This window comes from Castanea sativa, chromosome 2, assembly GCF_040712315.1.
Source record: "Castanea sativa cultivar Marrone di Chiusa Pesio chromosome 2, ASM4071231v1".
Lineage (NCBI taxonomy): Eukaryota > Viridiplantae > Streptophyta > Magnoliopsida > Fagales > Fagaceae > Castanea > Castanea sativa.
This window is the reverse complement of record NC_134014.1, coordinates 47,066,542-47,138,630: the sequence shown is the minus strand read 5'-3', so window position 1 is coordinate 47,138,630 and position 72,089 is coordinate 47,066,542. Positions and strand designations below refer to the sequence as shown.

The following is a 72,089-nucleotide window of genomic DNA, read 5'->3' as shown; positions in this document are numbered from 1 at the left end:
GACAATTTTGATTGTACTTCATGCCGCTTAGAAAAACAACAAATTTTTACCTTTTAATAATAGTGATTCTATTTCTAATAATATCTTTGAGTTAATTCATTCTGATGTTTGGGGACCTTCTCCTGTTACTAGTATTGGTGGATCTCGATATTTTGTTGTTTTCATTGATGATTATTCTCGTTATAGTTGGATATTTCCTATGAAATCTCGTTCGAAATTTTGCCAATATACAAGAACTTTGCAAAAATGGTTGAAACCCAATTCTCCAAAAGAATTAAAATATTTCGTTCGATAATGCTCTTGAATACACTCAATATGCTTTTCAAGCTTCCGTTACACTCCTATGGCACCGTACATCATCTAACTTGTCCAGTACCTCTCAAAGAAATGGTCGAGCCGAACGTAAACTTCGTCATATTCTTGACACTGCGTTCGTACTCTTCTTCTTCGCCAAGGTTCCTCCTCCATTCGGGGTGAAGCCGCTCTTCATGCCGTTCACACCATTAACCGCATCCCAAGCACTCGTCATCCATAATCAAACTCCGTATGAGCGCCTCTTTGGGTCACCTCCCCGACTATCATCACCTTCGCTCTTTTGGATCTCGCTTGTTTCGTTCTTCTTCGCCTCATGAGCACAACAAACTCGAGCCTCGATCTAGACTTTGTCGTTTCCTTGGTTATGGTGAAACACAAAAAGGGTATCGTTGTTATGATCCCGTCTCTCATCGCCTTCGTGTTTCTCGTCATGTTGTCTTCTCGGGAACACCGCTTGTTTGTTGAACTCTCTCATTTTCGTTCTTCCCTCACTACCTCATCCGTACTCGAAGTCTTTCCGCAGGAGTCTCATGATCCTTCTCCAACTCCTATCGATCCTCCTTTAGACTTTTCTATACAAACACCCGATCCTTTTAATGTCTCTTCGGCCAGGTCGAAGACGAGCAGATTGATGACGAGCTATCCCAACTCGAGCCTAGGTCCCCCGCTCCCCGCTCCGCCCTCGAAGATCCTCCACAAGACCTTCCACCTCCACAAGACATTCCACCTCGTCACTCAACCCGGTAAGATCCATTCCTACACATTTACTTGATTACCATTGTTACACCGCACTTGCTACACTCCACGAGCCTCAAACCTATCGTGAGGCCTCCACCGACCCTTTATGGCAGTGTTGCAATGAAAGAGGAAATTGATGCATTAACCAAAAACCATACTGGGACTTAGTTCCTCTCCCTCTTGGATGCAATTCGTGGTTGGTTGTAAGTGGATCTACAAGATTAAGACTCGCTCGATGGGTCCATCGAGCGCTATAAGGCTCGCCTTGTTGCAAAAGGTTTTACACAGGGAGTACGGGATTGATTATGAAGAGACCTTGGCACCGCCATTGCCCGCATCTCATCCGTTCGTGCCCTCTCGGCCGGCTGGCCGCCGCTAGAAAATGGGATCTTTTTCGGATGGATGTTAAAAATGCATTCCTTAATGGGGACTCGAGTGAAGAAGTTTACATGCAACCTCCTCCAGTCTCTCCATTGACTCCAACAAGGTTTGTCGCCTTCGCCGAGCATTGTATGGTCTTAAACAAGCTCCTCGAGCCTCGTTTGCAAAATTTAGCTCTACTATTTCTCGCTGGGTTACACCGCGCTCTTATGATGCCGCCTTATTTCTTCGTCGTACCGATAAAGGCACTATTTTACTTCTTCTCTATGTGGATGATATGATCATAACCGGTGATGACCTTAAGTGGCATACAAGAACTCAAGGATTTTCTTAGTCGCCAGCTTGAGATTTGAAAGATCTTGGACATCTTAGCTATTTCGGGGCTTGAAATCACTCGTTCCTCGATGGTCTTTATATTACTCAAGCCAAGTATGCTTCGATCTTTTGTCTCGTGCCGGACTCACCGACAAAGAACCGTTGACACCCCAAGAGTTTAATGCACATCCGACTCCCTCGGGGGAAACCATTGTCTAATCCTTCTCTTTACGTACAATTAGTCGGGAGCCTAGTTTATCTCACAGCTTACTCGTCCCGTACATTTCTTATGCGTCGTTCATCGTGTCACCGCATTTGTCTCCGCTCCACGGCCGACTCACTATGCCGCCGTTCGCGCATTCTTCGTTACCCGAAGGGCACTCTTCCATGGCCTTTTCTACTCACCAATCTCCTCTTGTACTTCGTGCATTCTCTCGATGCCGATCAAGGTGAGATCCCACCGATCGTAGGTCCACCACCGGCTATTGTTTTCTACTTGGCTCTTCCTTGATTTCTGGCGAAGTAAGAAACAAACTCTTTGTGGCCCGCTCCAAGATCGAAGCGAATATCGTGCTCTTGCTGATACCACATCTGAGCTTCTTTGGTTACGATGGCTTCTTACAGACTTAGGTGTGTCTACATCCTCTGCTACACCTCTTTATTGTGATAATCAGAGTGCCATTCACATTGCTCATAATGATGTCTTCCATGAACGGACTAAACATATTGAGATTGATTGTCACTTTATCCGTTATCATCTTGTTCATGGTGCTCTTAAGCTCTTCTCTGTCTCCTCCAAAGATCAACTTGCAGATATCTTCACCAAGTCCCATCCTAAGGGACGCCTTCGTGATTTGGTTGACAACCTCAAGTTGGTCTCACATCCACCTTGAGTTTGAGGGGGGCTGTTAACGTACACTCATATGTGGGCTTGGCCTATTTAGATCACTTACTTGTACTGCACACTGTACTACTTGTACTGCACTCATATTTACTTGTACAGCACTCATATGCCTCCTATATAAAGGCACTCATGTATATTATTTTACTAGAGAAATACAATTCTATTCAATTCAGTATTTCTAACAATAATAATGAATAAGGTACAAGAGTAAGAACAGGGGCCTGAGACGTTTCAGGGCTACGAAAACTAGCCTGACACTCAAGCCAAAGGCAGGCGCAAAAACATCAAATCATCTATTCTGTTTTGCCCATTGTTTTCCCACTAAAACCTCTTGATAAGTAATAACTCCATGTAGAGAGAAAATCCTTTACGTACCCCATTGCAAGTCCTCCCTATTGCTTGTGTCTAACATGTGAGTTTGCATCTTACAAGGCCTATATCGTTCTTTGTTGAGCCACCAACTCCTGATATTCATGCAAAAAGGATAATGCACCACGAAGGATAGTTTCAGGCTAGGTTTGAAAGATCTCGAAGTAGAACCTGTTTCGTGCACTCCATATGGCCCATGCGATGACAGACCAGCGCTCCATTTCCTCTTTTGACAGTCTCTCCAACATATTTCGTGTCAAAGCGAGGAAGTCCGAGGCTTGGGCTGTGCTCTTCTGAATTTTCCCCTTAACCAGGGCCCACACATTTCATGCTAGGGGCCACTGCCACAAAGTATGGCACACCGTTTCTCTAGGCTAATGACAGATTGCACAGCAAGGCTCTACCTTCAGGTTTTCCCTGTACAAATTGTCCCGAGTTGGCAGAATATTAGAGCATGCCCTCCACAAAAAGAGTCTCACTTTAGGCGTAGTATTGAGTGTCCATACTGACTTCCAAACCCTCCCAAATACCCCAGCCATAGAATGGTCCCCCTTAGCCGGGTTTAAGAGTCTTTGCGCCACCCCATATGCTGACTTGACAGTAAAGCTATTTGACTTGTTTTCTTTCCATATTAGCACGTCCCTGGCTGTCATATTGGTCAAGGGTACACGTAATATATCTTCACACATGTGCCTTTCGAACCAAAATGATAGTTTGGTTCTATCCCATTGCCCCGTGTTTATATCCACCGACTCCCTTACTTTTTTGGCCAAGGCTCTTCCCTTCGAAAACATGGTGGTCGTGGTAGCCACCTGTGAGTAGCAATGTCCACCGTTGAACCACTTCCAACCTTCCACGATAACCCTTCTAAGATTGGTCGTGGTAGCCACTTCCAACGTCTTGGGCTTGCAGCAAGCTTCTCCACACATACGACGGAGTACTTCCTAGCTCAGCTTCCAAAAATGAAACTTTAGGGAAAGACCTAGCTTTGTATACTCTGAAAAACAAGGAGTTTGTTGGTGGATCAATCTCCATGCCTATTTGGCTAGCATGGCTAAGTTGAAGGCGCTAATGTCCCTGAAACCTATTCCACCCTTCTTCTTCGTCTCGCACAGCCGCCTCTAGTTTATCCAGTGTGTCTTATTCCCATTGCCTGTTTGACCCCACCAGTATCTAGCTATGATGGATTTGATATCATTACATAATCCTTGCGGAAGCTTGAACAGGCTCATAGAATATGTTGGTATAGCTTATGCGACTGTTTTAATCAGCACCTCTCTGCCCACCTTGGAAATGAATTTTTCTTTCCACCCCGTGACCCGCTTTGCTATTCTCTCCCGAATGTCCTTGAAGGTATTCATCTTATTTCCCCCTCCCCCCACCATAGGCAAACCCAGTTATTTCTCAAATTCTGTCACTATCCGAGCATTTAGCATGCCACGTATGCTTTCCCTTACTGCCATGTTCATGTTGGGGCTGAAGAATTGAGCTGTTTTTTGCCGGTTAATAGCTTGGCCTGACTATCAGAAAACAGGAAAAAAACTCTCTCAATTGTATTGATTGATTAATGAACTGTACGTGGCTTATATACTATCAGAGTCTAAAGGAAAGGAAAAATAGAATAACTGTCAAGAGCTAACTAACTAACCAACTATACACGTGTGAATTTACAAAACAATTAACATTCTCACGTGTTTTAACTAACTAAACTACATACAGCTTTAACATCTTAAGCTACTTATCGTTTTACACTTGCTTTTTTTTTTTTTTTTTTCTTCAGTTCTGCAATTTTGCCTTGGTTCTGATTCTGTCAAGCCTTTATCTCTGTCTTGCTCATCATGCTTTACATTATGATACTCCCCTTCAAGGGAAACTGCAGAATGAATATTAATCATCCTTATTTTGCAAATCAAGTTAGAAAATTGATTGAAATTGAGTGCCTTGGTCAGTAGATCAGCCAATTGACAATGTGTTCTAACATGAATCAATTTGATGACTCTTTCAAGCACTTTGTCCCTCACTACATGGCAATCTATCTCTATATGTTTGGTTTTTTCATGAAACACTGGATTTGATCCAATGTGCAGTGCAGCCTGACTATCACAGAACAATAAAGCTCTCTGTTGTGTTGCACTCCAATATCCCTTAGAAAATACAACATCCAAACTATTTCACATGTAGCCATAGCCATGCCCCGGTATTCTGCCTCTGCTGAAGACCTTGAGATAGTGCACTGCTTCTTTGATTTCCATGAAACCAATGAATCACCAATAAATACACTATAGCCAGTTACTGATCTTCTTATATCAGGACATGCAGTCCAGTCAAAATCTGCAAATCCCTTCAAATGCAATTCTGATTTTGAAGAAAACAAGATACCTTTCCCTGGCTCACTCTTCAAATATTGCAATACTCTGTATACAGCATCTAAGTGAGGCTTTCTAGGCTTAGCCATGTATTGACTTAACCTATGAACTGCATAGGTAATATCTGGCCTGGTAATTGTCAAATACAACAATTTGCCAATCATCCTTCTATAAAGACTAGGATCCTTGAGTTATTCTCCCTCATACTTACTCAACTTGAGGTTTTGCTCCATTGGTGTTTTTGATGGCTTGCACCCTAGATATCCCGCATCATGTAGCAGCTCAAGAACATACTTCCTTTGGCATAAGGATATTCCTTTATCTGATCTAGCAACTTCAAGGCCAAGGAAATATTTCAAGTCTCCTAAATCCTTCAGTTTGAACTTCTGATCTAGTAGTAGCTTGAATCTTGCAATCTCATCTTTGTTGTCACTAGCCACTAACACATCATCTACATAAACCAATAGGATTAAGAAAGCCCGATCTGTTTGCCTAGTGAACAGTGAGTAATCAGCTTTAGATTGAGTAAAACCCAACCCTTAAATCAAGGTAGTTGAGAACTTAGCAAACCACTGCCTAGAGGCTTGCTTAAGTCCATAAAGAGACTTGTTCAACCTACAAACCTACTCCCCCTGGCTATGAAACCCTGGTGGAATAGCCATATAAACTTCCTCAGATAAATCCCCATGTAGGAAAGCATTGTTGACGTCAAGTTGGGCAAGGAACCAACCCTTAACAGCAGCCACAGCCAACAAACATTTAACAGAAACCATTTTGGCCACTGGGGAAAAGGTTTCAGTGTAATCAACACCCTCTTTCTGAGTAAAACCCTTGGCAACAAGGCGTGCCTTATACCTTTCCATAGAGCCATTAGATCTGTATTTGATCCTATAGACCCACTTACATCTTATAGGCTTCTTGCCAACAGGTAGGGTAGTCAAGGTCCATGTATTATTAGCTTTTAGAGCTGCAATTTCAGCAGTCATTGCCTCCTGCCACTTAGGGTCATTAACTGCTTGATAATAGTGAGTAGGCTCAACAATAGAGGAGATAGAACAACAAAAGGTTTTATAGGAAGAAGATAAGGACTTATAGGAAAGGAAAGAAGATAAGGGGTGAGCAGTACCTGATTGGAGAACAGGAGCAGTGGGAGATGAAGTAACCATGTTACAATGGTAATCTAGAAGATAGGAGGGCTTCTTATGAGCTCTAGAGGACTGTCTAGTGGGAATAGGATCAGCAAGTGGCTCAGGAGGTGCAGCAGGAACATTAAGAAGAAAATCATCATCAATTTGATGATGAACCTGAAGAATTGTGTCATCTAGAGTAGAAGAAACAGGAGTAGGAGTGATAGATTGAGAGGAAGAAAGAAGATCATCAATAGGAAGAGATGAAGTACAAGGTAAAGGAACAGCAGGTGCAGTAGATGGAAGAGATGTAGAAATGGTAGATTTGTAAGGAAAAATAGACTCATGAAAAATAACATCCCTTGAAATGAAAACTGAATGAGAAGCTAAATCAAAGACCTTGTACTCTTTAACATTAAAAGGATAACCAAGGAAGATACACCTCCTAGACCTAGGATCAAATTTAGTTCTAGTAGCTGCAATGGTAGATGCAAAACATTCACAACCAAAAACTCTTAAATGATCGTAAGAAGGTGGCTTATGAAATAAGAGCTCAAAAGGAGTCTTATTGTTCAATAAGGGAGAAGGCAACCTATTTATCAAATATGCAGTAGTTAAAACACACTCTCCCCAAAAAGGAAGAGGAACATTGGATTGGAATTGTAAAGCCCTAGCAATGGAGAGAAGATGTTGATGCTTTCTCTCCACAACAGAATTCTGTTCTGGAGTATACACACAAGATTGTTGATGTATAATACCATTAGAGCTAAAGAAGGTAGGCATATTAAATTCTAAGGTATTGTCAGTTTTGATTTGTTTGATTTTGACATTAAATTGAGTAGTGATCATGGCATGAAAGGAAATAATGAGAAACTGAACAGCAGACTTAGTTTTCATCAAATAAACCCAAGTTGCTCTAGTGGCATCATCAACAATAGTTAAGAAGTATTTACAACCATCCAAGGTAGGTGTATAGTAAGGGCCCCAAACATCCATATGTAAGAGATCAAAAGCTGAATTACTCATGTGATTATTAAAGGGGGATGGCAAACGTTTTTGTTTAGCCAAAGGACAAATGTCACAAGTAGCATTACATGAATTCTTCAAGAAAGGAAAAATATTGGACAAAGTATGTAACCTAAAATCGGAGGGGTGACCTAATCTAAAGTGCCAAAGAGAAGAAAGATTACAATGAGAAGCAGTAACAGCTGAAACAGAAGTAAAAGCTGAGGTAAGCTTGTGATTGGTAAGAAATTCAGCTAGAGCATTTGGAGATGTCTGCTGAAGATTACCAGAATGCAACAAGTATAATCCATCAGCTTGTTGACCCACTCCAATCGTTCTCCAAGAGGCAAGGTCCTGAACAAAACAGAGAGTAGAAAGAAAAACAAGGCAGCATGGTTGGGTCTTAATGATGGTACTAACAGATAAAAGATTAAATGTAAAGGAGGGTACACACAAAACATTATGAAGGGTGAGGGAAGAGGACAAAATAATGGTGCCAATGTGTGTGACTGAAGCAGTTTCCCCATTAGGCAGTTCAACAATGGCATTAGTAACAGCAGTAATAGAAGATAATGCGCTTACTGAACACACAATATGGTCAGTAGCCCCAATATCTATGACCCAAGTATCTGAATTAAAAGCCCTTCTGTTCACTACCTTAGCTAAGAAAACAGAATGAGACAAATTGATATCTGTCATAGCATTGGAAGACACCATAGTGGCTACATTGGACTGAGGTGGTTCTCTTCCTTGCACTGCAGAAACAAGTGGAGAAGAGGGAGCAATCAAGGCTAGAAGTTGTTGATATTGCTCAGTAGTAAAGGTGATGTTGCCAGTGCTTGTGTTGGAGACCAAGTCTTGTGCATGAGGGAGTGAAACTTGATGAGCCATTGCAGTCTTGTTCTTGAACTTGAAACCAGGGGGGAAACCATGTAATCTATAGCATTTGTCTGCTGTGTGACCAGTCTTCCCACAATGAGTGCAGATTGGTTTTTCTTTACCCTTAGTACCAGCACTATTCCCAACAAGATTGTTACCAAGATTGGGAATTTTGGCAACTAAAGCAGTAGAATCAACCTTGACAGTGGATGGATTAGTGACTGCTTTTTGTGTTTCTTCTTGAATCATCAAAGAGTAAACCTTACTAAGAGAGGGAATTGGATCCATTAACAAGACTTGAGTCCTAACTTGGGAAAATGTTTCATTCACTCCCATTAAAAATTTCATTACTGACTCTCTTGCTTGCACTTCATTAAGTCGTTTATTGATATTACAGACACATTTTCCACAGGTGCAAGAGGGAAAAGGACTAAGATTCTGTAATTGATCCCGAAGTGCTTTTAATTGAGTAAAGAAATCTGTTATAGTCACCTCACCATGATGAAGCTCAGAAATCTCCTTTTGAAGATTGAAGACCCTTGGACCATTTGTTTGAGCAAACCTATTCCTCAGATCATTCCAAATTTCTAGAGCCGTGTCTTCATAGATAATGCTTGATTGAAGTTTGGGTGAGACTGAATTGGTGAGCCATGTACCCACCATGTTGTCACATCTGATCCAAGCTTGTACAATTGAGGGAGAAGACACTAATGGCGAAGAGAGAGTAAGAGTACCATCAATGAAACCCAATTTGTTCTTAGTAAGCAAATCTTTCCTCACAGCTCGAGCCCATGCTGAGTAATTTTCTCCTCCATTCAAGGGTTGTGTGACAAGAACTGTGCTTGGATTCTCTGCGTGGTGCAAGAACAGAGGATCATCCATTGGTGATTCTTGCAAAGAAGAAGCAGGTACACTCTCTGATGTAGAACCATTTGTAGTAGCAGCGGAAGCCATTATTGAAAGAAGTGAATTCTTAGCAAGAAAAAAAAATGTTCTCGAGAAAATCATGAGAAAGCGCAAGCCCTGTGATGAGGAAGTGCAAACCCTAGAAAATTTGGGGAAATTGCTCTGATACCATATCAGAAAACAGGAAAAAAACTTTCTCTCAATTGTATTGATTGATTAATGAACTGTACATGACTTATATACTATCAGAGTCTAAAGGAAAGGAAAAATAGAATAACTGCCAAGAGCTAACTAACTAACCAACTATACACGTGTGAATTTACAAAACAACTAACATTCTTACGTGTCTCAACTAACATCTAGAACTGATAAATATAGACTAAACTACATACAGCTTTAACATCTTAAGCTATTTATCGTTTTACACTTGCTTTTTTTTTTTTTTTTTTCTTCAGTTCTACAGTTTTGCCTTGGTTCTGATTCTGTCAAGCCTTTATCTCTGTCTTGCTCATCATGCTTTACATTCTGATACTGACGCTTGCTCATATGTACTCAGTATCTGGATGAGGTGACTGCATTCTGCTTAGGTAGTAGTACAAAACAAGAGGATATCATCCGCGAAAAGTAGATGAGATATACTTACCCCCTCACGGCAAGACCTTAACCCCTGAATAAGCTGTGATTCAGTCGCTCTACGGATTAAGGCCAATAGTCCCTCAACGTAGAAAAAAAATAGGTACGGTGATAGTGGGTCTCCTTGTCTTATGCCTCGTGATGGGGAGATGAAGCCCCTTGATTCCTCATTAAGAAGGACTGTGTACCTAGCTGATGACACACACTGCATGGCTAGGTTAACCCAATTCTTAGCGAGCCCCAAATTTAACATTATTTTACGTAGAAACTCCCACTCCACCTGGTCATAAGCTTTATTGATGTCAAGCTTCATCGCCATATGACCAGTTTTTCCTTTCCTTCTATTACGCATTCTATGCAACATCTCATATGCGACCGCTGTATTATCGATACTATATGATGTTCGGTAGGAGAGTTTTAACTCTATTTGCCAGGACTTTTGACACTATATGACTCACCACGTTGCTTAGGCTGATAGGGCGCTCTGCAGGCCATTTTTTGCAGTTCCTTCATCTTTGGGATAAGTAAAATGTGAGTGAAGTTCATCTTATTTAGTACATGGGCCGAGTTAAGGATTGAAAGCACTGCCTCTATGAAGCCGTCGCCGACTATGTGCCAATACTTCTGAAAGAAACATGGCGACATTCCGTCCGGTCTCGGAGACTTTGATGGGTGCATTTGGAAGCAAGCTTGTCTCACCTCTTCCCCACTAAAGGGTCTTGACAGCTCCCGGTTCATCTCCTCTGAAACTACCCTATCCACCGCGGTAAGTACCTCATCTACATTGGTCGAGTAGGACGTAGAGAAAATCCTTCGAAAGTATTCCTCTGCAATCCTACCAATCTGCTGCTCTTCGGTCCTCCATACCCCATTCTCATCCATTAGACCTTCAATCTGATTTTTCCGACGTCTTTGGCTTGCTCGGTTGTGGAAAAACTTGGTGTTTTTGTCCCCTGCGGGAAGCCAAACAGCCCTTGACCGCTGCCTCCAAAAAACCTCCTCCTAGTGGAGTAACTCATTAATCTGCTCTGTGTTTTCCCCATAACCAACGCTGGCCATCTCTCCAAGTACCTTTTGCCTTTCTTCCAAGCGGTGTCTAATGTTACCAAAAGCTTCTCGACTCCAAGCCATTAGTTGCATCCGGCAGAATTTGATTTTCTCAAATAGCCGAAACATAGGGCTACCATTAGGGGGTGTTGGGACCATGCTTCCTTAATTTTTTCCTCACAATCTTCGTGGGCTGCCCACCTTTCTTCAAACCTTTGTATTCGCTTTTGACGTGGTCGCACCTATTGGTTAGGAAGCTGAGTATATAATAATAGAGGGTCATGGTCCGAGTAGGATACCTGCTGGTGGATTACTTTGGCCGAGGGGAACAAATCTTGCCACTTAGTGCTGGCACATCCACGGTCTATTCTCTCTTCAACAAAAGTTTCCCCTGGTCGTTCATTCCGCCACGTGAAGGGGTATCCTTGGTAGCCTAGGTCTCTCAACTCACACTGCAGTAGTGTTTCCTTAAAAGCTAGCATAGGCGCCGATGGTTTAGGAAGTCCACCACGCTTCTCTGTGGAATGAAGTATTTCATTAAAGTCACCCATGCAGACCCATGGAAGCGAGGATCTTGCATGCAAGTGTCGGAGGAAGAACCACGATTCATGCTTTCGGTGACCCTCCGGCCTGCCACAAAAGCTAATTAGGCGCCATGGTTGCTAATTATCAGATAGAATATGTGCATTAATGTGGTTTGGGGAGAATGTCTGAATGTGAAAGTTACATTCCGCCTTCCAGAACAAACCCAACCCTCCTTTACGCCCTTCACATGGAATAGTCAAGACAGATTGAAAGTAAAGATCACGACATAGGTTACGCATCTCTGCCATAGATGACTTTGTTTCCATAAGGAATAAAACGGTGGGTCAGTGAGTACTTCCACTACACGTTGGTTCCCAAGCCCCAGCAATTCCAACTTATAATGATCATTATGCTCGACTGGGCTGCGCCACAACCTCCACCGTTGAAACATCTCTGTAGGTAAGCTCCCTCCTAGTTTTTAGTCGTTTCCCATTTTTTGTGTCTTCAGTTTTGCTCTCCACAGACCCACACTCATGCCCTCTCTTTGAGCCTACTTTCTTGGTCTCCCCGTCTTTATCTGTCCTCCCTTCTGTACTGTGCTCCTCATCCCCTTCATTTGGTCTTGTTATCCTTGTCCACCTCAGTGCCTTTTGTTGAGGGTGAGGTATGCTTTAATGGTTTACACTGTATGGATCTTTAGTTACCCCACTTTTAGTTTCCACGTGCATGGCTGTGTCCATTTTCCTCCTTAGTGTTACGTAGGTGTGGGCACATGGCTTTGTCTCCAAAATCACTTTTTTCACTGTTTCGTTGGGTTGTGGTCCCGGTTTTGTCGCCAAAAAGTCCATTTGTCTCCTTTACAGTGCGCTCAGAGTCAGAGTTGTATGTTAAGTCAACTAACATTAATTGTGTATTGGGCCCACATATACCATCAGCCCCCCTCTTGTGTAGAAAGTAGAGAAATTTTCTCCGCCAAAACCGTTTCACGTGCTGAGCTGTCAGACTCCACCCCACCCCTACGGTTTATATGGATAGGTGGCTTTCTAATACGCTCACCGTCACTGTCTTCCTTCCGCACCTGTGTGGTGTTTCTTTCATGGTCTCTCGGCCTATCCATGTCTCGTCTTCCTTTTACCTTCAGCCATTTGCCGTAGGGGTTATCAGTATGCTCACCCGGATTCATGGATGAGCACCAGTAAGGGCACTGCTTCATATCATGCCCTAGTCGCCCTTAGGAGTAACAGAGTCCCACGATCCTTTCGTATCTAAACGCAACCCACAATCTATCCCCTTCTGGGTTGACCATTGACACTCCCCTCCGCCAGGTTTGTCCGCTGCAATAGCTTTGCCATCCACTTCCACAACCTCACCCATCGCACTCCCAATCTCCTTCCCGGCTTCTTCGTTCATAAGGTCGAACGGCAAGCCCCACATCTGAACCCATAACCGTATACTGGGGAAGGATACATTGAGTGCAGACATCCCTTTTTCCCACCTCCGGAGGACTAGGAGATGATTGTCGAAGCACCACGGTCCGTTGTCTTCCACCCACTTCAGTTGACTCTCCTAATGAAGCAAGAGTTCGTCAGTCGTTATGAGTTCGTCTAGATAGGGTCGGTCACACTCCGGCGTCACGACGGAAGCAAAAGCTCACTTAAATGGTCACCGGTGTGGTGCCTGCCACAACGCCTCCGATGCCAAAGTTAGTGTGGAAGAAGGTTTGTAACAATAAAAACCAAAAATATCTCAGTATATCTTGTGACTATGTATGTACCTCGCATTGGTATTGTGAGGGATTTATATATCCCTCTGGATTCTAGCCGTTGTGGTGTTAATATCTTTCTTGATAACGTCTCCAGCTAAGTAATGAGATTCAATATGTTTCCAACGATTCGTCCAGCTGGTCTTGTAACCGTCTAGGACATTTATTGGTAGCATTGAATGGTCTTAACATCCTCGTCAGTGATGCGGATAATCGGTCAGGTTCGTCTGTGGAGGCGATCTCGTCCGTGTTTTACTTCGTCAGTCCCATCAGCTGCCCCCCGGGTTCCATGGTCGTCAAGATGTGTCCTGACGACCGTGGAAGATGAAAAAGTTTTTTTTTTTTTTATGGGCGACCTTTGGGATTTCGCGCTGCATTGAATGCGTAGTGGCAGCGTTATGCTGGTCGTGGCCACGTGGCAGGATACGATTGGAGAGGGCTTATGTCCTCATTGTATGACCCTTGGGTTTCCCGCCGATTTTCGGTTTTTCTTTTTTGGATTTTTAAACTTCTCCTCTCCTACTTTACTTTTCATTTTTTCCAAGTTTTCAGTTATTTCTCTAAGCGTTTTTCCATGTAGTTTTTCTCTATCACTTTCCTTTGAACCGGTGCGTGCTTAGTGTTGGGCTTCTCGCTTTTCTTCTCTGAGGTATGTTCTTCTCCTTTTCCTTCTTCCTATTCCTTCCTTTTCTTTTCGCAAACATCTGATTGCTTTTTCTTTCTTTTTTGGCCTCTGTTTCTTGGTTTTTTGGGGAACTTTAGCACTTTTCCTATTTTCCTGTATTTTTCTTAGGTGTCCATGGTCAGTAATTTTGAAGTTAGAGTAGCTTGCCCTTCGATTTCCTTTCTTTTTGCTCGCTTAGGGGGGTCCTTAGGTGTTTTTCCAAACCTTGAGAATTTCATTTTCGAGGGTAACAGCTTTGGCGTTGTCTTGGGTGAATTGTTTCCGTTGCTTCATCAATTAGTTGACTAGTTTGAGGGTTTGGTAAGAGAGCAAAGGTCAATGTCTGAGGTTAGGTCTAGTGATCTTGAGACTAGGTTGTTGTCTAGCAACGGACCCATGGAGGGGGATACGGCCGCGTTGACCTTTAGAGAGGTTAGGGCTTTTCACGCTCTCGTGGAGGCGTGTGGGTTGGATGCTGATGCCGTGGGTAGGTTTAGGGATAAGTTTCAATTCCCGGAACGGGTTCGTGTTCGTTGGCCTACTGACGAGCAGAGGGCTTGTCAGTTTTTTCCAAGTGAAGTGTGCTTCTATGAGGCCACTTTCACTTGTGGACTTAGGCTTCCCGTCCATCCATTTGTGATGGAGATTTTAGCTTATCTGGGTATCGCTCCTGGGCAACTTATGCCCAATTCATGGAGAATAGTGGTCAATTGTATGGAAATATGGTTGGCCGCTAACGGGGAGATGATCAAGGTGAGTGAGCTTGTCTATTTGTATTTTTTGAAAGAGTCCAAAGAGTATGGGTATTATGAGTTAGTACCTTGGGAGAGAAGAACCAGGATCTTCAAGGGTTTACCTTCGTCCTTCAGGTGCTGGAAGTCCAGATTTGTCTTTGTGTCCGGGGATGATTTTGAGACCCCCTCTAGCCAGGATTGGGGTGATATCCCTAGATTGCTTTGTCGGTGGGGAACCCCGACTTTAGGTGAGTCAGTATCCTTTCTTGTCTTTTTTACCTTTGTTGAATCCGCTATTATCGTCATTAACCTCTTTGATTCCTGTGCAGTTAAAAGGAGGCCTAAGCTCAAAAGCAAGTATAAGGAACGTGTTGAAAAGGCCATTGAGTACTCCCAGACCATCGGAAACTGGGACGATCTAGTAGATCCGCGAACGCTTGCTTTTTACAATTTTGGCCCCGATCCGTCCCCCTACGTTCTGCGGAGCCTTGACATTGAAGAAAAGAAGAGTAAGCATTGAGTTCGTCAGTCTTGGTCCCCATATCTGTATTCGGTTCCTTTGCTCTTTTATAAGTGTTTCCTTCTTTACAGAAATGACGACGAAATTCAACAAAGGTATGTACTAGAAGATGCGGTCTAAGAAGGAAAAACCGCTGTCCAATATTGGAAAAAAGGTGGTCCGTGTCAAGGGGAAGGTTTCCTCCGTCACTCCGACTGCTTCGGCTACTCTAGTGATTTCTGGCACCGAGACAACAAGGACGGCTTCTCCTGCCACCTCGGTTGAAGAGATCTCGACCCTTGTTTCAAAAAGGCCTCGCATGTTTGATAGAGGGAAGGATGCTACTTGTTCATCCACTATCTGGGATGACGAGAGGTTGGCGACAGACAGGGCTCATGGGGTCGTGACCACGGAGGACCTGAAGGTGTTCTCGGGTTTGCCTCCAAATGAGCTGATGGGTCGTCATCTCCATAAGCTCATCCAGGTAACCCGCTCGTGCTAAGTTATCTTTTTTATTATATATAGGTGTACTAAGGTTAAATTCCTTCGTGTGTTTCCTTCTCTTGTTTTTTTTTTTTAGGTGTTGAGGGAGACCATTCATCTTTCCTCGGAGTACCTTGCTTAGAGGGCTAAGGTTGAGTCCTCGCTCTCTCGGATTAAGGTCCTGGAGATGGAGAACTCGAAGCTGAAGAAGGATTTGATAGCTTCAATGGAGGATGTTCATCATGCCAGGGAGGAGGTCAAGAAATTGAGTGACGAGCTTAAGGTCGAGTTGCAGCTGGTTTTGGAGAAGGACGAGCAGCTTGCAGCTGCTAAAGAGAAGATCAAGGCCGTCGCCTCCAGGGCTATTGAGGGTTTCCAGCAGACTGAGGAGTACAACTCCGTGCTCTTCAGCTGGTATTTCAAGGGGTTCGAGCTTTTGAGGAGATACTGCATTAAGCACCCTTCTGGAATAGATTTGAAGACGCTGGACATGGAGGAATTGAACAAGGAGATCTCTGCTGACGAGGCTGCTCAAGCAACGACTGCTGACGCTCCCGGAGACATTCCTGCCGTTGATGTCCCAGTCGTCGAAGCTCATGCCCTTGGTGCCCCTGCTAACGACGATGCTATCCCGGACGTTTGAACTTGTTGTTCGAAATTTCCTCTCTTTGTTTTTTTTTTTTTTTAAGATGCCTGACATGTTTTAGGCTCAAATTCCAGAACATTTTTATTTTGCTTTTTGCTAAGAAGATCTTTAGCCCAGTGTTTATGGGCTTTTAGATGTAAAAACAAAGGTAATTGCCCTTGGTTTTTGGGCTTTTATAACATCGTATTTACTTACATATGTTGTACCTATGTGTGCTTCAAGACCCGTCAACCTCTTTGACCCGTTAGCAACTTGTATCCGTCAAGGTTGGATCTTATCTTTTGGCTCGATCAACAATGCACATTCGTCTAGGCGAAGTCTCATTACTTTAGCTATCTTCTTCTTTTTCTTCTTCTTTTTTTTATCTTTTCGCCTTCGTCTGTAATGTACATCCGTCTAGGCAGAATCTTATTACTTAGGCTTTTTCTTTTTTTCTTTTCTTTTTCGCCTTCGTCAGTAATGTACATCCGTCTAGGCGGAATCTTATTACTTAGGCTTTTTCTTTTCTTTTTCGCCTTCGTTAGTAATGTACATCCGTCTAGACAGAATCTTATTACTTAGGCTTTTTCTTTTCTTTTTCGCCTTCATCAGCAATGTACATCCGTCTAGGCGGAATCTTATTACTTAGGCTTTTTTTTTTCCCCTTCGTCAGTAATGTACATCCGTCAAGGCGGAATCTTATTACTTAGGCTTTTTCTTTTCTTTTTCGCTTTCGTCAGTAATGTACATCCGTCTAGGCGGAATCTTATTACTTAGGCTTTTTCTTTTCTTTTTTGCCTTCGTCAGTAATGTACATCCGTCTAGGCGGAATCTTATTACTTAGGTTTTTTCTTTTCTTTTTCGCCTTCGTCAGCAATGTACATCCGTCTAGGCGGAATCTTATTACTTAGGCTTTTTCTTTTCTTTTTCGCCTTCGCCAGTAATGTACATCCGTCTAAGTGGAATCTTATTACATAGGCTTTTTCTTTTCTTTTTCGCTTTCGTCAGTAATGTACATCCGTCTAGGCGGAATCTTATTACTTAGGCTTTTTCTTTTCTTTTTCGCCTTCGTCAGTAATGTACATCCGTCTAGGCGGAATCTTATTACTTAGGCTTATTAGGTTTCTGGGAAAATCTCTTGGCTTCGTTGGCAATGTACATCCGTCTAGGTGGAATCTTATTGCTTTGCCATATTGGGTTTCCGGGATTTACTACTGACGAAACCTGTATGAAGACATTATTTGAATCTTTATTTCATTAATTTCAGGAATGAGTACAGTTCTGTGTTACATCTGTTGATGGTATTTCTTCAAGTGCTCAATGTTCCAGGGTCGTGGGAGCCTCTGCCCGTCTAGGGTTTCCAAATGATAGCTGCCTTGCCGGGAGTAGTGGACAACTCGGTAAGGTCCTTTCCATGTAGGACCGAGCTTTCCTTGGGCAGAATTTTTGGTTGCCGTGGTGACCTTGCGCAGGACGAGGTCACCAATTTCAAGTCGTCTGAGCTTGACCCTCTTGTTGTAGTACTCGGTCATCTTCCTCTGGTACTTCACCATCTTGTTGGAGGCCTTGTCTCTTGTTTCATCCAGGAAGTCCAGATTGATTCGAAGTTGGTCATCGTTGTCTTTCTCGCGGAATACTTCTCGCCTAACGCTGGCCACTCCCACCTCGACTGGGATTACCGCCTCAATGCCATAAGTGAGCCTGAAAGACATCTCTCCCGTTGGGGTTCTTGTTGTTGTTCTGTAGGCCCACAAGACATTGGGCAATTCTTTGGGCCAAGCGCCCTTCGCCTCGTCCAGTCGGGCTTTGATAATTCTGAGCAGTGTCCAGTTAGTCACTTCCGTCTATCCGTTCGCTTGTGGGTGTCTTGGGGACGAGAATTGGTTCCTGATGCCTAGTCCCGAGCAAAAGTCTTTGAATCCCTAGCTGTTGAACTGACACCTATTATCTGATATAATCCTTCTTGGAATCCCGAACCTGCAAATTATATTCTTCCATACGAAGCTACGGATCCGTGCCTCTGTGATAGTTCCTATTGCCTCTACTTCGACCCATTTTGTGAAGTAATCAATAGCAACGAGCAGGAACCTTACCTGTCCTTTTCCTAGGGGCAATGGGCCTACGATATCAATCCCCCATTGCGTGAACGGCCACAGGGAGGTTATCGTCATCAGTTTCTCTGCCGGCAGCCTCTGGACATTCCCGAACCTCTAGCACTTATCGCACCTCTTGACGAGCTCCACTGCGTCTACCTGCATGGTTGGTCAGAAATATCCTATTTGAATAACTTTGCTTACCAGAGATCTAGGCCCAACATGGTCTCCAAAAATTCCTTCGTGGACTTCTCGAAGGATGTACTTGGCTTCTTCTTCGTTGACACATTTCAAGTAGGGCATGGAGAAGCCCCTTTTGTATAAGGTGTCATTCAAAATCATAAATCTAGCCGCTCTCGTTTTGATCCTCCTGGCCTCTAGGGCGTCGCGAGGGAGGTGCCCATCTTGGAGAAACAACACGATCGGTGCCATCCAGCTATTTACGCTCTGGATGGAAAATATTGGGACTTCTTCGATGTTGGGGCGTTTCTAAATCTCCATGAGTAATTCCCCGTTCGTCGGTTTTTCTTCTGACGAGGCCATCTTCGCTATCTCATCTACCGCCATATTCAGGCTTATTAGGATCCGAACAAAGTCCAACTTATCGAACTCCCAGGCTAGATGTTTCGTCAGCTTCAGGTACTTCTGCATTCTCTCCTCTTTTGCCTCATACTCTTCCCTGATCTGCCCTATTGCCAATTTCGAGTCGCTCTGGATGAGCAGGTTCTTAGCCCCAAGTGCTTTCCCTAGTCTCAATCCCGTCAGTATCCGTTCGTACTCAGCCTCGTTGTTGGTTGCCGGGAATTTTAGTTGGACTCCATATCTGAGTTTTTCTACATCAGGGGTGTTTATGATGACCCCTACTCCCCCCCTTTTTCAGGCTGATGAGCCATCAATCTGGATTGTCCACTGTTCCGCCTCATCACCGCAGTCGTCATCTTCTGGAAGAGTGAACTCGGCAATGAAATCTACTAGAGCTTGCACCTTGATGGCTATTCTGGGATGGTACTCAATGTCGAACTGGCTGAGTTTGATTGCCCACTGGACTATTCTCCCTGCTGCCTCAAGTTTGTTCATGGATTTCCTAATTGGTTGGTCTGTCATTACCAAGATAGGATGTGCTTCGAAGTACGGTCGCAACTTCCGTGAAGCCACTATTAAAGCGAATGCAATCTTCTCAATCTTGGGATACTTGGCTTCTGCTCCCTGGAGGGCTTGACTGATGTAGTAAACTAGAAGCTGCTTCTTATCTTCCTCTCGAATCAGGGCCGCGCTGACGGCCGTGGCTGATGCCGCCATGTATAGATAAACGTTTTCTACTTCCTTCGACGAACTCAGGAGGGTCGGATTGCTCAGGTAACGTTTGAACTCTTGAAACGCTGCTTCGCATTCGTCAGTCCAGGCAAAAGCTTGCTTCAATGTCTTGAAAAAGAATAAGCATTTGTCCGTTACTTTAGAGACGAACCTATTGAGTGCAGCAATCCTCCCTGTGAGCTTTTGGACTTCTTTGACGGTCTTCGGCGATGTCATGTTGAGTATTGCTTGTACCTTCTCCGGGTTTGCTTCTATCCCTCTCTAGGACACCATGAACCCCAAGAATTTTCCTGAGGCTACCCCGAAAACACACTTACTAGGATTCAACTTAATCTGATATTTTCTGAGGGTATCAAACGTCTCTTCCAGATCGTCCAAGTGCGTCAATTCCTTTTTGCTCTTGATGAGCATATCGTCCACATACACCTCCATGTTTCTACCAATCTGCTTGCTGAACATCTTGTTTACTAATCTTTGGTATGTTGCCCCTGTGTTCTTCTGTCCAAAGGGCATCACCTTATAGCAGTAGAGCTCTTGGCTTGTGATGAAAGCGGTTTTTTCCTAATCTTCCTCAGCCATCTTTATCTGGTTGTATCCTGAAAAAGCATCCATGAACGTCAGTAGCTTATGCCCGGCTGTAGAATCTACCAGCTAGTCTATCCTAGGCAGGGGGAAACTGTCCTTCGGGCAAGCCTTGTTTAGGTCTGTGAAATCCACGCACATTCTCCATTTCTCATTCGTTTTTTTCACCAGCATGACATTGGCCAGCCACTTGGGATAATAAACCTCCCGAATGAAACCTGCTTGCAACAACTTGTTAACTTCGTCGGTGATCGCTTGGCTTCGTTCGAGGGCAAAGACTCGTCGTCTTTGTTGGATGGGCTTTTTCCCAAGATCCACGTTCAACTCGTGCTAGATTACCTGGCGTGATATACCAAGCATATCCTCGTGACTCCATGCAAAGACATCCAAGTTTTCCTTAAGGAATTGGACGAGTTTCATCCTTATCTTGGGGCTTAAGGTTGTTCCTATCCTCGTCACCTTGGCAGTCTCCCCCTCGACGAGTTCCACTGCTTCCAAAGCTTCTATTTTGTCGTCTTTTTCCTCCTCAATCGTCCACGTGTGGTTTTCCTTCGCAGCCAATACAACTTGGTAGCATTCCCTAGCCAAGACCTGATCCTCTTTCACCTCACCGACACCGTCCTCAGTTGGGAATTTCACCTTTAGGCATAGGTGGACGTAGCCGCCTTCCACCTGTTAAGCATGGGTCTCCCAATGATTACATTATATGAGGAAGGGCAATCTACCATCAGGAAGTCTAACTGACAGGTCAGCTGCTTTGGGTAGGTCCCTATTGTGACTTTTAGCGTCACTATGCCCTTGGGGTATATCTTGTCCCCGCTGAAGCTGACGAGGGGGGAGTCAAACGGGCGTAATCTCCCAAGATCTAGTTTCAACTGTTGGAAGTTCGGTAAGTACATGATGTCTGCGGAGCTGCCGTTGTCTACAAGGATCCTCTTGGTGTTGAACCCTTCGATTGTGAGCGTTATAACCAGGGGGTCATTATGTGGCTGCCTTACTCCCCGAGCATCCTCTTCATTGAGAAACATGTCCTAGTTTGTCCGTCTCTGCTTCAATGGGGGTTCCATATGGACGCTATTTACTTGTCTCTAGCATGTTTTCTTGAGGGACTTGTATGATCCCCCTGTGAATGGCCCTCCTGCGATCATACTTTTCTCCCCGATCACATCCTGTGGTGGTTGGGATGGACGGATCTCATTCTTGGACGAGGATTCGCGTTGGCTCTTGTTCCGTCTCTGAACCTGCTAGACTCCCCCTTCTTCACATACTTCTGCAGTTTTCCTTTCTGTATCATCTCCTCTATCTGTCCTTTCAGGTCTCGGTAATCCTCCGTGTAATGGCCATAATCCTTGTGGAATCGGCAGTATTTGTTCTTGTCACGCACGTTAGGGGACGAATGTAAAGGTCTCGGCCACTGAAGGTAATGTTGATCTTGAATCTATGTCAAAATTTTGTAAACAGGCATAATTAGAAGGGTGAATTTTACCGTTCGTGGAGCTTTTTCGTCCTTTCGTTTATCTACGACACTTTCTCGACGGCCTGGGCGCTCCCTCTTTTGCCCCCTACGTTCGTCTTCCTTCCTTCCCTCCTTTTTCGGCCTTTCCTCGTCCTCAATGGCTGCCAGTGCGTCCTCGGCATTCATATACTTTTGGGCCTTCAGGAGCATCTCTGCCATCGTCCAAGGCGGATTCTTTGCCAGCGAGACGACGAATTCTCTGGACCTAAGCCCTGCTTTAAATGTCGTCAGTTGTACCTTGTTGTCTGCGTCGTCCACTTCTAGGGTCTCTCGAGTGAAGCGTTTCATGTATAACCGCAAGGTCTCTCTCTCCTCTTGCTTAATAGTGAGTAGGTGATCCGTTGGTCTCTTAGGACGTTGCCCTCTGACGAAATGGCGCAAAAAGGCGCTACTTAACTGCTCGAAGCTGTCAATGGATGAAGTGGGCAGTCTCGCGAACCACTCTCTTCCAGCTCCTCTCAGCGTAGTAGGGAAGGAACGACACATTATTTCATCAGGGGGCTGTTGAAGGCCCAGTGTCGTCTTGAAGGTATTAAGATGATCTTGGGGATCCTTAAGCCCATCAAAAGGTTCAAGTTGAGGCAACCGAAACTTTGCTGGTACTGGTCGTTCTAAGACTGCCATGGTAAAGGGAGAATCCGTTGCCCTGACCATTCTATCTAGGCTCTGATCCGTCTTCTCCTTGATGGCATTTCTCAATTCGTCCATCTCCTTTCTCATTTCTTGGAGGAGATCAGAATGCTGTTCTTCTGGAGTAATGGTCCTTCGTCAGTCACTTCTCCCGTGACTGACCCCTTCATCCTCTTGGACAGCTCTTGATCGGTTCTCCTCCTACTGTAGCCTTTGTCTCATCTCCTGATTCTGTCTGGTGAGTTCTTCGATGGTGGCCACAAGAGCTTGAACTTGCTGAGCCAAGGCCGCTGAATCCTGGTTGGATTCCATCTGGATATCGAAGTTGGTAGGAATTGTGTTTTCGAACCGTAGTACGAGAATGTCGCTCCTACAGACGGCGCCAAACTGATGAAGTAAGAGTTCGTCAGTTGTTATGAGTTCGTCCAGATAGGGCCGGTCACACTCCGGCGTCACGACGGAAGCAAGAGCTCACTCAAATGGTCACCGGTGTGGTGTCTGCCACAACGCCTCTAATGCCAAAATTAGTGTGGAGGAAGGTTTATAACAATAAAAACCAAAAATAACTCAGTATATCTTGTGACTATGTATGTACCTTGCATTGGTGTTGTGAGGGCTTTATATATCCCTCTGGATTCTAGCCGTTGTGGTGTTAATGTCTTTCTTGATAACGTCTCCAACTGAGTAATGGGATTCAATACGTTTCCAATGGTTCGTCCAGCTGGTCTTGTAACCGTCCGGGACATTTATTGGCAGCATTGAATGTTCTTAACATCCTCGTCAGTGATGCGAATAATCGGTCAGGTTTGTCTGTGGAGGCGATCTCGTCCGTGTTTTACTTCATCAGTCCCATCAGCTCCAATAGAAACTTAAACTGAAGAAGGCCCACACCAACCTCCACAATCTTGAGGCCACTCCCCATGCGCCAGACAGACCGTAGCAAGCTCTTTGCTACTCTAAGGTTGATGGCTTTTTCACTGAGAAAACGGCCTATCATACTGAGTGAGCGTTCCTCCAGAGTTTCCTTACGGTGGTTCACTCTTACTGCTACATCCATCTCTTCCTCTTCGGTGAGGGAGATCTTCTGTAGCCTCTCCACAAAGTCCGAGTCCATGGTCACCACCACCGTGGAAAACAAAATTGTGTAGGGAAGTCTCACCCTCAGTGAGAAGGAACGCTCCTACCAAGAGAAGAAGAAAAAAATTTGTTTAATTGAACTTCTAGAAACGTACAAAGCAGCTAATAAGATTTTAAAGAATCTATTAAATTTGCATGCAACTCTTAAATTGTGAGAAATATTAGAAATAAAAGTTATGGAATTCTCTCTCAGCTACATTCAATAAATTTGTCAACTTGATAGAAAAAAAAAAAAAAAAAGTCAAGTAATTGGGTGAAGATTAAGTGTGTTTGAATACCTATTATTTTGTTGAAAACCGAAAACTTATTGCTGAAAATAAAAATAAAAAAATTTATGGGTTACTATTCACTGCTGAAAACACTGTAGCTTTGCCTTAATGCACTATTCATGTCCCATGTGGCTACTTAACTAAAAAATATACTTCTATCTCATGAGAAAAAAGCCACATGGCAGAATCTTAAGAAATGAATTTAAGGAACAGCACCTAAGTACTGTACTTAAATCTTGTCCTATATAGAGTTCACATCAATAGTTGTTCAGAAGGACTTGATTTGATTAAATATTTCACATCAATAGTTGTTCAACAGTATGTGTGTGTGTGTGTGTGTGTATATATATATATATATAAAGAGAGAGAGAGAGAGAGAGAGAGAGAGAGAGAGAGAGAGAGAGAGTTCACATCAATAGTTGTTCAGAAGTATTTGATTTGATTAAATATTTCGCATCAATAGCTGTTTAGTAGTAAAAATAATACCTAAAGTGAATCGAACTTCAAAGAATCTATTAAATTTGCATGCAACTCTTAAACTGTGAGAAAGATTAGAAAGAAAACTTATGGAATTCTCTCTCAGCTACATTCAATGAGATTTGTCAACTTGATAGAAAAAAAAATTCAAGTAATTGGGTGAAGATTAAGTGTGTGTTTGGATTCCTATTATTTTGCTGAAACTGAAAACTTATTGCTGAAAACAATAAAAATAAATAATTTATGGAATACTGTTTGTAGGGGTATTGGGCCCAGCAATTTATGAAGGGCGGCCCAACGAAGTCTTTTGGGCTAGAAACCCAAATCCGAAAACATCAAAATGATCATGGAGTATTTAAATGTCCCAAACGTCCGAGGAGTAGATTTGTCCTCGGAATATTAAGCCGAGGACACGCAGTATAAGTGGAGGACAATAAAAAGAGCGGTGGAATGTCTAAAGTAAAGCTGCTGCCACCGCCCATACATTAAAAGCTCTGTAACTGATACGCTGGCTGATAGAGGGAAGGATGGGACCTGAGCATAGAGCTTGGAACTTGGTCCCTAATTCCAGCGGGCTTTAGGGAAGAATGGATGGGACAAGTATCCGAAAATCAGGATTGCAACCATAAAGTGGAAGATATAAATAGAAGGGAAGGGATACGAAGAAGGGGAGAGGCTTTTTGAGAGAGAAAAAGTGTATGATAATCAATATTTGTATCCAAACTTGAGAAATACTATTAGAAACTATCCTCGGAAACAGTCCGAGGAGGAATTCTCGGTCTTACTCTTTGCAAACGATTCTTTGTTTTCTTCCATTGGGCCCAAAGCCCGTTCTTTTTGTAATTGTCTAAACCATCCTTGAAATCTAGATTACAAACCCATCCTCTACAAATTCATTGTGAAGAAAGGCCTTTCAAGCCCATTTCCTCCCAGTCGTGGTTTGGGAATTTGAATTGTGTCCTTACACTGTTCATTGCTGAAAACACTGCAACTTTACCTTAATGCACTGTTCGTGTCCCATGTGGCTACTTAACTAAAAAATACACTTCTATTTCATGAGAAAAAATCAACATAACAGAATCTTAAAAAATGAATTTAAGGAACAGCACCTAAGTACTGTACTTAAATCTTGTCTTGTATAGAGTTCACATCAATAGTTGTTCGTAAGGACTTGATTTGATTAAATATTTCACATCAATAGTTGTTCAACAGTATATATATATATATATATATAGAGTTCACATCAATAGTTGTTCAGAAGTACTTGATTTGATTAAATATTTCATATCAATAGCTGTTTAGTAGTATCAATAAGACCTAAAGTGAATCGAACTTCAAAGAATCTATTAAATTTGCATGCAACTCTTAAACTATGAGAAAGATTAGAAAGAAAACTTATGGAATTCTCTCTCAACTACATTCAATGAGATTTGTCAACTTGATAGAAAAACAAAAGTCAAGTAATTGGGTGAAGATTAAGTGTGTGTTTGGATACCTATTATATTGCTAAAAACTGAAAACTTATTACTGAAAACAATAAAAATAAATAATTTATGGAATACTGTTCACTGCTGAAAACACTGCAGCTTTACCTTAATGCACTGTTCATGTCTCATGTGGCTACTTAACTAAAAAATACACTTCTATCTCATGAGAAAAAAGCAACATAGAAGAATCTTAAGAAATGAATTTAAGGAACATCACCTAAGTACTGTACTTAAATCTTATCCTGTATAGAGTTCACATCAATATTTGTTCAGGAGGAATTGATTTGATTAAATATTTCACATCAATAGTTGTTCAACAGTATATATATAGAGTTCACATCAATAGTTGTTCAAAAGTACTTGATTTGATTAAATATTTCACATCAATAGCTGTTTAGTAGTATCAATAAGACCTAAAGTGAATCGAACTACAAAGAATCTATTAAACTTATGGAATCAACTCTTAAACTGTGAGAAAGATTAGAAAGAAAACTTATGGAATTCTCTGTCAGCTACATTCAATGAGATTTGTCAACTTGATAGAAAAAAAAAATTCAAGTAATTGGGTGAAGATTAAGTATGTGTTTGGTTACCTATTATTTTGCTAAAAACTGAAAACTTATTGCTGAAAATAATAAAAAATAAATAATTTATGGGATACTGTTCATTGCTGAAAACACTGTAGTTTTGCCTTAATGCACTGTTCATGTCCCATGTACCATGTGGCTACTTAACTTAAAAATACACTTCTATCTTATGAGAAAAAAACCATATAGCAAAATCTTAAGAAATAAATTTAAGAAACACCTAAGTACAGTACTTAAATCTTGCCCTGTATAGAGTTCACATCAATAGTTGTGCAGAAGGACTTGATTTGATTAAATATCTCACATCAATAGTTGTTCAGCAGTATATATATATAGAGTTCACATTAATATTTGTTCAGAAGTACTTGATTTGATTAAATATTTCACATCAATAAGTTGTTCAGCAGTATAAATAGGACCTAAAGTAAATCGAACTTCAAACAATATATTAAATTTGCATGCAACTCTTAAACTGTGAGAAAGATTAGAAAGAAAACTTATGGAATTCTCTCTCAGCTACATTCAATGAGATTTGTCAACTTGATAGAGAAAAAAAAATCAAGTAATTGGGTGAAGATTAAGTATGTGTTTGGATACCGCTTATTTTGTTGAAAACTAAAAACTTATTGCTGAAAACAACAAAAAAATAATTTATGGGTTACTGTTCATTACTGAAAACATTATAGCTTTGCTTTAATGCATTATTCAGGTCTCATGATCAGTGCACTTGCACTGATAAAAAAAAAGGCAAAAACGCACGTGAAACGCAATCAGCTATCCAGACGGGGCTTAAGTGCATGTTTGGTACATATGTTTAAATACATGTTTTTAGTTTTTAAACAATATTACACTTATTTATATACACTTTTTCACCCACACATATTTCCGAAAAAACTGAAAATTGTTATTTAAACACACGTACCAAAAGTACAATCACTTTAACTAAAAAGTTTTATGAATTCACGTGACAATAAACATGATTAATGTCACATAAAGAAGCATGATAAACAATTTTTTTATTAGAGCATCCCCATCAGTATGTGCAAAGTTGTGCAAAATGAAAAAAGTAACTGATTTTACACATTTTGAGTAAAAAACACCCACATCAATGGGTGTAAAATTGTGCATAAATGCACAATTGTTACAATAACTGTGCATATATACACGATTGATATGCATTGATAATATCTTAATTTTGCATATTTATACCATTGTTAGAAAGAATTATCATATTTATTTTGAGTTAATTCATTTATATCTGGTTTTGGAATAATGGTGAATAATCAATTTTGTGCCTAATTGAATCTTATTGCGTGAATTTGTCTTTTGTAGGATAATGAAATTAAATAAGTGGATTTGTGCAAAAAAAAATGCTAATGGACTTTAAATTTACAAGGGCCATGATGAAATTAAAGAAGGTCAACTCAATTAAATTTAAGTCCAATTGGAGCAAGGAATTAAAGAAAATGTGCATCAAATCCAAGTCCAATTCGGATTAGGATTCCAGCCTGCACATCAGTTAGTATTTTTGGCATAACTTTCGGCTCAGATGTCTAATCAAGATGATTCAAGTTGGGCTGAAAATTTAACTTAAAGGGCTACAACTTTGTAGTTTACTAAAAGTCCAAATTCTGATTTGAAATGGGCCAAAATCGTCAGTTAAGTGAAGCCTAAAAATCTGAGATTTTCTCCAAAAGGGAATTCAACTTGTAATAAGATTCCTTGACCTATTTAAAGGCTCTTTATAGCAAAATTCAGGAGAGCTAGGGCTGGAACTAAAGTGCAGGCAGCCGCATGTGGCTTCCTTTGTGACTTTTCTCTAGCACTGTGACTATTTCTTTCTCTATTTTATTTGTCTAGTTTAATGTTTAGTATTATTTATGTGATTTGATTTTTCCCACAATAATTGTTCTTTAATGATTTAAATTATTCTTGCTTCATATTAATTGACTAAGATGAGATTCTAGATATGAGTTCAATCATGTTTTTCTCATGATTTAGGATTTGTCTTAATTAATTGAATGCTTGGTTTATTATTTCTTGATTTTAAAATTGAATATCTCTTATGATTTGTTTGGCTACGGATACAATTGATGATTTGATTTTATACTTAAGAAGCAAAGAAGAACATGCTTTAGATTTTTAAACATAAGTTTTAATGATGATATTTTCCATGATAGCAAGATTGATTTCTAGATTATCATGTAGTGGTTGGGAAAAATTAATGATCATAAATATATGTTGATATGACTTACAAGGCGGATTCCAAAACCTTAATTCTTTTCTCTAGATTGTTTACATCTCCTTACTGCTTTATATTATATCTTTACTTAGTTTAATTATTTGTTTAGTTTATTTAATTGCAAACAACCAATTTTTATTAAATTAGATTAGGATTAATTTGGTTAAAGTTTAATTAATTTTTCTACGTTCATTCAAGTCTCTGTGGGTTCGACCTCATTCTTGTCAAACTATACTTCGGTACGGTTCGTACACTTGCGAGTACTTTAAAATTTCACAACAATGGTTACTGTAGCATGTGCATTTAATATTTTAATAATTTCCCAATTTAGCTCCCTTTTTTCTCGCTCTTCTTCCTCTAAAACGAACTCGGGCTTTTCTCTTCTCCCTCATATTCTTGCTCCTCTGTTATAGACCAACACCGGTCAAGAGAGTATCAACCAAATACAAACACAACACCACCCAACTATCACCGGTTTACCACCACAACCCATTTCAACATTTGATAATCCAAACACAAAATCAACAAAATCTAACCAAAAATAACTCAAAATCAACACAAAACAACTTAAAATCAACTCAAACCCCATTGGAAAACCCATCCCAAACCCAACTTAAAATCAACCCAAAACAAAATCAACTCAAAATCCACAGAAAATCAACTCAAAATTAAACCATTAACTAAAAACCCATAACCCAAACCCAAAATCAAAATCAAATACAAACCCAATGGTGGCAAAGACTTAAGGGATCTGAGAATTAAGGAGAGAGATAAGGAATTTCCTTATGTTTCAATCATCTTCATCTTCATCATCATCATCATCATCTTCTCTATTCCTTGTAGCTTTCAAACTGTCAAAAAAATAAAAGGGAGTTGTAGTGGCTTTGAGGGATGAGAGAGAGGTGGAGACTTTGTGGGTTTGGGGAAAGTGAGAGGCGGAGTTTTGAGGGTTAGGGGAAAGTGAGAGGCAGATACTTTACGGGTTAGGTGGGGGTAGGTGGGAAATAATAAAAAAAGTGAGGAGAAAATATTATTTTAATAAAAAAGTGTGTATAGTAGATAAACCGATGTAGGTGTTTTGTAAAAATGATGGTGTAAAATAGGAAAAATAAGTTTTTGTGTAAAATAGACGGAATCTTTTAGACAAACTAATGCGTTTGCTCTTACTTTTCTATGTTTTATTTAAAAGTTAAAACATAAAATTTATAGTATCTATAATCATGATTTTAAAAACTAAATCGGGGCAAAATTGGATTTGCTTCCAATTCTCGATTTTTCTCGGTTTTTGGCTTGTTTTGATTGGTTTTGAGCATTTTTACTGAATTGAATTGGTACTCAGTTTTCGATTGAATAGGTCAAACCAGCCGATTTGGTCCGATTTTTAAAATCATGTTCATAACATTAATTTAAAGAGTAATGCTAGAGAAAGTGCATATTTCATCAATCATATAAAATAATTCAAACATTTATACGTTATATTGTAAAAATGATACTAATCATAGTTATTAGTACATCAATTTATAAATTTTTATTATATAACTGATAATAATTTTAATATATTCCTAATTTAAAATCAAGAACCAAAGATACAACACATTAGTAGAGAGCAAAGATTACATAGCGATGGGAAAGAGTAATTTAACAACTATGAAAGAAAATACATTACTAAGATTGATATTAATTGTAAAGATCTTTACAAGAAATAAGAATTGGATGAGCTATAGATGACTATACATTACACTAAATATGCCATTTATGATTAAAAAGATATTTCGTGTATCCCGTATCTACATCTTTTCTCTTTTAACATGCGAGTCACAATGTCACGTATAGATGTGAGGTTCACATAAAATTATATTAGAGGAGATGCATATACTTCATACATAAATTGATTATTAGCAATGAACACCAAAGTCACTTCAACACATGGGTAGATTCTTAAAAGAAAAAGTAAATTCCATCGAGACCTTGGACTGGTGGCTCAAGAAGCCTTCAGTCCTTCACCTTCATGCGTTGCATGTGTATCTCACAGTGTTTTGCTACCTGAGACAGCTGATTATACGAGGAGCGACCTTCGGATAAAGCTTTCTCTGCATCACATTTAAGCTGCTTAACTCTAGCCCTTATCACATTTAAGCTTTCCATGATCTTTCTCACCATCGTCTCTATCTCCTCTCTCCCCACCACTTCCTTCGTCGGCAATACCTTAGATCGAACAGCCACACCAAACTCCTCATTCAGCAACGTAGCATTCATTCTCTGCTCTGCGTATAGTGGCCAAGCTATCATTGGCACTCCATTGGTGATGCTCTCAATCGTCGAGTTCTAACCACAGTGTGACAAAAACCCTCCAACCGAGTCATGGCTCTAGAAGTCCACCTGTGGGGCCCACATGGGGACCACTACCCCTAACTTGTGGGTCCGACTCAAGAACCCTTGTGACAAATATTCAGACACATCATTCTCTCCACTCCCTACGGTGAATAATGCCGCATCTGCACCTTTTGTAGCTGGTGGGCGCACCACCCAAATAATTCTCTGTTGCCTCATCTCTAACCCCCAAGCCAGCTCGATTGTTTGCTCGTATGACAACGAACCACCACTCCCAAATGAGACATAAATCACAGACTCACTTGGTTGCTTGTCTAGCCACTCAAACAACTGGCTTGTCGAACTAATCGACCCAATCGATCTCTTTAATGGACCGACTGTATAAATAGGTACCTTAGCAACCTGACCTAAGAGACTCTCATCTCTCAGTGCTGCAAGTGTTGTAGGCTCCAAATCTTACCAGATGTTCAACAAAATCCCATCACCTAATGGTATTTCAATCCCCGTTCGTATATGCTCATGATACTGCTGGTTGTTTCGGTCTTGCATGGCCTCAATTACATTATGGGGTCGAAGTGACCTGCAACCTGGGATTATGAATGGTTCTTTTTGGTCTTCATATTCACCTTCCACTTCCTTGTCTAGGATTGGAGAATATACAAACATAGCAAGGAACCATGCATTTGAAGCGATATAAACGTACTTGAGCATCTGGAACTCATCAGCTATGGGAAAAAATTCTGTACCAAAAAGGTCAGCAATGAGAATGGTGAGACGGGAATCATGGCAGAGATTGAAGACCGAAAGGCAGGCCTGACTTCACGCATCATTATTGAAAGTAGTGAAACAGTCGTGGTTTTAGGCGTCCACTAGGCTGGAGATAACTGGTGGTGGGAGTTGGACGATGTCGAAGAGCTTTGGGGACATGGCTGACTCAATAACTTGGGACTCAGCAGGAGAGGTGTGAGAAGCAATGACCAAGACGGTGACTTGGAAGTTGTGGTGTGTGACCAAGCGCTTACCAAGCTCGAGGACTGGGATTAGGTGCCATAGGCCAGGGCTGGAAAGAAGTGCTGCATGTGGCTTTGAGCTCATCATAGTTCTAATTGAGAATGAGAATAGACAAAAGAATCGATGAAGCGAAGGGGATGCGATGATTGTTTAGCTTATGAAGAAATAAAGTTGAACTCTTGGGCGTAAGATGTCTAGGGTGTTTGAAATATTAAGTGAATAAACAAATTTTGATAAAACAAATACATCCTGAACAATCAACAATAACAAAAAAAATATAAACAAGTTTTGATAAAACAAATATATCCTGAACAATCAACAAGAACAGAAAAATAGAAGAGAGAATTTATAAAAGGGTCTCAAACAACTGATAAGGTGAGCCTTACTCCAATGAGGTTTACAATGTCTTATAAACAAAAAAATAAGCTCATTCCAAACCAATGTGAAACTCACAATTATAACAATCAAAGTGTTTGAAACAAACCCGCACCACCACAGGGTTGGGTGACTATTGATACAACTCGTCAGTATAGGTATCGGTGAAATTCCTGGCCCAAAAGGAAAGGATGTTAAAAAGAAACAAAGTAAAAAGACAAGAACTATAGTGTTACAAGTCAACTGGGGGGTGTCACTGTCTCTGGGGCGTAACAGATTGAGAGACCTTAATTGAGGTCATTTTCAATTTTTCATAGTTGCATAAGCATAACACGCGCGACTGGTTCAATTGCATGGGGTTTTTTAATTACTTTTTTGGCCTGGAAATATCCTCCGCACCAACCTTCGTAAAGTCGTCATCTAGTTGGATTTATATGGTGAGGCTTCGAAAATTAAAAGATAGAAATTACACTAGTTGCTAGTTTTTTATTGTAATAATTTGCAATTATAAAACATACTGACAATAACAAAGATTAAGACGGTGATGTTGGTGGGTCAAGGATGGAGATCATGGGGTCGCAAATAACGGGACAATATAACAGTGCTGCATGCGCGCGGCTTTGAGACTCGATGAACATAACAAACAAAGGGAGAAAAATAATTATATTTTATTTTCTTCAATGTTTTTTTTATTTATAAATAATTCACATTAACCCCTCTATTCTTTTCTTAATCGGAGTAATTTCAGATTTTATATATATAAATATATGTAGTCAAATAAGAAAAATAAAATATTTCTGCAATTGTTTAAGTCACATTTGAAATTTAACGCTATGTTTGTTTCAGTATCAATGTTTTCTGGAAAATTGTTCATTTTTCAAATAGTATTTTTTAGAAAACTATATCATTTTTCAGTATTTGGTAACGACTTTGAAAATAAGTTTGAGAATGTTTTCTGGTGTTTGGTATGCAAATTTTTATTTTTATTTTTTATATTTCTTGTGTAATTTAAAACATGTGTATTATGTAAACCAACTAATGTAATCAATATAAATAATAATAAAAAACCAAGAATAAATTTGGTTTTCATACTAAAATTTTGACGTTAGATACAATCAAAATTAATTGTCAAATTTTCATGATATCTATCACTCATCTTGCTCATATACATGGACAAGAACGTCCACACACACACACACACACACACACACAATATATATATATATATATATATATATATATATATATATATATATATATATATATATCAACCATTTGTCTATATACATAAATTGACAAGGAATACATCTTTAATAAGTACAAATAACAATAAATTTTAATTGTCTACTCTTTTTGTTGGTACACTAATTGTCTACTATGGTCAACCACAAGTCTTTAATATTCACTACAAAAAAATCGTTCTGTCCCAGCGTTTTTTTTCCGGCGCTTTTAAAAAATGCTGTAATAGATAAGCCTGTACCAGCGCTTTTTAAAAGCGCTGGTATAGGAAACCCTGTTACGGCAGCTCAAAACCGGCGCTTTATAAATTGCTGCAATAGGAGACCTATAGCGGCGGTTTTTAAAAACGCTGGTATAGGATGCCCTATTGCAGCGTTTTATAACCGCCGCTATAGGTTAGGGTAATCTTTTTTTAAAAATTAATTTAATATTTGAAATTATCCTATCCCAGCGCTTGAAAAGCGCTGGAATAGGGTCACCCCATAAGGGAATGGAGAAAGGCCTATCCCAGCGCTTTCTGAAGCGCTGGAATAGGGTGACCCTATTCCAGCGCTTCAAAAAGCGCTGGGATAAGGTCACCCCATAAGGGAATGGAGAAAGGCTTATCCCAGCGCTTTCTGAAGCGCTGGAATAGGGTGACCTTATTCCAGCGCTTCAAAAAGTGCTGGGGTAGGGTCCCTCCACAAGGGAATGGAGAAAGGCCTATCCCAGCGCTATTCGAAGCGCTGGAATAGGGTCAAAAAGCGCTGGAATAGGTCCTTCGTACCACTGAAAAAATTTCAGACTTCCCTCTTTATTTTTTTAGCTTGGCACCACTTTGGCCTCTCATTTTTGGTCTCAGATATTTTCCTCTCACCCACCCCCCCTTTTCTTCCTCATTTTCATGTTGGTCTCTCTCTCTCTCTCTCTCTCTCTCTCTCTCTCTCTCTCTCTCTCTCTCTTGTTTTTCTTGTGCTGCAGCCTCTCCCTTCCTCTCACCCAAATCTTACTCCCTCTTCATCTCTCATGAATAGCCCCGTTAGATAATCCCTCTAGCCACCATATACTCATTTATTTGTGCATTTTCCCAACAAGAATTTAAGGTAAAAATCTAAGCTTTTTGCTCAATTTCTTTTATGAAATCCTTTGGGTTTTTCTATTCAATGATTATTATAGTAAATACTTGATGAGTTTTGGTGAATAATGCTAGATTAGAGGGTTAAGATGATTTGGGTAGCAATGGTTTTATTAAAATCTGAAAATTTCATATCATTTGAAGAGTTTTTGCTTTGATAAAAGGTTTTGGTTGATTAGTTTCCTAATGGATATTTGAGGGTTGGTTTGCTAGATCAATTATATGGGTCTTGTTGTTGCATATGTTGATATGAGTTGATTTTTGGAAGTTTTTTCTATGCATTTTAAATGACTTTGGCAAATGTGGGTGCGAGTGAAATGATAACTATGAACTTATGCAAATGAAGAGTGAGTATGTGCTTTTTGCATACCAAGTGTTTGATAAGTTGTTTATATGAGATTTTGGGTTTGATTCCTTGGTTTTAATTCCTTGGTTTTTGAGCTGATTCTTTGGTGGTACATACTAGACACATAAAGGCTTCTCTCTATTTAATTTAAGCTTTTTGGATAGCACTAAGTAGACCAAAAGAATTTTATAATAAGGGCTGACTTGTTGGAAGTTATCTAAAAGTGTGATTAGGATGCTGAGACTTTAGGGAATTTACTTCAAGCTTTTGTTGTGTGGTTTAGCTTGTAAGTTCATATGTGCTTTCTTTGACAAGTGTTTTACTTTGGCTAATTTTATCATGGTTTGGTAGTGGCATATGTTGTATCAAGTTGGTACGTGCACATTGTTTGTAGAAGGGAAATTAAAGGCTTTGGTTTTGTTGTAGTCCTATGAGTTTCTTGTATGCTTGTTTGGTTCCCTTTTGGGTAGGGGTACTTGTCAAATTACAAATTATAAACTCTAACTAAAATGGACAACAAATCATTGTTTTTATGTGGTCCAAATCAACTGGCGCCACCACCCAAAGCTATGCATATCAATCCCTCTCTGCGCATCTTAATCATTGTTGCCCACAACCCTAACTATAATAATTAAATAGTTATATCAAACAATCATAGAAAACTTGGGAACATGTGTTAATTTTGATTTTGATTATGTTCTTGCTAATGGATTTATGAAACTATTTGGCCAAATGTGTTTAAGCAAGCCAAGAAACTGAGGATGCGGTGTATGCGTGATGAGTTGGTACTTTTAGACCTTATTTATGATATTACTAAGTTCATTTGTATTATTGCTTTTGCTGTATTTCTTCTGCAAGTTTAGTGTGAAGTTTTAAATTGTGAAGGCTTAACTAAAACATCTCTAGGCATAGCATTAGTAACTTCAAAAGTTTCCTCCCTGCTACAGTAGTGATATATATAATTCTTCATTACTTGTTCTATTACAAATCTTTAAAAGGTCGTGTTTTGTATATCATGGATGTTTGTAAGCAAGCTCATATACCGGTCCTTAAAATCTTTTCAGCAAAATGCATAGGGAATTTCTCTTTTTTTTAACCTTGAACTACAATCTTGTTTTAGTCGTTAAGTTTTACTAATTACTTAGTTTTTATTTGTTGATTATTTTTCAGGAAGAATCGAAAAATTGAAGCCTATTATTGCATTCGATTGTGGTAAGGTCTTCTTATAAGAGTTCTTTCAATGATTTTTGGTTACATCTTGATGTAATTGAGATGTGAAAAGGCTAATGCATTCAGTACTAATAACTGAAAGGTTTTCTGATTTTGGTCCTTTCATTTCATGGCCCATAATGTGGCCGTTTCTTTTATTAGTAGGTTTTTAGGTGAGGGTCAACTGTCCGTGTCTCACAATCATTATTGAGTATCTAGACTTAGCTGCATTATATATATATATATATATATATATATATATATATATATATTCCCCCCTCTTTTTTGCCAATTTGGTACATTGTAGTATGCTTCGTCAAACTAAAGGCTTACATTCATCTATGCCAGTTCATGTCTGGTTTCTTAGCCAATCATTTCATCATCCTTCTCTTTCTTTATTCCTTTTAGCTGGACAATCTTTGCAACCATTGTTTATTTTAGTGTGCTAACTATTGATTGAAGTTGCCTATGGCCATCTTGTTGCACACTGATGGTGCATTTCTCTTCTCACAAATTAGTCATTTTGGATTACATTCTTTATTTACATGCTACTCATAGTTACTTCTTTTGAATAAGTAATATGAAGTTTTATTAGAATGCATAGATACCTCATGCATACTAGATTACAAAAAGATTCTTGAATGAATTATAATCTAAGATTTAAGAAATCAATAAAGTCTTAAGATGGAGGAGTGGATAAAAGCACTAGACCACTACTACAAGGTCCACAAGAAATAATTAATGTACTTATCAAAAAAGAAAAAGAAAGAAGGCTTAATGCTTTTTTTTTTTTTTGAGTTGTTGAGGTCTGGAATAAGAATGGTAAAATTGATATTTGTATGTATTTAATTTGATGCCCTTTTTCTATTTAATCATCATGTGTATATTTTTATCAGCCATTAAGTTTATTTTTATATGTTGTTGTCAGCTACTTTATTATAAAATAAATGCCTAAATGTTAGTTGCAATTAGTTCTTTATTATCTGACCTCAAAATTAAGTATTTAGCTGAAATGGAACCATTTTCTGCTAAATGACTTAATCCATGGTTTTTTTTTTTAAATGTATTGATTTACTAATTTTTATTTTGTCAAACCAAATCTAGCTAAAATCAGAGAGTGGGATTGGTGCAATGTGGTAACATGTCATATGGATTGGTATAATCTATTTGCTCATTTCTTTAGTTTTAATAGAAGAAGAATGATCATGCATCCTTGAGGCAAGTCATTTCGTGCATTTATCTTTTGATTTTTGACAAGTTAAATTTATTCTAGAGAAAAAAAAAGTAAAGCCACAAATCGTCAGGGGTCCACAAATCATTTTGTTACTCCTTTTTGAATCAAGCAAGCGCCTTTAATCATGAGATATGCATTAATCTTTCCACTCAGTTTGGTTGATAATTTTATTTTGCTTTGCCATTTTGTTTTTTTATTAAAATAAAAAACAACTCAATTATGATTGTTGGATTTGTTATTGCCAGATTAAACATTTAGTGGCTGCTGCAATAGTATTGAAGAGTCTTGGAGTTCTTTTCATCTTTGGCATCTCCCTTGGAGCAAAGCAAGGTAGCAACTAGTAAGTTAACCTCTCATTCTCTGACTACGTATGATTAAATTATTAAATAGCTCATGTCTACTTGTGGAACAAATGCAAACTAGCAAAAATATTGGAGCTTATCTTTTGGTTTGTATATCTTTGCACACCTCTCCCTATTTTAGTTTATAGTTTGTTCTCTCGGTGTGCTTAGTTTAGTAGTGTCTTCTTCTTTACATGATTTTGGACGTGAAGTCACCTAATTTATGTCTTTTAAGTTATCTTAGTAGTCTATAATTTAGACTTAGATTTTGCAAGATTAGCAACTTGCTCTAAGTTTGACTTCCTCTTTCCCTGAGCAAACTAGTGAATTGTTAAAGGGTGAGTAAAATTTGTTTCATGATACCCTACTAGTCTATAATTATATGTTAAAAATTTTGTTGTGGTGGATTGTTGGTTTGGAGCAAGCGGGTGGCTTGCATGATGATATAAGGTGGTCTACTTTTCATTATTGGGAGTGTTGATTGTCTTGTGAATGTTGTGATATTATTGTTTAACTATGTGTGAATTTATTTTATCAACTATTAGTAAATTCAAATATTCTGCTGTAGTGGGTTGTTGATTTGGAGCAAGCGGGTGGCTTACATGGAGATATAAGGTGGTATATTTTATATTGGGAGTGTTGATTGTGTTTTTCTTATTGTGCTATAATTATTGGTGATGAACTTGGTCATTCTAACTGGAATTTCTTTAATAATTCCATCTTTTATGTGATCATCTAAGTTTACTTTTTAGCTATTGCTGGTTGAGTAATACTCATGCATTGGTGTATTCAGTGATTAGCCCTAGGCAGACCAAGTGTGGATCTAACTTGACTTAAACTTATATTTTTTAGTTTCGTGAACACTAGGTTCCTAGGTGATTGGAGTGGTCTAGTTGTAAACTTAGCCCCCAAACAAAAAGGCCTCCATATTTCTTACTGTCTTTGCCTAACCAACTTAATCCCTTCTACTCTCTTTCAATGGGAAAATTAACTTTTAACACATAGTTTTTAAGTACTTTATTTCCTAATTGCACATGCTAATGGCAGTCACAAGTAGGCTTAAAATAAATAGAAGAGGGGAAAATTTGCAAACCAAATCTTGGAAGAGACTGTCAAATGATTTTAATGTCATTATTTTTTAAGACACGTTTATTATTTGCAAGTGATTATAAAATGGGATACAGATGAATTTCCCATAGTTGATAGTTGATAGTTCCATTCTCAAATGTACTTAGAGAAAGGCTTCAACTACTTACCTAACCTGAGTTGTTCACATCTTTCTTTCCTTTTTCTTATTTGTCATTTGATTTTCTTGTTATTTTCTTTTTTGGGCTGTTCTGAATTTTGATTGAAAGTAGGATTTTTCTGCATGAAGATCCATATAGATTCTCTTAGTAAGATTCAAAATAGTGAGTAATGGTTAGTTCGCTTTTGCAGGAGTGACAGCTTGTTTAAAGTTTACCTTCTTCTTGCCGTGGTCAAACATCGGGATAGTTAAAGGATGAGTAAGATTTGCTTCTTAATTCCCTTAAATTGTAAAATAATGTGTCTACATTACTGCCGTGGTGGGTTGTTGTTTTGGAGCAAGCAAGTGGCTTGCATGGAGAGAAAAGGTGGAGTATTTTCTATTAGGAGTGTTGTTTGTTTTGTGACATACATTTTTGAAACTCAATGTGCAATGGTGAAATCGTAGTGTAGGTGCGTCTCATAACATTCTAGACACTTGGGATGTATTATTTTATGTAAAACATTCTAGACATTTGGGATGTAATTATTGATATGGTGTAATTAAATATATTTAGTTTCTTGGTTTAATGTGCTATGGTATTCTCTATTGGAAAATATAAATTGTGGCTCATTACAATTGCTATAAAATAGGTATTGAAAAATATGTATTTTAGGTACATTACAGGTGCTAAATTTTTTTTATTAAAAAGGACCTATACCAGCACTTTTAAAAGCGCTGGCATAGGTCCTTTTAAATTTTCGTCATTCAAGACCTATCTCAGCGCTTTTGGGAACGCTAGAATAGGTACAGCCTATGCCAGCGCTTTAAAAAGCGCTGGTATAGGTCTTTTAAATTATATTCATTCATGACCTATACCAGCGCTTTTGAAAGCGCTGGCATAGGTAGTACCTATTCCAGCGCTCCCAAAAGCGCTGGTATAAGTCTTGAATGCATATAATTTAAAAGGCCTATACTAGCGTTTTCAAAAGTGCTGGGATAGGGCGTATGCCTTTCCCGGCGCTTTTGAAAAACGCTGGTATAGATCCAACGACCCTATACCGACTATCACTGCACGGCGGTTTGAAGCGCCGGGAAAAAAAACGCCAGGATAGGAATTTTGACCCTATCCCAGCGTTTTTTAGGGCTATCCCAGCGGTTTTGAAAACGCTGGGATAGCCCCATTTTTTTGTAGTGATTACTCAAAATTATGTATTTATATAATGTAACTACATAATATATCATCACTACATAGTATTTACATAATGTATCTATCAACAAAAAAGATTATCCTATGTAAAAGCAATTTAGAGCCATATAGGCACTATGTTTAAAATTTTCGTCTTTTACTTCATTCTTTCTCCTTTTTTTATTTTTTAGTACTTTTATGTGCAAAAATAACTTCTACCTAGAATCCATCAAACCAAAAATTTCTTAGAGAAAAAATAAAATTAAGTTTGAAATTCAAAGTAAAGAGTTAGGATTTTGGTAGAGAGAAATGAAATAATTACCGTTGCAAATATGTTCTCTTTTGCAGTTGGTAGAGAGGAATGAAATAATTATTGAGCAATAAGGAAAAAAAATCTAATCAGAGAACTGTGTTATAAAGGGGAAGAGAAATATAGAGAGAGAGAGAGAGAGAGGAGACCAAAATTAGTGACAGTGAGGGTGTGAGGAAAGAAAAGGGAAGAGAGAAAGAGTGAGAGAGCGTATCGTGAGAGAGCGTATCGTGAGAGAGAGATTGTTTTCCAAAAAAAAAAAATTTAGAAAACAACCTATAAAAAACAAGCCTTATTTTTATTAGGATTTTTCATTGACTAAAGATTGTTTTCCGTTGACCAATTTTTTTTTTTTTTTTATGCTACCAAACACTAAAAAATGTGGAAAACTATCTTTACAGAAAGTTTTCCAGCAAAACAAATAGAGCGTAAAACACAATACAAACTAAACTATACTTCGACGAAGTATTTATAAGGACCAAACTTATCAAGAGTTCCTAGAGTAATTTACTATGCAGATTTTTTTAGATTTTCACATTCATTTTACAATTAAAAGGTTAGGATTATGCCATAATTAACCATAATACAAAATTACAAATCCATTAACATGGTCATACAATTATATTTCCAAAAATAAAAAAACTCAATAATTTATTCACATTAATTCTGTCAAGCTAGCCTAAATAAATGAGGAACGCCAAACTCTCTCGCTCTCGATCTCCTATTCCTACGGCCAATCTTCATCCCTTATACTCCAATTTGTGTTAAATTAATTAAGGTAACACATGATTCTCAAAAAATATATATATAATAAGGTAACACTTTTTTGAACTAGAAGCAGTTTCTACTTGGAAAAAGGAAAAGAAAAAAAGAAGAGTAGAAAAGGAAGAATGTCACGTGATCTTAGCCAAAATATTGAGAAAGGAAAACGTGAGGGCACTATCACTCACTCAAATTTTTATTTTTTTTAAAGAGGAGGACAAAATTCCTATTTTTGGACTAAAACCCAATTTGAAAATTTCCAGAAATATTACATACCCACACTACAAAAAACGGGGTCTATAGCCGCGTTTCAAAAACGCGGCTATAGACACCGAAAACGCGGCTATAGACCTGAAGCCGCGTTTTCTATGGCTGCGTTTACAACCCTGGCCTAAGCGGCGCAGCAACAGACTCTGCGGGTCTATAGCCGCGTTTTTAAAAACGCGGCTACAGACTTGACCTGAAGCCGCATTTTTGAACCATGGCTATAGGCTTCAGGTCTATAGCCGCGTTTTTTAAAAACGCGGCTACAGATCAGACTTGAGCTGCGTTTACACCGCGGCTATAGCCCCTCCCTAAAAACAAAAACAAAAAAAAATTACTGGGGGTTTTTTTTCCCCAAAAAATTCAAAAATTCAGCTTTTTTTTTTTTAACAAAAATAATTTTCTGGGTTTTTTTTCCCCGAAAAATTCAAAATTCAAACAAAAAGAATTTTTAAATTAAACACAAACCCAAAAAATTCAAAATCAAACACAAACCCAAAAAGTTTAAAATCAAACACACCCAAAAAATTCAAAATCAAACACCATATACTGACAGTACAAATGCAACGTGCTCCAAATTTAAACAAAACCAACCCAAATTTAACACTAAATCCATTCAAAGAACACAAAAGCTCAAGAACACAAACCTATTTAAACATAAGCACAATATCAGCAACACAATAGCAAAAATAACTTCTAGAAAAAGTATAATATCCATTAAAAAATTAGAGAATTTTTACCTCAAATAGTAGAGATGAGTAAGCCTTTAGCTTTTCTTATGAAGTTTTCCAGTGACCCTTGCTTGAAAAATGAAGTATATGGTGGTGTGGAGTGTACCGGTGAGAGGAGTGTGCGTTGTGTTGAAAGAAAAAAAGAAGGAACGAGAGAAAAAAAGAAGGAAAGAGAGAAAAAAAAGAAAAGAACCAGCAGCAAAGGAACAAAGAAAAAAAAAAGCTGTGTTGGAGTGAAGAAGGAGAAAAAAAAAAAAAAAAAAAAAGAGAAAGAAAGGAGTTCGGCGTGACTTGCAGAGAAGAAAGAAAGAAAGAACCCAGGAAAGCAGAGATTGACGAAAGAAAGAAAAGATAAGAGTGGGGGTAGGTGGGAAAGTGGGTTTTGGGCTTTTTAATTGGTGTTACCTATAGCCGCGTTTTTGAAAACGCGGCTATAGCCCCTCCCTTATACTAAAAAAATTTATTCGGATGCACAGGTCATCCTTTTAAAAAATATATATATTATTTGACTGGACCTATAGCCGCGTTTTCCGAAACGCGGCTATAGCCCCTCCCTTATAAAAAAAAATTTATTCGGATGCACAGGTAATCTTTTTAAAATATATATATTATTTGACTGGACCTATAGCCGCGTTTTCAGAAACGCGGCTATAGCCCCTCCCTTATATATAAAAAAAAAATTTATTTGGATATACAAGTCATGTTTTTAAAATATATATATTATTTGACTGGATCTATAGCCGCGTTTTTGTGAAACGCGGCTATAACCCTCCCTTATAAAAAAAATTTGTTCTACTGTACATAGCACCCTATTAAAAAAATATTTTTGTCTGGACCTATAGCCGCGTTTTGATAAACGCGGCTATAGTCCGGGCGTAAAACGCAGCTCAAGGCACTAGAAACGCGGCTTCAGACCGAACCTATGGCCGCGTTTAACAAAACGCAGCTATAGATTGGGTCTAGAGCCACGTTTCTAGGAAACGGGGCTATAGGTTTGGTCTATAGCCGCGTTTCTTTTAAACGCGGCTATAGGTCAGGTATAGCCGCTTTTTTTATAAACGCGGCTATAGCGCGCGTTTTTTGTAGTGCCACCTCAGTGCTTTTGTCGGTGAGGCCTTTCAGTGATGTTGTGCTTTTTTGCTTTCTTTTGGATTTGTCTGTTAATCATACTTTTCCTTTTAGTTTTGCATTATTATTCATCTGATAGATTAATATAGGTCTGGTTTAACTTTTATTTTTCTACTCTGTATCATTTGATTTCTTTTGTCTTTTTTTTCCTAGTTTTTTTCTTCAGTCATTTATTTAAGTTGATGGATTTTTTTTTTTATACAAAATAGAATTTCTACTCTAGTCTAATCTAAATGTATATGTGTGTGAAGCTCCCTCTTGGAGACTTGAATTCATTAAGTTTTAGTTTTTTTAAGCATTATTTTATGATTGTGCTAGTGGATTGATAATGTACATGGTATAATTCTAGTCTTTTATTATAAATTGAATGTATAAATTTAAAGAACTCAGTAGCCTAAAAACTCTATAGAATTTTGATCCTATTTATTATAATAACTTCTCACATTCTTCGCTTTGTTCTAAAAAGACTACATATAATTTTGTGTACTTTTATTTATTTTTATTTTTTAAAAATATATTTGATTATAACTACATATTTTGATTAAAAATTAATTTAAACAAAATTAACTAATTTAATTGCGCATTAGATGTATAAAAAAATACTTAATTACTTGGTACCACATAATTAAAAAAAAATTGTGTTTACTAAGGTACCAATTATGCTTTTACTTGGACTTTCATAATTTAAACAAGTTTAAAAATTTGTTCTCTCTTTCCTCCCACATCAAAAGATTTGATTCAACGCAACTTAAAGACTGTTTTGAATAATGTTTTGTTACTATCCTATCGCAATGACACTTCAATTAATCTCTCATATATCAGAAGATACAACATTTGGAAGGAAGAAAAGAAAGCCAACTCACTAAGAGAACCCATTCCCCCCAAAAAAGTCCACTCCACCAAGTTCAAAGAAAGTACCCAGCCCACTCCACAAAAAGAAGCCGACATAACTAGGGAGAGACACTTCAAAGTTCAAACCTTGGCAGTTGGCACCTTGAAGCTGATGACCCGGTAGATATCCTAAACAAATAAACCCAACAACAGCCGAAAGAAGACATAATCTTGAATAAACTATAGAAAACCCAAGCCAACATTTCCTTTTTTTAGGACCTACTTATGGCCTCATACTAACATCAACTGCTTAGAACAATGTTTTTGTTACTAACATATCACAATGACATTTCGATTTATCTCTCATATAGCGGGTGACCATTTTCAACAATGACAATGATAAAATTGTAGGCAACAACAATAATGAGTAGGGATAGAGATTTAGTTGGGAATAAAACTCACCCAAAATCGATTTCATTTTGCAAAGAATTATATATCAAAATTCTAACATTTTAATCAATAATGTATCTAATTGTTTTACTTTTACTCTTATTAATAATACATGCACATAAAATTATGTGTTATGAATATTTATATTTTATATTATTTAATATCATTACAGAACTTTATGTACTAAACTAAAAATTATAATTTTAATTATAACAACAAACATATAGTTCAACACATCTAGAGTATGTTTATAAATAATTTAACAAGATATTCCAGAATTATGAATAAGCTTATTTTGGAAAATATATACCTAGAACTTGACTAAAATATTTAACTAATATTAAAATTAAAATTAAAAGAACAAAAATTTTATGTCATGAGTCTTTTCTTTAAAATTATTTTAATTACATATTGAATTGAAAAATGGGTTAATATATAATTTTTTTGAGTAGAACAAAATTTGATTTTTATTAAGCTGGCATGGGTTTTATTCAATCAAAGTAAGTTATAGGATATTTAATTTAAAGTTTCAACAAACAATTAAAAAGTTTAAATTCAAGTTCAAGGCTTAAGGAGGGGAAGATCATGTTTTAAATAACTTAAATCCTCTTCTACTCCATAAATTTCGGTGAACAAACATATAAACCTTAAATTAAGATGAATGAAAAATTTTATTAAAGCATAATAAAAATGAAAATCTCATAAAATTATTTATAAACATATACTTTAGGTATGTCGAACCAATTGCTTCTTTTTATTGTTTGAAAATATTTTGTAGTTTATTTTTAAAGTTTTGAAATGAATATAAATAATATAAGAAATACATATTCATAACATATATAATTTCATATACATGTATTATTAATAAGAGTAAAAGTTTAAATCAGATAAATAATTGCTTAGAATTTTAGAATTTTGATATATAATTATATGCAAAATGAACAAGATTTTGGGTGAGTTTTATTTCCAACCAAATCTCTCTCACTTCACCATTTAGTTGCCTTCACTTTTACCATATTGGCTATTCTTTACCATCTAATATATGAGATTGAGAGTTCAATTAAAGTGTCATTATCCATGTTGATAACAAAACCCACTATTTCAACATGACGGTGCATGTTGAACTCTGTTCTTCCAATACAACCTTTAAGTTACGTTGAATCTTATCCTTTGGTGTGTTGAAAAAGAAAATGGGCTTGATTTTTTTCTTTTAAATCTACATTATTTAAATCCCATTGAAAGAATAAATGATATCTTAGTAAACACTTTTTTTTTTTATTATATGGTGCCAAGGAAGTACTTTTTGTACATATCGCATGTGGAATTACATTAGTTAATTATATATATATATATATATATATATATATATATATATATTAAATAGTATAAACAATTATAATAAAAATAAAATAAAAACCGTTTTTTAGTGTAAAAATGTGACAATGTGGAAAGTTTTTAATAATTTAGTTTCTATTGTGTTTTAAATTTCAAATGTGACCTAGATTTTAGGTATTTGAAATATTTTATTTTTCTTATTTGACTCCACAATTTGAATTTTAAGGTTATTATATATGTTTATTTTTATGGTTAAATATTTTTTCCATTACAACACACAAACTTCCATACTAATTATAGCTAAGACAAAGAAATTCACAACTACTACTGAATATCATTAGCAAAAACATTGTTAAATTAAATAGTCTCTTGCAATTTGATAATATCAACATACCATTAGATGTCACATGAACAAGATTTGAGCCGAGTTTTGTAAATTTCTTTTATGTTGTTAGATCATTAAATACATCAATTTCAAGATCTAAAACTATTATGAATTTCACAACCATAGAAAAGAGCCTTTGCAGGATCTATAATTTAGAATTTTTAAATTTCGAATTGACCCACGTAAACTTTTCTTATTTGGAATATGTCCAAGTAATATATAGACTCTATGCTACTAATAATAATATTTTCCTGTTTGGGCTTAACTTTTCAATTGTAACAAAATACCCTCTTGAAATCTTTAAAATTACCATGACTTTTATTTAAACAACTTAAAATGAAAATTGAACATACATAGTAAAAGAGTAATTGTGGGTTCCAGTTAGCTCAACTGGTAAAATCTCTGATGGTTATATAAGAGATTTGGGATTCAATTCCCACCTACACCAAAAACTGATTGGTGTCTTGGTCGGGTGATAAAGAGCTATCATCAGGAGTGGACGCCATAAGTTAAAATTCTCTCAAAAAAGTAAGAGTAATTTACTATTTATCCATTTTTAGGGTGTCAACAAAAGTGTCAATTTTTGGTGTTAGGTCTATTTGCAGGGTTGAATAGAAAATTTTAATATTAAACCAAAAAAAAAAACCCTCTGAGCACGCCATGTTTATGCTAAGTGGGTCAATTTATATTTTATAAAGCTCTCTTAGATTTTTCTTTTCTTTTATTTTCTGTTTTCATTATTTGATTATGATAGTAATGAGAAAATAATAATATCCTACTAATTGAATGTCGTTATAATTTTAGATACTATACTTATGGTCGTAACTAACGAGTAAGTGAGCTCTCCATTGAAACCATCTCTCTAAGCACAGCCACATTTACTCCCACTGTGATTTCATTACTCAACCGTATTTATAGCTCTTTGCAACTCCAATGCATCTGCTTCTGCCTCATCATTTGGAGTTCACGAGCTGTACTCTTATCAAAGCTACTATGCACATTCCTTTCGAGTGCCCGATGAGCACGCCCACTTTTGGGTTGCCTGTGTGTGGTTTCTCCTTGGTGCACCTATTCATTCTCAAACTTTTAAAATCTCTTCTAGTTATATGTAGGCTTTCCTATTGCACTAGTATCACTAAATCCTTACACATTGTTTCTATTTTTCCATAGGGACCAAGCAATTACAGTGACTTTAGGTCCATCCCCACGTTGCATGGATTTTTCTGAGTCTTTCTACCATGTCCTATAAACGTCTAGGCAATCATTGATTTGGACCCCCACAAATTGCCATATCCCCCTAGTATATGAACAAAATAAAGCATGAGTAAAACCTTTGCTCCACCTAATTCCTTTTGGTTTCCACAACAATATTATAGGGTTTCAATCATAGCCCCACGATTGAAACTTTTTTTTTTTTTCGTGAATAACTTTGCCACCAAGCTATATCTACTTTTCTTACACATTTCATACAGGCTCTACTTTCCCACCACGATTCTCATCTCCTTCTCTTAAAGCACTTTTCGAGACCTCCAAAAATAGAATCAAACGAGCCCTAAATGACGTGACACTTTTACATATAAAAGAAATATAATCTTAATCACATATGGAGTGACCCTTTTTCCTGTTGGATTATTCAGCTGGGAAATGAAAGAGAGTTACTAGAATGGTTGGTGAGCTACAACATCAGGCATGACAAAGGTCACCTTGTTTCCATCATAAGGCATATCACATGGGAAAGGGCCCTCTGGTTTCGTTTCTACTTTCTACTTTCTAGACGCATTGTTTGACCCACAAACAAAGACAACAAACTGTGGAGAGCTGGGCGTGACATGCACGTGGATAATAAACACGCATCAGAATTCAAAATGACCCATACTGGTGAAATAAATCGCTTCCAAAATTATTTCTGGTAATGTTATTTTAGTAACATTGTTTGTATTTTTTGGAAATACGTGTAGGTGAAAAAGTGTGAAAATATATGTAATGTTATTTAAAAACTGAAAATTGTTGCTCAAAATCACATACCAAACAGCCCCTTTATTTTTCACAGCTTCGCATATTATGCACTTCACTGCCTGCAGAAAGAAAAAGCTATGGTACCAAAAAAAACCTGCTGATGACCATAAAAAAGTCTTAAGAACCAACACAATCAAACTCTTACGCCATCCAACAGATCAACTTAGGTACATAAGACTGCTAAAAATTACTTTATGGTGAACAAAACAAAATTATAAATTATCCATTGAATGTGTTTGAGCTCCCCACAAGGAAATTGAGACACATAGAAAAGGGGCTAAGAAATAGAACATGGACCAAAATTCTTCACAGGAGTTGCTAGTAGATGATCTACATTCATAGATGAAATAGAATGGATTTGTTTGCCAATAAGATAGTAAGTATCCCCCACCCAAAAAAAATAAAGATAACACGATTAAAACCGCTGACAATTCAAATAGGGTCCTATAATAAATCAAGAATTGAAGAGACCCCAAACATAAGCAATGGTAACAGAAATATGACCTTCCAATGAACCTGCTTTTCTCACCACATTAACTAATTAGGAAAGCAGTGCTTCCATGAAGCTCATTAAAAATTCGATCATATTATAATTAAATCCTATTGGTTTATAGTCGTGTGATGGCTCCTAGCTAAAGAGAACTGTACAGATGAAGAAAAGATTGGACGCACCGATGTCAAATTAAAGTGACAGAAGTCATAATGAGGCCCCAAGGAATGCCGCTCAGCCGGCTAAGGAAACGGAGTACCATTGAGAATGCACAGCTCTTCTTGCCTCCAGTTTATACATTCTCAAGCAAGATATGATCATCAACCTGATGCTTCACCACGGGTCTTCCCACTCCCCAGTGTAAGCTCCAGATCCTCCATCCCTACCTCATGAATTCTCTCACCCTCCCATGCCTTTACTCTGCCACTCTCGAACTCAAACTCAGTGCCTCTCCCTCTCTCTGCTGCAGTTCCCCAGTCTAAGCCTTCATGCACATCAACCCCATCTTGGAGACAGCTCTGTTGGGCCACTGGTTTCATTAGATTAAATGTAGGTGAAGGAGGAGCCGCTTGGGGTGGAACCGTCTGGAAACTGACCCAACGACCAGAGTCCACTGTGGAAGCATCAGATTCATCACATTCTGGTATTGTGGCAGGTGTAGCATGGTGGCGTCGTGTAGGGCTTGACGGGGCAGAGGCTGCAAATAGGGGGTGGCGAAAGGAGTTTAGGGAACCATTGGAAAGGGACTCCCAGTCTGGTTTTCGTTTTGAACCTCTCGAGGTTGGCGAAGAAAGGGGTGGCGTTACAGGGGCACTGTTGGATATTCTAAGAGGAGGAAGATTTGTAGGTATGGAAGCAATATTGCGTAGGAATGGGAGGAGGTAAGAGGAGGGATTTGCATCAAATCGAGTAGGGCTTGGGAATGAGGACGATGATGGGCTGGCATGATAGGATGGTACAGGACTTGGAAAATTTGAGGATTGTGGGCTTAATTGAACAGAGGAACATGTACTGATGTTTGTTGAAGTCCCTGCCATCTCAGCTGGGGGTGGCTTGCATCCCTGTGTGATAGGTATTAACATAAAAAAAAAGTTAGACACACGATGAGATTCCAACGGGAAAAAAAAAAACATTGTTAGTAATTGAATGCTGAAGCAGCAAAAACATTGCTCAATTCTCATGGTTTTTTGGTCTCTCCCCCCAAATACCAGTTTGAGCTCAATAAATGCAAGCAAATCAATATCTGCTAGTCAGTCTATGAGCAGGAATTGAAAAGGGATTAATTGCAACACAATAATGCATAGTAATAAAAGAGAGTGATTCAATTTCAATGTCCTCGCTGTAAGTTGCAAATTCAATGCAAGGAATCTAAATCTGCTCTTAAACCAGGCAAATTAAGCAACCTCAGATCCTATCTAAATTCTGATATACAAACCAAAACAAGCTATATAATGAACCCAACACACCCTTCCATATAAAATATGTATAATTAAAGAGAGAAGTTTATCTATTAAAGGAAAGAAACCAAGTGATTTACTTAAAGAACTCCCTAATCCCTATAGCTTTGGTACCAACCTCTTCTACAAATTTAAGATTAAAGAAAAAAACAACAACAACAACAACCTCATGAAGCACAAACCCCCCTTTACCTCTTCTTGTTTTGCAATTGACTACAAACCCACAAAGGATATCAAATAAAAAACACAACTCTGATCGATTTTAGTTTATAAATTGCAGAACTCTTAAGACCCATTTCCTCGATGGAGATCTAGATTACAATGCAACCAACCCATGCATGTAGATCTATGAATACAAACGAAGAAACCCAGATTTGTAAAATGAAAAAAGAGTCATTTTAAAGAAATGAACAACAAACACAGAAAACAACAGATATAAATCTAGAAGGAGCAGAAAAGAGAGAGTGTGAAAGCGAGCGAAACCTTGCGATAGGTGGTGCCATCTTCTTCGACGACCCAACCAGCTTCGATACAGAGAGCCTTCAAGACCTCGTTGTTGTCACAGTGTTTAGGTAGCTTATAGTTCCCCTGAGCTCTAAGACCAGAGTATATCTTAGCTGCGATTGCTCTTCTTCTTCGCTCCCTTCTCTTGTTGTTCTCTCTTTCCTTCCACGTCGGCAACCTCCCCGATGAGCCCCCGCCAGCCATTTCTCTCTCTCTCTCTCTCTAGCTTCTTGGTTTGTCTCTCTCTAGACTTCTTCTTCTTAGATTTGTTTATTGCTTTTGGGGAAGAAGGAGGGAAAGAGAGGGGGAGGGTGTGTTGGATTGGTTTGGGCAGAGAGAGGAGCAGACTACTCTGCCTCACGAGGATTTGCGCTTTCTTTAATCATGTATTTTGTATTTTGTAGTTGAAGATAAAAGAAAGAAATGCTGCTTCCTTTTCACACTGAAAATTGAGGAGTGAGAGAGACCGTCTGTAGTCCTGTCTGGTCCACCAAATGGGTTATTTGGTAATTTGGATTCGATGAAATTATATTTTTTATTTTTTAAAATGAGAAATATTATGTCAAGAGATAATTTCAAGGCAAAAATGTACTTTTGGTCCCTACATTTTGGGTCAATTCTCATTTTGGTCCCAAAATTGATTTCGTTACAAATATCGTCCCTAAAAAAGAAAATTCGTTTTTAAAATAGTCCCTGCCGTCAACTCACTAACGGAAACTTCCTACGTGGCAGACGGAATGACTTGTTTGCTGACGTGGCGATTAAAATATTATTAAAACTAATTATTTGGCAATTTTAAAAATAACACGTCAGCATTTTAATATTTTAAACAATGCCACGTCAGACAATTTATATAAAAAAGAAATTAAATTTTAAAAAACCTTAAATCTAATTTAATTAAAAAAATTATAACTTATCATTATTAATTTTCAAACATTACAGCTTGTTCTTTGTTCTTTGTGTTCTTCCCAATCAAACCCAGATACAAAGAACTCAAACCCAGATTACCTGAACACAAACCCAGCAACCACTAACTCAAACCCAGATTACATGAACACAAACCCAGCAACCACTAACTCAAACCCAGATCACAACAACAAACGAAAATCACAAATAGAGATCAAACACAACGAAACCCAGATCACAACTCAAACAAAACCAGATCACATCCCAAACAAAAATCAAGATCCCAAACGAAAATCAAAACCCAAACAAAACCCAGATCACAACTCAAACAAAACCCAGATCACATCCCAAACAAAAATCAAGATCCCAAACGAAAATCAAAACCCAAACAAAACCCAGAACAAGAACAAACCTAGAACAAATGCAAACCCAGAAAAATCAAACCCATGAGCCCAAAAATATCATCAACAAACCCACGCCCACCGATTAGTCAACAAACCCACGCCCACAAAGTCACCAAACCAAACCCACTACCACCATCGTTGATCAAAAAGAGAGAGGAAGAGGGATTCGGGTTTAGAGAGAGAAAAGAAGTCGGAGATTGACAAAGAAAGAAGCAAAAGAATGATACAAACACAAACAAGCAAAAAACCCAGCCGATCTCCTCTCGCCTCTCGTACGGACCTGGCAACCGCTCACCGAAACCAGCGACTCGCTGATGTTCCAGTTCCTCCCGACCAATCTTCAATCCGCCACGATTGAGATCGTCCCTTACTTCGCCGGTAGCTTCGGGAACTCAAGCCGAATCAACTACGGCACCAGCCACGAGACCAACTTCGCGGCCTGGTTTGGGATTTTTTCAACCAACCCAATCTGAGAGCAAGTTGTCTCAGATCGAGAGAGATAGAGACTAAGAGAGACAAATGCCACACAAACACACAAACTAATTTGGGTTTTTTAGCACTATAAATCCGCATCTCTGGAGGATGTAGTTTGGGATATTTATTAATTTATTTTTGTTTTGATTTTACTTTTTTGGTTTATCTTAAAAGAAAGAAGAAAATGAAATAGATACAAACACAAACACAAAAACGCCAACATAGAGCGTGAATAGTGTTAATTTAGTGTTTGTTTCTAAAAATGTTCAAGAAAAATTGAAATAATTGCTCTAACATTTTTTTCTCAATCTTTAAAACTGTAAAGTTTTTTGTTTTTGCTTTTGTTTTTTTTTTTCAATTTAAATTGAAATTTTTTTTATCACACTAACGTAAATGCTACATAATTTTTTTTAATAATATGTTATTGCCACATCAGTGCCACGTCAGCACCACATCAGCAACCAGCTCAATCCGTCTGCCACGTAATAGGGTTCCGTTACTTAGATGACGGCAGGGACAAAAATAGAAACGATTTTTAAAAAATAGGGACGACAATAGGAACGAAATCAATTTAGGGACCAAAATGAGAATTGACCCAAAATGTAGGGACCAAAAGTGCATTTTTGCCTAATTTCAATTATGGGTATCTCTTATTTGGGGAATGATTTTAATTTTACAACAAATTCTAAATCACAAAGCTATTATATGGTCCGGCCATATTAAAATGAATAACATTATTTTTAATGTAAAGAAAAATAGATAAACTCAATTTTTTTTTCCACAATTTGTTATGTGTTTGAAATAGATAAACATTTTTTTCCACAATTTATCACACACAATTTGATTTGAAGAAATCACACACAATTTGACATCAATTTATCATGACAAAAGTCGTGTCATATGATATGAATAGCAATTTTAGAGGAATTATTGTAGTCGTGTAGAGAATTGTTTATATAATTTAAGTTTTTATTTTGGGGAGTGTTTAGGGAATAGTGAAGTGGGTCCAAAAGAAGCCATTGATCAGTCCCCATTAATCAAAGGCACATGGATTGGTTGGTTAGTTTGTAAACACAACGTAGCCTTACGGGGCCGGTGCAGTCCATGTCTGCGGCAATGAGTGTGCCACATGGAGTTTTGTTCCGTATAGGAAAAAGAAACCATAAGAAAAAGCCCCCCAAGCAGTACCCCAAAAAATATCCCCAACAAAATATAACTCATGTGAAATTTCTCCTCCACACAAAAATGTGAAATTACATTAAAAGGCACTGATTTTCTAATTTGGCTTCTAGAGAGAGTGAACTTTGGGGATCATGTGGCCTTGTGCAGGGAACCTATACGATCATCAGAAGATCATAGGCCACTTTAGGCATCAGATCAGTCAAAGTTTCTCACTGCCATATTTAATTTTGTACCTGAGAGATACACTGGAGCAAATATTATGTAAATGTTGTTGTCAAAAAAAAACTCAGCTAGTGAAATAGTAGTAGACTCCATTATTGGCAATTGGCTTGTATGTGATTGGAAAAGTCTAAAACAAACAGTGCCCTATAGTTAGGCAATAGTATTGTCCGAATCCTAAATATATTAATTGAATGGATACTAAAAATAATAAATACCCATATTGCCCTTCTCATTAATTTTTGCTACTAATAATCTACATAAACTGTCATCATTTTTGTCATAACTAACTATCTTGTGTGTTAAACTATAACTAGTTATTTATCACTTTCATATGAATTTATTACTTTTTTTTCGTCGCTCACAGTCTCTTGTATGAACAGTTATAACATAAATTGTAACATTTTATTTGGTCCTAAAATTTTTCATTTTTAACAGTTCACTCTCAGTCTAAAAAGAATTCCCATTTACCAACCTTTTGAAACTGTTCATTGGACCGGATCACAATTTCCAAATCTTAAGATATGGGTTTTTGAGATAAGGGGGACTTTGTGTTTGGAAAGCGTGATCGGTCACACATGGAAAATTTGTATGGGTGATGATATAGAAAGATGCCCTTCTCCGGAATTTGGGGTTTGCACTGACGTGATGTTCAGTTTGAACGGTAGAGATATGGACAAACAAGGAGGTCAGAAAAGGAGTAGAGGGGGGCCCACAAAAGCCACACACCGCGAGTCCAAATCATGTTAATGTTACGCATCACGGTACTTTTGCAGGGGGGGTCAGTCGGGTTCACACGTGCGACGCAGAAACCTATAAAATAAAATAAAAGGAAAGACAACGCTTTGCTGGGGTCCGTGTGGACCACTGCGAGGTTTGACGTGTCGAGCAGAGAGCACAAAACGTGAATGTGGTCCTTTCAAGGCGAGAAGAATCGCACGGCTCGATCGGCTCAGCCCTATCGATATTCCTTCGTTAACTACACAACGAAGGCTACACGCCAAGGATGATGAGAGATTTGACCATAGCAATTAGCAAGCACCACTAGGTGATTTTCCTTTGCCATTTGCCTAAATTGACTGCAAGTAGGGCCGTAAAGTTTAAGTTTGTTCAATTGATTTTTTTTTTTAATACCAGTCGAGTTTGAGCTCTTTCTCAATTTTCTTGTCAAATTTGTTTACGAATTACTTGATTTTTTTTTTAATATATTTGTGAAACAATTATTAAAATGTTTTATCTTCTCACAATTCTATGAATTTATTTGTATTATGAATAGACTATTTATATATCAATAAACTAAAAATAATAATTTAATATCATACGAACTAATCAACAAACTTATTCAATTCAATTTCAAGTCTATATAAATATATTTTTAGGCAAGTATACACATAAAAATATAATGTCATAAACACATTATTATGTTTGAACTTTGCTCATTTAATAATTGAGTCTAAACTTAAAACTTAAACTTGATTTGTTTTCTAAACAAACAAATATAAACAAGTTTTTTCTCAACTTAAACTTGAAATGTTCATAAATAACTTTGTTCATTTACCACCCTAACTACAAGGTCTTAACTAGGTAAATGGGCTAGTCAAGGTAGCATTAGATGGACTATTCATGCATAGTTTAAAGGTACTTATGCAAAAGATAAATAAGTAAATAAATAAAGATGCAACTTGGATGAAATGAAATCACTACGTTGTAAATAAGAAAAGTAAATTTATATATAATTATTAGTTTGCGAACACAATTTTAGTATGATTTAAGATGGTTTTCTTGATATTTGTATATAATTTCCCTTTATTTTTTTTTTAAATATACATTTGGCTCCATTACTCATATCTCTTTGTTACCAACTATTGATATAGCTTGTCACTTATTTACCAAAAAAACAAAAACAAAAAAAGAGTCAAACTATGCAAAAATATCAATAAATCACACTCAAACTTAGGTTTAGGTTCAACTATTAAACAAGCATAATAATGTATTTGTAAATAGAGTTTGAGTATAAAAATTTTAATAATATAGGTATGTGTAATAACTTGAAATTGGATTAAGTAATATATAGAGTAAAAAATTTAAAAAGATATCAAATTATATTTTGTAATTTAGTAATAATATAAAATTTTAATTTCATAGTAAAGATTATGCTAAATTGTAAACTACACCCTCTAACTTTGACATGTTATTAATTCAATTCTTTAAGCTTCATTTGTTTTCCCATTGCAATCATTTAATTTTGTTATGTTTTCAATTTAGCCATTTTTATTGTAGTTAGTTTTAGTATTTTCCACTTTTCAAAACAATAGTATTTTGGTGAACTTATAGGTGTAAATTGGATGACAAATTGAAGTTAAATGATTGAATTGAAAACAAATTAAAACTAAAGTGGTGCAATATGTAATTGAGCTTAAAAATTATATATAATTTTAGACTATACTAAATTGGTGGATCTAATTTTTATAAGTTCATAGATGAAAATTATTCTATCCAATGAACTCAAATATTTCCGTTCCAACAATAATTCAGTTATTAACCCCCCGACCCCAAAAAAATTGTATAAATGAGACTCACTCTTGAGGTTTATATAAATTTAACAAATACATCCATACAAATCTCATACTAGTACTTTTCTAATAAAATATTTGTTTTTTATTATAACTATTATTTATTTGTACATATCTTCATATGACTGACCTAATCTAATCTATAGCGAATCTATAGTCGACCCCAAAATTTGGAGCTAAGACTTTGTTGTTGTTGTATCTATAAAGATCTTAATGGAACTAAGACTTTGTTGTTGTTTAAAATTTTTTAGCCAGAAACACATCCAAACATCCTAAATGCAAACTCTTTTATATTATATATACTAGTTTTCTTTATGATTAACACACTTTATGCAAATCACCTAATGACATTTTGTGATATTATCGTATTTTTTGCTAGGTAATAATTTCCTAGATGATTATGTACTGATGATGCAGTTTTATTTAAAAATATATATATGGTATTAACAATTTAACATTAAAAAAAAAAAGTTAGCTAATATTCTATTAGCTAAACAACACAAGGATAAATATAAATCATTAAAAAGTGGTTGAAAGAACGAGGACATGATGTAAGTAGCCATGGGTGATAGTCTGATAGGTGTTAAAATTACGTAGGCTTCTTTGGTTTTATTTTAAGAACCATTGATTGTAACATGGAGCACACAGGTGTGAAAGGTGTTACACCAATAAAACTAAGTAAATAATTTAAAAAAAAAGAATCATCAATTAGTTATTTTCAATGGACGTATACTCAACTGTTCATCCACTAGAACAACTCTTTCTTTTTTAACAAAAGCAATACTTTATAAACATTTTTCCCACGAGTCAACATAATTTTATCATTCTCATATGAACCTCTTTTATTGATACTATTTTATCATTTATTAATAAGAATTTATCAATTATGCGATAAAAAGTAGTAAATAATCTTACAATCTTGACAATTGTGACTTTTTTGTGATCACAGAGAATCATTGTTTTTTATATGGATCTAGGCTTTTTATTTTTTGTTTTTTGAGAGGGAAGGATGTAGCCATTCACATAGTACGTGCACCAATGACTAAAGAGAATATAAACTTGATATTTTAACTGGAGGGATAACTCGTAAGTCGTAACATGTGCATGAATCTCAATAAATAAATTCGGTTGCCAACCCCAAATGTTTATATTATAGCAATATTATTTTATAAACATTTAATAAGTGAAGAGCCAGATTCAAACTCAAACGACTTTATTAGAAGGCTAATTACCCTTACTAAAAAAAAACCAAAATTATTTTCTAACGTTTCTAGCAAAATATTCTATTTTGAAACTCGATTTTAACAAAATCAAGTTCTACATAAAATTCAATATCCTCAAAATATATATATATATATATATATATATATATATTAGCAATGTCAAATTTTACTTAATTTTATTTTTTAAATATAAATGTCAATATATGTATAGAACTTGACATTTTTAATGTCAAATTTCACTTTTCAAATTCAGAAACATTTTGCAAAATATTTTGAAAAAATTGGTGTTTTGCAACATATTTTAAAAATAAAGGATATTTAGTCATATTGCCCATTGCCGTGTAGCAATTTAAAAAAAAAAGTTTCAACCTACCCTCAGTTATAGCTTCTATGTTTGCAGGCCTTCCTTTTTCTTGTCTTTTTTAATTTCCTACCCCATATTTTATTCCTGTGACAAGAATGTGTTTCAATATAAATATTTTTATTAATTTATTTTGTTTAAAAATAAAATATATACATATAAATAAAAACTAAACTAAAAATTATACATAAATTAAATATTAAAATAAAGGAAATGATATATTCACAATATTTTTACAACAAATTTTAAATAATAAATTAATACTTACTGTTACTGATGAACAACAAAATATTTTCAATAATGAATTCAAGTTATAACCAATAATAACCTATTATTTAAAATTTATTACAAAATTGTTGAGAGTAGCACTTTTCTAAAAATAAATAGAAATTTTAAACAAAAGCAAGCCAGAAAATAAGAACCAGCTTGACTGGGTGGATAATCAAACTTGGCTCGTCAAGAGGGATCCGACCAATTTTCAATCAAATACCAACAAACTAGTACAAAAATGTCTGGTTGCACACAAAATAAAATAATAATAATACTAATAATAACAATAGCAAGAAAATGTCTAAATCCAAAAGAGACATTGAAAGTTGTAAGCTTGCAAATTGCAATTGCATTGGGCACGTGCGGATCCAGCAAAGGTTGACGGGGAACGGGAACAGCTAGCTGGCGAGGCAAAGCAATGAATGAAGGCAACAAAGACTTATCCCACGTGCGAAGACGCGTGTGGGGGAAGAGGGAAGACTAAAGACTAAAGACTTGAAGAGTCTTGTGTCGTGCGGGGACCACCGCCCGTCCAAGAAGGCTCGTTGCTCTTATTCATCGTCATTGGTTGAAGAGAGCACGTGGGGGTTGTTGCCATTACTCTCTCCCATAACAATTTTTTTTTTTTACGTAAATGTACTTTTAGTCCTTATATTTTGGCTTTATTTCTATTTTGGTCCTTACATTTTTATTTTATCACTTTTAGTCCCTAAACCAATTAACACATGTTATTTTAGTCCTTACCGTCACCCAACTAACAGAAAATATTGACGACGGCACAATAAAATAATAATTAAAAAACCTATTTTGATATTAAAAAATTGTCACATCACTTGACACATCACTTATGTTAATTTATCAATTTTAGCAAAATTAAAAAACAGAAAAACAAAATTAAAAATGTAAAAACACATAAATTCAAATCATGTTGAAGAACATTTAGAAACAAATCTTAAACCCAAATTACAAAAACACAACCCCAGATCATAAGAACGAAGAATATAGTGCTCAAAGATTTTCTTTTCCAACATTTCTCATAATACAAATTCAACTAAATACATAGAATTTCATCCCAAACATATCTCCAAAACGAGTAAATCAAAACCCAACCAAATCAACAACAAAACATCTAAATCATCCAACAAAACAAAACCCAATCATCAAACCAAAATCCATAAATTCCAGACCACACATCCTCAACAAATCCCAGAGAAAACCCAATCATCAACGCCGATTCGTGTAGCGCCAGAGCCTCCGCCAGGCCGCGCCGTTCCTCATCCATCATCCTCACTAATTCATCGTCCTCCTCACCGCCGCCACCAAAGCTCACACACCATCACTGAAGCTCACGCACCATCACACCAGAGCTTACGCATCATCGCCAACCCACACACCATTGCTAACCCGATTCATCATCCTCCTCACCCATCTTCAAAGCCCAGCTCCATTCATCCATCATCCTTCGCCGATCTGTTGATTTTGCATTTGGGTTTGTGTGTGTTTACATATGGGTCTACTCGAAGCCCGTGGTGATCCTCGACGTGCTTTGGAATCTCGCCCACGGCGGAGCAAATTTTTTTCAGTGATGGGGATTTGGAGCTTGGATTCTTGGTTCTTTTGGCCTTTGAGATCTAATGATTGATGAGTTTTTTAGTTTGTTTTTCTTGTGGGTATTTTAAATCTTTTGGGTTTTCTGGATTCTTGGTTATTTGTAATATGGGTAATGGAAAAGGTTAAGTTTTTGTGAGGTTGATGTTAGAGCTGGGTAATGGTTGATGTTAAGTTTTTGAAAATTGGAATGTTAGAGCTAGGTTTTTGGTTATTGTGATGTGGGTGCTTTTGATTTTGTTTTCTTTTCTTACTTGTGTGTTCTTCATTTAGATTAAGAAATAATTAATTAAGATCAAAGGATTCAAAAGTCCACCGAGATGTGAATTTTTCTGGTTTTGAAAATTTCTGGGCTTGAGCATGTAGGTTCTTATGGAAAAAAAAAATGAAAAGTAAAAAAAATTAAATTAAATTAATGTTTATTTTAAAATTTTATTTATTTTCTGACCTAGCTTTTTATTTTTTGGGCTTTTTTTTTTTATTAATTAAAATGCTGACGTGCTGATGTGTCATGGGTGATGTGGCATTTTTTATAATATTTTAATCCCTCTGTTAGCCACGTCAGCATTTTCTGTTAGTTGGGTGACAGTAAGGACTAAAATAACACGCGTTAATTAGTTTAGGACTAAAAGTGGTAAAATGAAAATGTATGGACCAAAATAGAAATAAGGCCTAAATGTAGGGACTAAAAGTGCATTTACGCCTTTTTTTTTCTTCTTTTTGGGAGAGAGTAATAATATTAATTAATTCTCGTTCTCTTTTCAGAATGGATTGAAAATGTTAAGACTACATTTTTTTTATTATAACTTACTTGTGTAGTAAGTTGTGAATGATAGAATAAAAGTGATGGGTCCATAATTTCATCACCCATGACTTGCCACGTGAGCAACTTGTGACAAAATTTGTAGAAAAAGTTATGATCTTAGCATTATTCGTATAACTGTATAAGAACTCATGGCTTCTCGGTAAGGGAAAATTCTTGAATAGTATGGAGAAATAATACTCAATTTTCTCATATTTATGGCAGATCCTACTATAAATTTAATGAATGAATCTTATCATGAATGTGAGAGGAAAGCATAATTCTTCATACTTTGAGAGTACTTAAGGAGTAATAAGTAGTATTACCTAATAAATAGTATAATTATATATACTTATATAGTACTTTTTTATGTTTTTGTTTTTGAAAATATCTAATCTTATAAAACTTAAAGATTTATTTAATGTTAAGTTATCTAAAATTTAAAATAACATATAACTATAAAGATGTAATTTTTTTTTTCTTAGAAACCTTGGTACACTGTTAAATTTTAAAAATAATTTTTATTATAAATGTAAATGATCATATTCTCACTTGGTACTGTCTTTTTACAACAACTAATTGTGTGGGCCTTTTTTGCAAGTGTCGAGCTAGGCCGCTCGTTACTACACTAGGCCCAAGATTTTTTGCTGGGTTGAGAAGTTGGGACCGGTCCGAAAACAAACCTTCCTGGTCCGGCTTGTGCACAAACAATGCCCTTTGGTGATCAGATCTTTACAGCAGACAAAACTATCACGTTAGCTACAGCAAACAGATATGATAAAGAAGAAAAGAAAAATAATAGAGATTTAAGCAATATAGTCAGTGGGCCTTAATGAAGGGTGACCGTTTTACACTATAGTATCATAATAATGAATGTTAGATGGAGAGTCAGGAGCGTATTAAAGAAACAAATGTTGTCGCGATGAGCCATTTTACAAAGCTTGCGTTAGGAAAGGAAACCACTCCCTCAACACGACTAATTTCTCTGAGGGGAAATTAGCTGCTTTGAAGGAACGGGTCTAAGTGACTTGGGTTGAATGAGATTTCTTCTTTTATTTTGTTTGGTTAACAGAGAGCATGAGTTGGAAGGGGAGAGGGGGATTAATCAATTCGATGCATGCCAATCACTTCATTCACTCTGTTTCTTTCTTGCCTCTGTTTCTTTTAATCATTTCCTTTTCTTTCGTTTTCTTTTTTACTCTCTTTCTTTTTGTCCTTTCTCTCCTTTCTCCTCTGCGTTTTCTTATTCCCCTGTTTTCTATGATTCTTGCCACTATTTTACAGAGGTTCCCCCCACGTTTCGTCCTCCCCCCAGCCGTGCACTGTAGGGCTTCTTATATAGGGCCAGTTGTGCTTGGCTTTTTACTATTTTAGCTCTTAACCATTTTTGTCTGGCATGGGCTCCTTTGCCGACCGTCATTGACTGGTCAGTCACCCAGCCAGTGCCACCTTGTTTCAGTTAGAGATGGCTTTTTTGTTTTGCTCACTCCTTGCGGTATTCCTACCTGCCACGAAGTGAATACTCCCTTTCCCTTTACCCCTCACGGCATGCACCTGGTAGTTCCCACTCAACCTTGCCTCTTTTGGTTCACATGCCTTCCCAGCAAGACATTGCTTCCAAAAGGGCTTGAGCAGGAAACACAAAAATGGGTTTTTCCCCCTCCCCACCACCAGACCATACTCCCTTACCTCTGACCCATGACCTCACCATTTCCTATATTAGCTGGGTACAAGCTGGTGGTGCCTAGGATTTGCGCATGCCTTACCTCCATGCTTGTTCAAATCCTGTCTGCTATTCATCTGTCTGCCGCGTTCTGAATGTCAAACTGCCCAGCCTGCTGCTCATTTTTGGCTTCTTTTGGTGTGGGCTATTTCGCCCGACCTTTCATTTGTGGCTTGCATCTTCTGAGGACTGGGCCATGCTTGTTCGTGGGCCGTTCCAAGCCTTTATTCCCAGCTATTGTCACTTGCTTTCTGCCACACAATTTTGTCATGCTTGCCATAAGGCCTACTTGACCTCAAGCCTGCTGGGCCACTTTGGACATTTTCTGTTCTTTCTTTCTCTGAAGGCCCAATAATCTCACTGGACCCTTTTACTACTTGCAGGCTCCTATTGTCCCACCTATTTCCATTCGGGCGTCTTGGCCCACTTACCCTCTCGGGTGTCCTCGGCCATTTTTTAATTCTACGTCTCCCATGAGCTTTTACTAACTTCTTGGGCTTCCTCGGCCCAAGTATTTCTCACTTTTCCCTTGGGGCTCATGGGTTTTCCACAATCCCTTACTTTCTTTACTTGCACTACTTTGGGCCTGCTGTAGTAGCTATGACCCATTCTCATTTTTCCACATCCATATAGCCCATGGGTTCGTGATCACTTTCTTCCGGGCCTATATAAGCCCACTTACTTCCTCAGGATTCATTTATTTGCTTGTTAGACCCACTATTCGTTGTTCCTGCCACTCGCTTAATGGCACTTCCACATTACTTTCTTTTGCCCATGACTTTAGGCCTTCCTCTCTTCTGGGCTTGCAAAGAATGAACGTCTACACTAATTATCTTTTATTGAAGAGTAGAATAATCATACATAATTCGGTTATATGGCTTATTATAAGTATTATTATTTAAATTATTAATATAGTTTAAAAAATATTTAAAAAGTACTTCAATTTAAACTTAATTATCAAAAGTTATAATATTATTTTAAAATAAGTTTCATTATTTATTTTAAAATATTTCATAATTTATTGTAATATATTATTTTCTTATAATAAAAAAGAATGGATTCAGATCCTCTAGAGTTCTTAGGGTACTCTACCAAGTAGAGTTCATTAAATTCTAACCACTCTTTAATGATTTAATGGTCTAGATTTTGCCATGTCAGCATTTCATTAACAATCATCTTAATTGTTTTGTTTACAATATTATTTTATTACTTTAAGAATATTATTAATGAAATGCTGACATGATAGAATCTAAACCATTAAATCATTAAAGAGTGGTTAGGATTTAATGAACTCTACTTGGTAGAGTTCTTAGAAACTCTAGAGGATCTGAATCCAAAAAGAATACATATTAAACTTTGTCTCTAGGTTTGAGTTGAAGATAGAAATTTTATTGGATTATAAATCAACACGATTACAGTAAATCTTAAATCATAGGAGGTATTTTGACTATTTTCGCTGACAATGTCCGATCAGAATGTGCACAAATAGCCTGGTAAGACAAATACTTATGAGCTTTGCAAATGGTCCAAATCATGAGTGCATATGGGCTTTGCAAGATATATAGTCCTAAATTATAGAGAGTGACAACTAAACCTAAAGAAGGCCGCCAGGGGAATAATGGGAAAGTTAACGCAGATGGGCCGTCTAATGGTCATGCAACACCCTTCTGGGCCTAAGACTGATAATTGATAACCCAGAAAAGAAAGATTGAAAATTGTTCTTTCTTTTGTACTAAGGGTCCGTTTGTTTCGACAGTAAATCACTTCCGGAAAATATTTTCAGCATTTGTGGGTGTTTGGCAACACCTGAAAATTTGGTCAAACGGAAAATGAAATCAGTTGACCGTAAAATCAACCCTCCCCACCCGTAAAATGAATTCCATGTCTATTTTACCTTCAAATTGGAATTTTCCAGAAAATTGAGAGACAGAGCACGAAGAGAGAGAGACAGAGCACGAAGAGAGAGAGACAGAGCACGAAGAGAGAGAGACAGAGCACGAAGAGAGAGTAGAGAGAGCGAGTCGCGACTTCATAGCACGTCGAACCCAGTCCCGGCGAGATCGAGGCGCGATCTCGCGCGGTCGAGCTCGCGCCGGGCGAGATCGACGTGCGATCTCGCGCCGTCGAGCTCGCGCCGGGCGAGATCGAGGCGCGATCTCGCGCGGTCGAGCTCGCGCCGGGCGAGATCGAGGCGCGATCTCGCGCCGTCGAGCTCGCGCCGGGCGAGATCGACGTAGCGATCTCGCGCCGTCGAGCTCGCGCCGGGCGAGATCGAGGCGCGATGCGCGAGATCGACGGCGCGAGCTCGCGCCGGGCGAGATCGACGAGCGTGATCGCGCCGGCGAGACACCCTCCCCACCGATCTCACTCTTCCTCCTCCCTGTCTCACCTCCCTCTCTCAGTTTAATTTGATTTGGCCGGTGATTTCTTCTTTTGTTTGTGTAGAAGTTGATAGATTTTAACGTTTTATTATAAAATTTGTTTGGAATGTGAGAAAATGGTTGAGAAAATGTGAAAAATCAGTAAAAAATTTGCATTTTCAGAATGTTACCAAACACTTGAAAATATTTTCCAAAGTTTTTTTTAAAATGCCACCAAACATCTAAAAATATTTTCCTTTCCCGAAAATATTCTCTTTTCCTGAAAACATTTTCCAGAATTACTTTACTGCCGAAACAAACGCACCCTAAATTAGTCGTTAACTCGTGCGATACACGAAAAATCTATTGATTTTGAAAAATAAATCCAACAACGAGTAAATAAACATTCTGAAAAAAAAAAATTAATCTAATTAAATAATTAATCAACCAAAAATATGGTTTTTAATAAGAAAACAAAAAATCCCATAAAACTAAAGCATTTAAGGTGAAGAATTAAGATCAACCTACTGATACGCAAATACCAAAAACCCCAAGACTTAAAAACTTTAAAATTTATAAAATTTTCAAATTCTACTTCAGAACCAAACCAAATTCAACAAATTTATATATAACATATCAAATAAAAATTTATCATTCCTTAGGCTAGAAGACATAGATCACATCTTTGATTTTTCTCCAAAAAAATATAGATGTTTTATTTGCCATGTACAATATAAATAAATAATTAGTAGAAATTTCAATCCAAAAACCAAATCCACCATTATCAATATGAATCTTTTTTTTTTTCAAAGTTAGTCTTTTTTTCTTTTTTTTTTTGAGTCCTATCATTTTTATATATATATATATATATATATATATATATATATATATATATATATAGATTATCAATGTTTGAGTTTGAGTTTAAGTTGGACTTGTTAGAGAGATAGAGTTTCTAAGTTTTGATTAAACAAAAATAATTTTATTTAAAAAAAAATGATAATGATGAGTTTGAGTTTAAGTTGAACTTATTAGAGAGATAGAGCTTCACTCCTGGTTAAATTTAAACTAAAAATAATAATTTTATTTAAATAAAATGATAATTTTATTTAAACATTGTGCTAACGTGAAAAATTATGAGAGTTTCAGGGGTTTCAGTTTTATATTATAAGGGTTTGAACTTTGAAGTAGAAAGGAGAACTAGTTAAATGGTTAGAATCAAAGAACAAAGGTTGACTCCAAACATGGTGGGATTCACCATATCACATATTCACCGTATTCTAAGAACACCTCTTTTTTTGCTTCTTCTTCTTCTTTTTATTTTTTTTTCCCAAATAGCTAATGTTTCAATTTCTTTAGACCTCATAAATTCATGAGTTTTAAACTATCCCTCGTAAGTCAAAATAAAATTTTAGAATAGGACCTACCACAAGTGAAAATAATGGTGTCATAAAAATATTGTGATATTGTTGTGTCCTTAGGACTTTTTCTTTTCAAAAAGTGAAGTGTTACATCCATAGGATTTTTATAACAAATTTTAGGTGGTAAGTTAAAACTGTTTTATTGTTCTAATTTGAACCATCCATTTTCATTTTTTACCCACCAATTATAGCTAGTAACAACTTATCATTTGGAATTTGTTGTGAAAATATTGTGAACCTAAAATTTTCTTTTCAAAAATTCATGATGGGATTTATTATGAATGCAAGAAAAAAAAAAAAAAACACCAAGTAACCATGTTTTAGAAACAACTTAATAATTTTTAGAACTATTGACTTTTTTTTTCAAACCTCAAAGGCTCCAAAGGTTTTTTCTAGCTTTTTTTTTTTTGTAAAAACAATAAAAGAAATGTCCTCATTAAGGCGCAGGGCATTAAAAAAAAGAGTAAAACACTTGCTAGGTGTGTAGCCAACTTGCCGATCTGCCAAAATTGACCTGATCCAACCCAATCCATCGGGTTGGATTGGTTTTTAAGGTTGGTGAATTGGGTTGGATTGTCAAAATATTTTTAAGGTGGGTCAAGTTGGGTGCAGGTTAGCAGATAAATAAATCCGTCTAACTCAACCTGACTCACCTATATTTAATATATGTTTAAAATATACTAGCCTCTAAGCAGGCGCGTTGTGCGTGCTCAAAGACTTTTCTATATTTTTGGATAAAAGTTGATAATTTGCATTTATTATAATTTAAGATTACTACATTTTCCAATCACAAAAAAAAAAAAAAACCTAAAGGTGTGATAAAAAAAAAATTCATCCTCAAACGTATAATACTCATCACACACCTAGATTTTTATGCGATTAGAAAATGTAGTAATAAAAAATTATAATAGATACAAATTATTAATCTTTACTCAAAAAAATATAAGAGCATCTGTGCACACACAACGCGTGTGCTTAGAGGCTAGTTTTTCCAATAACAAAGAATGCGTATTAGTGTTAATTTTTAGACTATCAAAATTGAAGGGGAATAAAAATGAACATGACGGATCTACCTGGTTGATATGATGACATAAGGGTGACGGTTCATACTTAACATGGCCGAGGAGGACGGATCCACAGTAGACGGACGAGTATGATGCAGTGGTCATCCTTCTAGGATTGTTTCCAAGAAACCTTAAATATGATTCACGCTATATAATTAGGGCTGATGTGGCCTTACTTGATCTCCACGTAAACATGTATAAGAAGAATTCTTGCATCACATGTTTAATCTTGATCAAAGGACTCCTTTGAGGAAAAGAACTTTAGAAGGTATCCAAAAGGAAAGAGTTCCAGTTCTAGAAGGAAATGACTTCATGGTCAAGGCATGGATGCTAACCCTACACCACTATAAATACTCCAAAACCCTCATAAATCAAGGTACGCATTATTAACTCGACTTTGCCACTTTAGGGTTGTGAAAAAACTCTAACTTGACATTCGGAGGGTTTTTGGGACGACACCACACCGGTGCTCTCTGTTAGGTCTTCTTTTTTCGTTTTGCAGGTGTTGCCTCGATTTGGGAGTACGCGCAGTTTGCTGGTGATTTTTTCGACATCATCAAAAGTAAATAATAAAAAATTTACATCAAGTGAAAATGTATCATATGATTTTGTAATTATAAGCGGTTTAAAATAGTGTGTGGAATTGTTTATGGAATCTATTATTAAGAAGTTAATAGATCAATTTAAGCAATTTGAAATATTTACATTGAAATAAATTCACTACATTAGAAAAATCGTAAAAAATCATATCCAAACTACACAAGCTATGGTGAAGAAGTTGGTGGAGCAATATCTTTTGTTCACCATTTTAATTGCTTTCCAGCTGCATTTGCCATTAACCTATTTTCACATTGGTGAGGATAATTACATATTCATTTTTTTTAAATGACAAATAAAAAAGTAAGACAAAATATTGGTTATGTGATATTTAGAAAACAATTTATACTATTTAACATTTATTTATTTTATATCTATACTACTATTTAAGGAGTTTCTCCAGTTTGGACTGTACATTTTTTCTTGTTCCAAAATGCTCCTATAGCCTATATTTAAGTAGGAGCAAAATTTAATAAAAATGTTTCTTTAACTTTCTCGTAAAACATTGTCTACAAGATAGGACCATGTTCACGTTAGTTTTCAAATTCTCCTTCATCATAATTTGTATTTGGAGAAATGATGTCTATAATATTTTCACAACAAATCCTAAGTGGCAAGTTATTACTGGTTGTTATTATTAAGACAAAAAAGTAATATTAGTGATAGGTTCAAATTTGAACTAGTAATAACTAACCACCTATGAAAATGTTGTAGACGTAGTATCTCTTATTTGATTTGTTTCATCCTTAGATCCTCTCAGTCTTATGTTCTTTTTCTCTCTTTCCCCCAATTACGAGAAAACCCATCACAAAACGATACGGAGACTTTTGGTCTGAAGGTGTAGTTGGTCTGGTGCTTTGGGGTGATGTAAAGATGATTTTTCATTCAAGCTTTGGTCTGTTGAAGGATTTTACAAACTAAACTGAGATTTGCGGCAAAATTTTTTTTTTCATCCTTTGTCAAATTGCTACTCCTGAATATTGGTACGTTACTTTTGCTACTTACTCTCTATTAGGAGTCTAAGGATGGTGTTATTTTAAACGTTATCAAGTTTTGATATTTATCCTCTGCAGGGCTATCTGGTTTTTTTTTTTGGGAGTATTTGTAGGACTGCGTTTATTTTCATACGAACTATTGCCTCCTGTCCTATTTATTTAATGTTTTCTGTTTTTATTATATTTAATCCTAGTTTTTTTATCTCTTTTTTTTAGGGTCACATATCAACAATTTTGTTAAATTGCATAGTAGGCACATTGAGTTTGGGTAAGAGACTATATTATTGTATGATTCAAGGATTATATAATAAAGTGGTAGTCATCTATCAAGTGGTTGTTTAACAATATACTCATAGCCAATTATGGCTAATTTCTGTTTAATGAAATCTATCAATCTTTCTCCTCAAAAAAAAAGAAAAAAAGAAGAAGAAGCTGTTTTAAGACTTTTTTGGTAAAAAAAAAATCCCGCCTATGTTTATATTTATCAAATTGTGTAACTCTATGTTGAAACTCCTACAGTTTAGCTTTATATTTATCCCTAACAATTGTTGTAACTTTCAGGCTTTCACTACAACTTCTTTTCATTATTTAAAATTAAATGATATTATTGCTCACGTGAAAGCCTTTCCCATAAGAAAAACACTAAAACTTTTTTTTTTTTTTTGATGTTTTTATCATTTGAAACTTTTGTTAGAAATAATTTTTTTTTGGATGTTTTTGTCATTTGAAACTTTTGTTATGGATATGTACCAAGGGGCTACATTTTAGGACCAAAAAAACACTTGACAAGGTGAGAGGCTTTCCCATAAAAAAAATACTTTTTAATTTTTTTTTGGCATTTTAAACTTTTTTTTTATGGATGTGTACTAAGAGGCTACATTTTAGGATTAAGCGGCTACCTTTTAGGATTTAAATAAATAAAAAAAACCCTTGATAACTCTCATTTATATTTTTTTTTAAAAATCACAATTGTGAGCCTCTTCTATTTTTATTTTTTTTTCTAAAGAACAAAACTTTCTTATATAATAATTTGGGGTTGGTGCATTATCTGATCACCATAATTCCTAGGAGTGTGATGAGATGTAGCACGAAAAATTTATTTTATTCACAAACGCATAATTCTCCATAAACGCATAATAGTCATTACACTATTAGATTTTTTTTTATAATTGGAAAATGTAGTCTTCTCAAATTATAGGGGATATTGGGCTTTTTTCCTTATTTTGTAAAAAATCTAGCATAATGTCCATATTTTGAAACAATTTAAGTCTATGTCTCTATTCTAATACTTAATTTTAAAAAAATCGATTTGCAAATGAAACTCAACATTAGTAATTTTGCCACTTAATTTTTTTTTTATAAAAAGTGAAACTCGACTTTGCTAAAGTCGAGTTTCAATTAAAAATTTACATATAACTCAAATATGAGGATATTGAGTTTTATACCAAACTTGATTTTGTTAAAATTGAGTTTAAAAAACAGGAACACAAACTAAAATAGTTTTAAAACATAAACATATTGTTTTTATTTTTATAAGATAAAGGCAAAAGTCCAATATTTTCCATATATAAATTATTAATATTTACTCAAAAAAGATAGAATAGCCACTGCATGCATCCACGTTCTACTTTAAGGGTCTCTACGGAAACTTGGAGATTTACACGAGGAGAAATGGGGTGGTGGGGTCGGTGCGTAGTGTGTAGTGTTCTGGCATTGTAGACGTGTTGGTTTTGTTTTGAATAAGTTTTGTGGTGTGGCCATGAGATCTGATCAATCATTGCCAGTTAATTCTGTGGTTGGGTTAATTTTGGCGAGGTTGAAGTTGGGAATGCGATTGAAGTTATGATTTTGCAGGATAGGTATGAAGCCTACTGGTGGACTCTCACTGCGTCACTTGGTAGTTGGCTACCTGCTTATAAGAAAGCCCTTTTTTTTTTTTTTTTCTTTTTTTAATGAAAGCCCTCTCTCTTTTTATTTCCATTTTAAGGACGGAATTTTCCCAAATCAAGATGAAGAAAGATCATATGACAATAATTTGGACAAAAGATCATCCAATCCATTACTATACAACTCAAATGATGTAACTCAAATGAACAGTAATAATCAATTCAATGACTACCAAAGTTTAAAGTTTACTGTTACATACCCTTTTTTTTTTCCAGCAATGTTGATTGTGCAGCTCTATCACAAAATGGATCTAACAAAAAAATATGCATGAATTTTGTATTTTTTTTCCTCTAAAACCAAAAAACAAATTTATTGAACACTTTGTTAACCAAAATTTAAGGTTTATCACACTTTGTTACATACCTTCCTTTCAAGTAGTGTTGAATGTGTAGCTTTATCACAAAATGGCTCTAGCAAAAAATCCGCATGAACAAAAAACACTTTGTCAAACAAAATTTAATGAATCGTAAGAATAAATTTAATTACTACCAAAATTTAAGGTTTACTGTTGCATACGTTCCTTTCCAATCGTGTTGATTGTGCAATTCTATCATAAAATGGCTCTAGCAAAAAGCTGCATGAACATTATACAAATTCAGTGAATATATATTGTGTACAAATAGGATGTGCTACCAACATAAAGGTTTACATACCTTTTCAGTAGTATTGATTCACAAAATGGTTCTGAAAAAACAGTGTGAGATGGGAGGTGAATGATTATGCATTGAGTGAGTTCACTGAGTTTATATTTTTAGGGGGAGGTTGAGTGATGTTTGACATTGTTGACCCTAATTCTAAGAGGAGTTACTATTTATTTTTTAAGGGTATTTTGGAACCACATAAAAATCCAATCCAAGAAAGATAATTTTAAAAAAATGAGATGAATGTGAAATATTTTTTTTAAATGTGACTTCAATAACTATATCTGAAAGAAGCACATGAATTTTTTTTTTTAAACAAATAAAAAGGACTAGCCTCTAAGCATGCGCATAATCTTCTATATTTTTGGGTAAATGTTTAATAATTTGCAACAATTATATTTTGAAATTACTACATTTTTGGGTAAAGGTTT

At 36.9% G+C, this 72,089-nt stretch overlaps 2 protein-coding genes and 1 pseudogene across 2 annotated transcripts; all 3 read right to left on the bottom strand.

Annotated features, from left to right (window-relative positions):
• Positions 1-17,563: 17,563 nt before the first annotated feature.
• On the bottom strand, positions 17,564-17,989 carry LOC142625430 (uncharacterized). The gene has a single exon (XM_075799090.1). It carries the CDS (start codon positions 17,987-17,989, stop codon positions 17,564-17,566), a length of 426 nt encoding a protein of 141 aa, XP_075655205.1.
• A 12,614-nt stretch (positions 17,990-30,603) lies between these two features.
• On the bottom strand, positions 30,604-32,040 carry LOC142623850 (anthocyanidin 3-O-glucosyltransferase 5-like; annotated as a pseudogene).
• Positions 32,041-48,635: 16,595 nt separating this feature from the next.
• On the bottom strand, positions 48,636-51,339 carry LOC142624557 (protein BZR1 homolog 1-like). The gene is made up of 2 exons (XM_075798162.1): positions 50,868-51,339; positions 48,636-49,988 (listed from the first exon to the last, which is right to left on the bottom strand). The coding sequence occupies exons 1-2, from the start codon at positions 51,090-51,092 to the stop codon at positions 49,248-49,250; spliced, it is 966 nt and encodes a 321-aa protein (XP_075654277.1). The 5' UTR covers positions 51,093-51,339; the 3' UTR covers positions 48,636-49,247.
• Between the last annotated feature and the right edge of the window lie 20,750 nt (positions 51,340-72,089).

Coding starts and splice junctions, on each gene's coding strand:
- LOC142625430 (XM_075799090.1), bottom strand. CDS start 17,989: ATGTCTTTCAGGCTCACTTATGGCATTGAGGCGGTAATCCCAGTCGAG.
- LOC142624557 (XM_075798162.1), bottom strand. CDS start 51,092: ATGGCTGGCGGGGGCTCATCGGGGAGGTTGCCGACGTGGAAGGAAAGA. Junction 49,989..50,867: donor ATGGCACCACCTATCGCAAG/GTTTCGCTCGCT, acceptor CCTATCACACAG/GGATGCAAGCCACCCCCAGC.